Here is a 60,948-nt window from a genome sequence, read left to right as displayed (position 1 = left end):
TGTGCATTAGAATTAAATCAATAAAACAAAAATCCACTAACGCCCTTTATTTCCCAAAGGGAATAGATGCAGCTCTTAAGTCTTAAGAAACTTTTTTGAAGGACAGCCAATCTCTACTCATAATCAACGATTTTCATAAGCACATAAGGAGAGTACTCACATTATAACTGTAAAGAAGCGTCACCTACTATTTTGGGAATTAGAGAGTTTATTTTATTTATTTTTATTATATTAATATCTAAAATAACATGTTTAATACATCATTTGAGAAACCAATACTTTATTTCTTACATGCGGTAGAAGAATACAGTTTTTTTTTTTTGTTTTTTTTTTTTAAATCACAGATTTGCTTTAACAGGATGTTTCATCACTAAAAAGACTGGACCGTCGACTAGATATTTCTTGAGGAACAAATGCCAGATTATCATATCCATTGACACTGTTGTTACTCAAAATGCTTGGAGTTCTGTAAATATTAGGATGATCTTCAGTGGGAGATAATGGAGAATCTTTCAGATCAGGTAATGATGGTGGAGAGATGGAACTAGTTCGAAACAAAGAGTGTAAACTAAGAACGGAAGATGTCAGTGAAATCATATCATCATCTTTCATCAGAACAGGAGAATTTTCATCCGCAGCACAAGAATTTTTGGAACTGAAGGTGCAACTATGACTGCTGTTTCCGGAACTAGTACTTTGATTTGATAATTTTCTTTCTCGCTTTATTGGTTTTGGGGAAAGGGTATGTTTAGAATGATTACCATCATTGTAAGATTTGTTGGAAATAACTTCGTTTACACACTTGGCTTTCAAATCCACTGGCATTCCCGGATGTTTCGACTGTGTCCCGGAATTGATGTTGGTAATAATGTCGCTATTGAGAGCAGCTGGCAGAATAGAATTTTTTTGTTTACACTTTGCAACTTTGTTATTTGCTAATAGATTATTTGGAATCATGTCTAGAATATTTTGTAAAAATTCTTTGATGTCTGTGGATGGCTGCTCGTGAACTTCTTCATTGCGGTTATTAAATATTTCTTTTCCTGTAGGTGAAGGATTAGAAATTTGATTTTGTAATGAGCTACACGCAGTGTAATCATCTTTGTCATTAGTTATTTTTGTTTCCCTTGAACATTCTTCGCATTCTTCACGATTGGTGTTTTCATCCTCATCCGCAATAACAAACAAGTCTCGTTGATTTTGACAAGTACAACGGGGTTCGTTTAATTGTTCTTGGTTATCCAATTCATTTCCTGTGATGCAAGAATGAACCTCTGATATACTGTCTTCGGTATCGGACAAGACAAATACATCTTCGTTGAGGTTTCCTCCACTGCACTCCTCATCTGTTGGTTCGATGAGATGAAGTGTGTTGTCTGAAGCGTAGTCCTCGTTATCATGGACGTTGACTACTTTCAAAGCAGCTGACAGATTACTTAGAATACTACTAGTGCTCTTAGGAGAGGACTGCGTGCTGGTCACTGGATAAGATCCTGGTAAATTAGGTTCAGAAGCTGCACGAGACACAGCACGCGAAGTAGCCGCAGAAGAGCTGTTTTTTTGAAGTAGTTGTGCACACTTTGAATCTGGACGTACAACCTGAAAAAAAGAATAACTAAAAAAGATTATATTATTTATTTTCTGATAATTTAAGTTCTCAGAAAAAGTTCATAAGTTAAAACTCCACAAGAGAATTTAAATTTGTTTGATTAGCTTGGAGGCATCTATGATGAAAAAATTAAAAAACAATGTTTTGGGAAATGCGAATTTTTCCTTTAAAATCAATTATTCAAAGGAGAAAATAAATCGGATAATAATAATAACAATAAAAGTCACAGAATTAAAGCAGCTTACATATGCTCACATCCTAGTTTTCTGTATTGCGGTAATTCTGATAAACACCTAGAAGAAAAAGGATTGGTTTGTGCAACAAGGGAAAGATTTTTTTCTCAGAGGATTGCAAATGATGCAGCAGCGCTGCAACAAGTGTATAATAAGGAATATGTAGAATAATGTATAAGTTACATGGTTCTACCTCAATTCCTTCATGGTGATTATCACAACTTTTCAGCACACCTTTCGTATATATATATATAAAGAATTGAATGACTAGAACCGAGATTTAAGTAAAAAGGTTTTAATATAAAAACACGATTAGCTTCGGCTTAACAGCCTTCATCAGCCAACAATACAACTAACGAAAGAACAGCTTTAAATACAACCACAACGATTTAGTGTCAATTATGTATAGAGACTCTCTATGATGTTCATAGTTTATTTAAGCTTCAGTGTTTTAGTGTTTTTTCTTTTTTCTTTCCTTTATAATGTCACCTGATGAAGGCTGTTAAGCCGAAACTAGTCGTGTTTTTATATTAAAACCTTTTTACTTAAATCTCGGTTCTAGTCATTCAATTCTTTATAAAAATATGTATGTTAATCAAGTTAATGATCATTCTTTCATATATATATATATATATATGAAATATATATATATATATATGAAAAAGATTATATTATTTATAATCTGTTATATATAATGTTATATATATATGTTATATATATATATATGTTATATATATATATATATGTTATATATATATATATATATATATATATATATATATATATATATATATATATATATATATATATATATATATATAACTTCTACCACCTTTTATTTCCCTAAGGCAGTAGGCAGAGCATTTTAATCCTAACCACCTTTTGGAAGACATCCAGATAACCAATCCCGATCCTTCAAGTCTTCATTGTAAATGAGCCCAAATTATCAACGAGTCAAGGGTTTTCAAGTAGAGAGTACGCTAAACAGCTACTGCCTTCTGTAATCTCGTTGTCTTAAACTCTAACATTCATATTATGTTCTATAATAGTATTGATTCTACGGTCTTTTTTTTTTATTATTATTGAGACGTGGGTTAAAAATCCATAGAACTATAAAATTGCAGAAACTGTATCCCTCCGGTTTTGCAACTGAAAATTTATTAAATCGTTTTCTCCAGTCATGCCCAATTTTTACAGATATTCATGAATTATTGAAGATTGGTCTGGCTCTAGGCGGTATGCAAATAGTGCTGCGCACATCCCAGTGCTATTATTCGTGTTACTCTTTGATATCTGTTCTGTAATTTGATCTAATGTTTGCATCGGATTTCACAATCAAATTGCTGCTAGTTGAAGACTTTGAAATAGATTAACCACCTAAGTTGTGTTGAAAGGTAGAAACAAAAAGGAAATAGCTTACTAATCATTAGAGCTGAGTACTGCAAATCTTTCCAAAATTTGAATCGAAGGTCTCGAAACCCGAAAACTCGAAGGTCTCCAAAATTTTAAGACACGCAGTGCCAAAATATTGGTCTCCTTCATCATAAATTGGAGATTCAATTCATCTTTTTAGAAATTATTAACGAAGACGAAGCAAAGACGGAGCTTCATGAAAGTCCTTCAGTTCTTTTGGCAAAGCAAGGGTCATTGTTCGATTTATGAGGGACACTTCCAAATTGATGATTTTCATTGGCGTGCGTGCGTGTGTGTGTGTGTGTGTGTGTGTGTGTGTGTGTGTGTGTGTGTGTGTGTGTGTGTGTGTAAAATCACCATCCTCTTATCGAAGTGGCTTAGAAAGTTTTATGAGCCACTTCAATAAGCATACCGCCTGGAGCCAGCCAAATATACAAATATTCATAAATATTATTATTATTATTATTATTATCATTAACATGAGAGCCTACGCAGCTCAGTCGGCATAGACGAAGTTCTTTGGTCATTAAGACCCGGGTTCGAATCCGTGTATGACGTGAGGAACCTTTATTGGGTCTCTTTCGACTAAAGATGAGTTAGCCGGTCTCATACGGAGGAAGAGGGTTTTCTTCTCCTGGAAACTCCGGTTTTCGTCCTTCGAAACAGGTACAGTGAACAAACACGATCTACAGTCAAAAACACATACTTAGAAGTCCCTCACTGGAGGGAATAGCTTCAGCCGCCCCTCATAAGAGGAACGAATGAGGAAAATTGGGGAAAATCACAAACGACAAACAAACAAACATTATTATTATTATCAATAGATCTCCATGGAGTCAAAAGACTCATCGTGGGAGGACCCACTCATACATGTACAGCTCATCATACCTCGACTTAAATGCATTCATTGTTCCTGCACTAACCACACTCTCCGGCAATATATTCCAATCACTTACCACTCTCCATGCAGAAAATCTACTCCTCACATCCACCTTATACAGCTTCCAGGGATGACCTCTCCTTCTTCTCCTGCCTCCAGGTATTCTATGAAAAATCTCATCCATGCTAATCTGGTAATTACCCCTTATCAACTTACATGTCTCAATCATGTCTCTCCTCTTCCTTCTATTCACTAGACTCTGTAATTTGTATTCTCTCAATTTGTCCTCATATTTCACATTCCAGAGACCAGAAACCAACTTAGTCAATCGTCTCTGAACTCTATTCACCATCTCATCATCCTTTAGAAAACCTGGCGACTAAATCTGTCGCCAGGTTTTCTAAATGCAGAATAATCCATATGCGGCCTGATCAAAGCCTTGTACAATGGAATTTCCCTAAAATGAAAACGTAATTATTTTGTGCAAACGGATCATATACCAAACAGAACTTCCCATGTGTTTATAACATGGAAGCATGATCATATTTTATTACAAAAAGTGAAGGTCACTACGCTTTATAGTTCACACATTCCACGTGTGAGGAAGGTTGAACTGATTGGCCGAGTGATTAGCGTATCCTCTCACCACCCTAAAGGCTGTGGAATCGAATAATGCCTTGGCCATGATTGTCTTTCAACTTCACGCATTTATTCATGAAAATATAAATGCACTCTCCTATGATGAACTGGATCACCATGAGAGAAGAAGACGAAACTCCCCGAAGAGGAGACGCCTTCAGCAAGCAGTAGGAAAGATACAGGCTGAATATCATCATGTTAGGTATATATAAAACCGCCAAAAAGGGGGGGGGTAATAAAGGCCCGCATTCAGCAACGAACCGTAGTCAATAATATTGACTCGGTACGTTCGCATCGATTTAATAGGAACTTACAAGCTGTGTGAGAAATTAGAAAGCGGAAGAGTACGAAATAATATTCTAATAATGCAGACAAGGAATAATAATAATGAAGACAATTTGATATCTGGATAGTTAATTTGGTTTTGTTTTAATTTAGATATTTATTGACTTATTGGTATTCCTTTCATAAATGAAACGTGATTTGTTCGAATTTATCCAAGAGATGAAGAAAATAGATTAATACAGATTAAAATAGCTGTTTTGATTACTTTTCATCGCTTACCATATAGCTATAATGAAAGTTTTCTTATACAAAAGCATGAAATGAGTCTTATACAAACCTGCATAACGGTCTTCATTAGTCGAGGAGTGCTGGGTTTTCGTTCGGGTTCCTTGATGATAACTTCTGGTTCAATTTCTTTTTCCTTTTGATTTGCTTTCCTAAGTGCTTCATTTTGTTTAATCAAGGACCTTAAAAAGATATATCAAGAAAATAATTATGAAATTATTTGAACCATAGAAGAATTAGTCTTTTAATCGAATATAATTATAACAACTACAAATGCAAATGTTACATTTTTGTGCCTGATAAATATATTGAAGTATGTGTCATCAGGCATCCATCTGAAGGTTGAGGCATCCGTTTCGTCACTTGAAGTCGGTGTTGTGAACCAAGGATGCATAATTGAAAAAATCCTTACTCCTCCTCTGCACCTGCCTACATCCCAACCATTCTCCGGTCCTAGTTTTCCAGCAAATTGCTAGACAGTTGAAGATTAAAAAAATGGACCTACCGCAAATGGATTAAGTCATACAAAAATAAACTGGCAACAAATCCACATTTGACTTTGAAAGAAAGAAATGTAGAAATCTTGCCTCCTGCTCAAACTGCAGTCTAGCAGGAAAGATTAGTCTAAAAGGAAAGACAACTTGCCTTCCATGATTCCATTTCTCTCACATCCTGATACCATTTTAACATCATCCAAGGGAAACTGGCCTCCTGTAATTATTCTTTTCCTCTAATTCATGTATAGACATCAAAGCAACGATCTCCCACTTTCCAGGTCATGAACAGTTCATTGTATGTCTACAATAGACTTTTGACAGAAAGACGATAGAAGCATCAGAATAATCTCGATAACAACATCATCTTACTGTAATGATACCTTTTTTCCGTAAGTTTTGCTCAACATTTGTGTTCCATAATTGCATAAAGAGGCAGTCCCTCATGAATGATCTTTTCATGCAATGAGCTTTTCGTGCACACACACACAGAGAGAGAGAGAGAGAGAGAGAGAGAGAGAGAGAGAGAGAGAGAGAGAGAGAGAGAGAGAGAGAGAACAGAACCACGAACAGCTCATGGCACGCCTCCTCTGGTCTTTGCTAGAATAATAGTACAATTATCCAGAGGAGCGTGGATAGCAACTCCTTCTGGCTCTGATGATACTTCCCCCTTCAGGTTGTTCTCAAAATCAGTGTTCCGCAATTAATAACCATCCTATATTGCTTTAAAATCTTTTATATTCGATACTGTCCTTGCATCTACTCTATTTTATACAGGCACCTATATTCATCCCATTTCAATAAAAAAAAAAGAAATGGGGAGACATTACCATTTTAATATTGCCCAAGGATAAGACTGACCTCTTGGAGTTATTATTCTCATCTTACTGTTACACAGACAACTAAAACCAATAATTTCCCACTCTACCACCACGAAGAGAGCTCACTACTAGCCTCTGTCTTTCTGAGAATTTAGAATAGCATGTGCCCACATTTCTTCTGGTACTGGTAATACTCTCTAAACCAAGTTATGCTCCTTTTAAGTACACTTTTGAGGGGGGGGGATTACCGTCAGCAATGCTTCCTATATAGGACGGGTATTCAATTACTTCACAATAAACATTCCAATATCGTCTTTACAATATTATATTATATTATTGGTTTTACATCTGCTGTATAGCAAAGGAGGCTTACCAATATTCATTCCATCGCAAAAAAAAAGAGAAAAAAAGGGACAGATGCTATCACTGTCATCACCTCAGTTCTTTAGAAATAATAGAGAAAATCATTAACGGTCAGTTCCTCCATCATCTGAAGGCCCACCTTTTAACTACTGACCACTAATATGGATTCCATATAAGTGGTCAGTGATTGCAAGGTGATTTAACCACCATCATCCAACGCCATTACAGAAGCCACAGAAAAGTTTGGAGAAACTCAAGTGGTTAATTTTGACATTTCTATTAAGTGTCGGGAGGGACGACTTTCTCCCTTCAGATTTCTCTGCTAATAACACAATGTTCCAGTACTCTTCCTCCCATATGAAAATGATCTCTCACAACTGAAATCTTATCCATAGTTAAGATGATGATTGTTATTCATTTGGCAAAATTTACAATGCTCAGACATTTTACGCTTCAAGATTGTCTGTAACCGATGCGTTAAACACTGAGTAATATAATCTTAAATTAAACAATTTCTACGTTGCCGAAACACAATTTTAACGTTTATCTTGCAACGTATATCTCGCTTTTCTCTCACTTCATTACCTCTGATAAATAAATTGATAAATAAATTTAGTTGATAGCAGAGCTCATCACTGATTTTGAAGGCATCGATACATGATTCCTTCAAAATCACTATCACGAAATGGTGCAGTCATCTTATGGTAATTCATAAGTCCTAATATCTATTCTCATTCAAGTAGTGCGAGTACTATGATTGAGATGCTGAAAAATGGCCTAGAAAAAGTTTTTTGAGTTTTAGCATTATGTAACCAGAAGGTTGCCACAAGGCTACACATGCATTATATCAAAATCTCCACACATAATCATATTTCTCTTCTACAGCTCACTCTAGTCTTATTTCGGCACAAACACATTACATCCTCCTCCCCAATTAAAAACAAAATAAACAACCGTAGTGTCCTTTTGTGCTCGTGACACTTCTAGAATGTAAAATTCTGTTACAAATTCCAAATTTGCCTAACATTTGAGATGATGCACCAAAATTCTCCCAGAAATTTCTGATATTCACCAAAAGAGAGAAGTCATATTAATTCTTGGCATCTCTCTCTCTCTCTCTCTCTCTCTCTCTCTCTCTCTCTCTCTCTCTCTCTTTCACAGAGACTTAATCATAATAATTTTCTTATAGTTCTTCCTACTTGATGTCTTCTGCAGGTATTTTAATGGGTTCAGTTCCAATAAACTGGCTTCTATTTTCCTCTACTTTCTTCTAAATGTATACAGCAAGAGCAGCTGCTGCTGATGATCAATATCCACTCACAGTTCAGCTTCAGATCTGCCGAACCAACTTCTTGTGTTCCTCTTTGATTATATCTATATCGAAGAAAAGAGTTTCCTCTTTCGTGTTCCAAGAGCCACAACCTCCAGTTATTAAAAAGCAACAAAACAATAGCTCTCTTCGTTCTTCTTACCAATCTAACCAAACTTAACACAGATGTGAGATTGGATTTTCGACTTCTAATGTTCGTGGTTTGATAAAATACATATGCACAATATGGAAAAGTGAAGAAGACATTTGTAACTTTAATCAGCTGATTCGAAAATTTTAACATTGTTTAAGGACCAAAACGCCAGATATAAATGGTTTGAACTATGTTTCCAATTTTGCCATGGATGATCCCAGAATATCGTTTAATATTATGTTTTTAAAACATCGTACTGTTATAATGGTATATTAGTACAGATAAATAATGTAAATTTCATACTTTGCCTTTTTCCTAAGTACTTTCTGAGCTTCGGGATAATTCTCCAAGGCTTCCCACAGATCATCTTTGCTAAGCACAAACAAGTTCGAAAACCCTTGAGAACGAACATCTGCAGTTCGCCTACCAAATCCTTCGATTCCCAATAAGCTACAGAAAAAAAGACATGAAAAGAAGGCATGAATATGTTAAATCATTAAGATTAATGCTTTCTCCATCCCAAAATGATGATTTCACTAATTTAATTACGTCTCTGATAACAGCACAAACCTGATTTCTCCAAACACACTTCCTTCTGATAAAGTGGCCAATACTATATCTCCTTTGTCTCCTCCCATAACCTGGACCAATCCTTTGTTTACTATATACATTTCTTTTCCAACTTCTCCCTAAATTGATATTAAAAAATTAACAGCCTCTAAAAACACATTATATATTATATATTACTGTGTAATTTAATTTTTCTATTCAAAACACATTGATTGAAATAAATCAATCAAAATAATATCCGTTTTCTATAATTTTTCTTTCCTTTAGCGATATATTTCATATGAATAATAAATAATTGAATAACTGAAAATATCCACTGATGGTTAAACAGAACAAGAAGAAATTGGCACGAAATAACTGATTTAAAGCCAATTTCTTAACCATATACAAGTTTGAGAAAACAATGTCGTATGATCATTAAAGTTATTTTTAGCATTCTGCTAAAACAAAGCACTTCAACATATGTAAGTAAATATTTTATTCTGGTTATATTTAAAGCTTATCAATGACCTACTTCCCAGAAATCAATATTTAAAATGAATAGAAATATAGGAGTTTCTTACTAAACCTTCAGCTATTTAAAAAAAAAAAACCCTCAATCTATTATGATAATAAAAATGGTGCAAAACGTGCGTAACTAACGTAAACACCATTTTTAGTATTGCATATTTCATCATCATCATCATCATCATCATGCATATCAAGGATTTAGGCCTAGCACAGCCTGTTCCGGCCTTGAAGTCATCGTTGAATCTTTTAAGAGGACGTCCTGGTTTTGTTTTTCCTAATGGCTTGTACTTAAAGGCTTGTTTTGGTAATCTTTCTACTGCATAGCATTGCATATTTAAGCTAAAATAATAGTAAATTTCAAATTAAACTTCAAACTTAGTTTGTAATTTAATTTGAATAACTAAATTAAAGGCTGAAAATAGAAAAAATAACCATCGAACTAACACTATCATATAATGAAAGACAGTTCCAAGTTATTGAACTATGCATTTCAAATTACAAATGTAACTCCATTTACCTTTCTGCAGATGTAATCTTCAGGGAGGAATAGGATTGGTTTTAGTTTAAGAACAAGATCCCTAAGAAGTGCTTTGTCACAGTCCTGTAAAGTAGAAACCAAAGTATTTTAGGACTTCATTATGAATTCAAGAGCTCATGTATTCTCAAGATATAAAAAGAAGCTTAAAAATACTATGAATGTCACTGTAATCTCTTTTCTTTGCAATACACAATTTAATGTTAAACATTAATAAGATAGAAATTACAAATAGAGGAACTTCCAGTAATACGGAACACCATGTTACGCAAAAAATTGTATATCGTACTGTATTACCCGAAGTTCCTCTATATAACAGAGAAACTTAATGAAAATAAGGCTATCCCCGTCTAACCAAATTGTAAGGTTAAAAATGACTTGTCCTTGACTTATTAAAATTCAATTCCTTCTTGCTAAAATATAACGAATTTTTTTCCATTCTTTCTAAAGTAAATTTTAATTTATTTTTGAAAGAAAAAAATTAACTGTTCGATAGAAATTGTTATTAATATTAAAGATGTTATCCTAAAATTGACAGCATGACTTTTGTTCCTAATTATTTTTGTCGTAATTGAGCAAGGTCTTCGCTGAATTCCCTTAGCCAACAAGTATTAAATGCACAATAGGCAACTGAGCCTCCGTAGCTCACTTGGTATAGACGAGCCCTTTGGTTGGAAAGACTCAGGTTCGAATCCCGTCATGACGAGAGAAAATGGAGATTGCCGGTTACATACGTAGGTGGCAGTTTCTTTAAGAAGTGCTCGGGTGTTTAGTACATGAAAACAGGCAAATCGGCGCCTTGAATACACACATCGGCAGACACACGATGCTAACTGCGAGATTAGAGCCCTCACCATCTTATCTTTCCACTACACATTGTGAATCTCAGGTAGAAATCCACAATAATTAAACTCCTGGATGGAGATGACCCTTGACAGGACAGGATTACAACCTTCAGTTGGTATGACCCATGGGAAACATAAAAAAATAATCATTAATCTAGAAGTGGATTTTATTAAGAGGCCTGTTTTCAAACTTAAGAAGTAATGATTATAGAAAGAGAGCGAGAGAGAGAGAGAGAGAGAGAGAGAGAGAGAGAGAGAGAGAGAGAGAGAGAGAGAGAGAGAGAGAGAGATTAATTAGTACATTCTGTTCTTCTAGTGTTAAGATACATAAAGAGAGTTGCCTAATAGAATTCTATCTGCTTCTAAAAGGTATCAATTTCAACTCCGCATTTCTGAAAATATGCGATAATAATTGCTACAGAAAATTAGAGACACTTACTTTAAACAGCTGTACTTTAACCAATGTATTGTAATGCACATTAATTGCGACATCGGTTTTCATTTTCCGTGGAAGAGAGTCAAGAATGCTACTTTCATCTGAAAGTAAACATTCGTGAATTTAATTATTTAATATTCAAAGAAACAAGTTGCATTTAACGTAAAGGAAAAGTATGCAAACTTTAATTTAGCATCCTAAGAATAACTAATGATTTTAGGTTAAATATCAGCTATCAGCAATGTAATTGAATTAACAATCTCACGGGGTGTGAAACATTCTGGCTGATATTAAGAATGAGAATTTAATTTAACACTTTTTTACGTGAAATTCGGTTTCATTTCTCATTAGTGACTGAAAGTACAAAGTAACATATTATGTTTTTGGATTTGTCAGGAAGTAAATAATATAAACCGATATCATTAATAAACCCAAACTGAAAGCATAATAAGAATCCTTAATGACTATTAATTTAATGAACATTTTAATTTAATATTAAAAAAAAATGCTATAATATTTTATAATACTGTATATATACTATTTTATGTTAATTTTGGAATATTACTTTTAATTACTTTTAAGTATTGTTTTAAAACAAAATCCATTTATTTAAACACCATTTAATTTTTCGAAATAAAGAAAAACTCTTCATTATAGAATTAATTTATGTATTTTACAGGTTCGAGAAGCTCTCCAGAAACACAGGAATTTCGAATGGGAATCTAAACTTACGGAAATCAACCCAGAAGATAACTCCATATGGAAATTTCTAAAAACTCTTTGTACCAAAAGACAACTCCTTCCCTCCCTATGAAGACTAAACATGGAATTGCACACTCAGATGAAGAAAAATGAGAAGCCCTAATTTACAATCTGGAAAATCAATGCAGCCCATCTTACGAAACTTAAATATTAATCTCATTTATAAAGTTTATTGCCAAGTCAAAAAGCCTTAAGACAGTCTAAGGGCGAATCTGATCTCATCATCCCACTACTACAACAGAAATAATCAACATTATATCCCAATTGAAAAATAAAAAGGCTTCGGGTCCCGACGGCATCACCAATAGAATAATAAAATTATTTCCAAGGAAGGCCATAATTCATCTAGTTAATATAACCAATTCCATATTAAGACTCCAGTACTTTCCCACAGCTTGGAAAATTGCTGACGTCATCCCTCTGAAAAAGCCTGGTAATAATCCACAACTTCCCCAAAGCTACAGGCATCAGTATTCTTTCCTGCATCGACAAAATAACAGAAAAAGTAATCCTAATAAGGCTACAACTAGCAGTGGACAAACATAAAGTAATCCCAAATGAGCAATTTTGTTTTCGCAAAGCTCACAGCACCGGGCAACAAATTCACCGATTAACAGAACACATCATCCATGGTTTCAACTGGTACCTTCACACTGCTGTTGTGTTCTTAGTCATTGATAAGGTCTGGCATCAAGGCCTTATCTTCAAACGTATTGAAAACAACATCCCAATTAAGCTAGTAAAACTTATTAACTCATACCTTAGCGAAAGATACATGCAACTAAAGCTTAATTGAATTGTTTCATCAAAGAAGGCGAAAAATAGCTGGTGTACTTCAAGGTTCCCTTCTGGCCCCACTACTGTTCACAATTTACATATCAGACATCTCTCTAAATTCAAGAAAACAACCATTACGACCCTATATGCCGACGACACCACTATTCTAGCAAGGTCTCTCAGCCCTCGCCTGGCAATCAGTATACTCCAAGGAACTATCAACGCACTGGAAAAATGGTTCACCAACTGGAGGATTCAAGTAAACCCCCTCAAAAGCTCAGCCATCTTATTCTCTAGAAAAAAGGTCTGCATTAAAGAAGACATCTTGCTCTCTGGTCAAAAGATCCCATGGCAATCGGAGACCAAATATCTTGGGGTACTACTGAATAAGAAATTCCTTTTTAACAAGTACATCAGTCTCATTGGCTCCAAGGCATCCAAAGTAATAGTTCAACTCTACCCAATGGTCAACCGCAAGAGTAAATCGAACTTACAAAATCAATTACTACTTTACCGGATAGTTAGTTATTAACGTCCAGTTATTACCTACGCCTCAACAGCATGAGTCACACTTCACATTTCAAAACCACAAAGAATCCAAAATAAATGCCTAAGGATGATTCTAGAATGCCCCATGGTTTATTAGAAATTCATAGATTCATCGAGAAACCTGCATTCCATACATCTCCTCCCTTCGTGATCTAGCAGAAAAATTCTTTGTCGAGTCAAGTTCGCATTCAAACCCGCTGATCGTACAAGCTATCAATTACATTGAAACAGAGTACTACATATACAAAAGACCGAAGGCTATTCTACTCCTAACTGATCACAACTAATACAACTGCCCCCAGAGGGCGAGTTTAAAGCTCACAAATCTCCCTTTCCCAAATAACTTCCTTTACAGACAAAGGGGAATATGAAAAGCATTTTTGCTTCAACCATCCTGATAGTAGCGTTATACGTTATAATTTATGTGTTTTTGTTTAATTTGCAGTCACAGATTACAGTATGTATTTATAATAATACATGTTCCAGTTTACATAACAACAATAATAATATTTTTCTTAAATCAAGTCAAGCAATCTTATATTCAGGTAAGTAAATAACTTGGTTGTGCGGTGGAATTCATTCAGCAATATTATTTTTATTTTATTTTATTTTATTTATTTTATAAACTGTTCCTTACGGATCATAATTAATACCATTACACTCCGTTTGTAATGGTATTAATGTATTACAATTAAAAAAATGAAGTGGAGGAAAAAGAGAAGAGAGAGGGCAAAACAAGTGACAAAAGAATCCAGAATTTGTAATTGTAGCGTGAAATAAATTGAAAGAATAGGTAAATTTATAAAGTGAGCTTGTTAAAATAATAATGCATGATGTTAATTCCACTGACTTCGAAGAGAAAGTAAGCTTTTATGAAGAAAGTGGGATTAACATGTTTATGTTATTTGGCGCTTTTTATGGATGGTGTGTAGACGTTGGATATTGTAGTTTCCATTATTCTGTTGTGTGTGTTTATCCTCTCTTCCACTATGTTGATATTCCTACTATTTTTTTTCTGATTATATTCTGGTTATATATATATATACCCAAGGTAAAATACTTTATACATTTATATCTCCTCCAGAGATTTTTATTTAATAAGGTTAAAACACCTTATGGTAACTTGTTCTGGTAAAATACTTATAAGCTCTATATTACTAAATCTTGGTATTTCTAGCCTGGCTCCCACTGATGAAACCTCAATAAAGGTTGAAACCGGTCTGGGTAGTGGCCCCTTGCCTTTAATACAAAACATCATACATCCCCTTCTTAGAGATGTGTTTTGGCATTAAGGGTAAATATTAAGATTAGTGATCAGAGCTTATGCCACTTTTACCACGAGTTGCCTTGGTCTTGCACTACCTGTAGGATCAGCTAGACTTGCATCACTTGCAGGCGCAAACTTGACTTGTTTGTCTGTTTGCTTACTTGGGAAATGGAGTAAAACCAGGTTTAAAATTGCTTGGTATTTTTAACATTTATTATACCCAAGGTAAAATACTTTCTACATACATATATATACATATATATATATATACAGGGTGTTCGGGATAAATTTGACAGTTTCGTAAGGAAAAAGAAAATCTTCTTTGTATCTATTAAATTTAATGAATTGACAAAAAACATTACAGGCAGAGTTAATTACAATACTATCAACAAGATTTACTCAAAATAACCACCATTAGCATCGATCACAGCTTCAATTCTGCTTCGGAACCTCGAACAAGCTGATGCTACAGTCTCCCTGGGAAGGGCCGCAAAAACTGTTTTAATTTTATCCATTAACTGGGCTTTTGTATTACTGGAAGTGCGATTGGTGTCTTTTTCAACTGCGCCCCATACAAAATAATCCATGGGGTTAAGGTCTGGGGAGTTTGGAGGCCAAACATTTGGACTGGTGAAGTCGTAGAAATTTTCAGACAACCATTTTTGACTTTTCCCAGAGGTGTGGCAAGGGGCCGAATCCTGCTGCCATACATACGGCCTACCATTGGCTACCCTTGTTATCCAGGGCTTGACTACAGTTAGCAACTCCACGAACAAAGCCCGAATTCCAATGCCAGGGTTCTTCAACACCTGTTCCTGCAGATTTGCGAGGAATTCTGCTGTACGAACGCAATCAGATCGTCTGCTAGGGATCTTTCTTCTTGCTACATCCTCGTAGTCACCATTGCAAGTCTCTAGTTCATGCCTGATTGTTTTTACTGTATTCAGGGAGCATTGGGCAGCAGTCGTAATATCCTTATTTTGATGGCGGGCACGAATCATCATGATACAAGTTATTCTCTTCCATGATTCAGGTGGGTTCCAGCTATCCATCCTTTCTGACATCTTGTATATGAATGAAGAAGGGTCCAAACTTTTAAATGAAGAGAAGTGTGTGTTAATACATGTAACTTACGGAAAAATATAATTAATTATAAATATGTCAAATTTATCCCGAACACCCTGTATATATATTCAATAAATCTAATTTTGTCTCTTTTATTCCCAAATATTAGCTTTATCAGTTTTTTCTGTAATGATATAAATCTATTTAGTTTACAGTGGTAAAGAATGCAATATTGTTATAGTGTATCTTAATAAGTTTTCACATAGTGCTTTGTATATTGTATTTTTATGCATGTAGGAACTAAGTCTTTAATCTATAAAGCTTGCTTGTTGTTGTCTGGAATTTGCTTTGCAGATTATTTATGTGGCCCTTCCAGGTCATATTGGCATCAAGGTAGATTCCAAGGTATTGTGTTGTATTGTTTTAACCCAAGTAATGGTAGTGGATTTAGTATTTCATGTGTTCTGTATGGTTGAAGGACGCTGTTGGATTTTTACATACTTATTTTTAACTGGTTGACTCATTGGGTTTCTGAATATGCATGGAGGTTTTGGTGACTTAGTGAACAAATTTATGTCATATTGCATGTTTGCTTGGGTTATGCTTGCATATACTTATTATGGATGGATTACCATACCTGGTGCGTCACTTGCGTATCGAAAAATCCTGCCTCTGAGAGATAGCCAGGTAACATCAAGCATTATGGATGTTGAGGAGATTTAAGAAAGAAAGAAAGAGAGAGAGAGAGAGAGAGAGAGAGAGAGAGAGAGAGAGAGAGAGAGAGAGAGAGAGAGAGAGAGAGAGAGAGAGAGAGAGAGAGAGAGAGAACTGCTCTCTGTTGGACTCGGCATGCTCTTGTTAACTCTCTATTGCTGGTTAATCGGGTACATGTGATTTGTTTTCTGCTTTGAAGATAATGTTTAAACCACGCGTACAGAGGTTGATCTATTCCAACATGTCTTAACTTTTCTAATAGAGATTTACGTATGAATCGTGAATTGATAAAGATCACCATGACAGTTTTTTGTTTTATATATATATATATATATATATATATATAGGGTGGCCTTAATTATGTCTGTAAAATCTTCAGAGAGAGAGAGAGAGAGAGAGAGAGAGAGAGAGAGAGAGAGAGAGAGAGAGAGAGAGAGAGAGTCTCTGTTACTCTCTATATAGGCCTGTGATTGAATTTCTTTTCCAATGTTTGTACATATATAGGTGCGATTAGGCCAATATTTAACATGTTCAAAGATTTTATTTATTAATTTTAGTATGATCGGACCTAAGCTAGTTGCTTGTTGTTTAACATATTTGGGTCTGATGTCATCGATTCCTGGACCTTTGTTTAGTGTAGTTTAATGGATTACAGAGAACAGTTATGCTTCCCTTATTGTTGATAAACCACAGTGTGTTCTTTCCTTGTGGTCCGGGTGGGGAATTTTTCCCTTTAGTTCTAGGATGGAGTCGACAAAATACTGGTTAAAGTCATTTGCTAGCTGTTGGAAAGACGTGACCTCTTTCATGGAGCTGTGTTTTATGATTTAAAGGCAGTCGTTTTAGAAGTACAAACCAGCATTTTGTTGATAAGATGCTAGGTTTGTTTTTTGTGCAGAGGTTAATTTTTATCTATAGTCATAGTTTCATTTCTGCACTTGTCTGTGTGGTAAAACCATTTCTTGTTATCTTATATTCGGTTTTTCAAGGTGTGTTATTCGGGCATGACTAATTATTTCCATTAAACTATCCTTTCTATTTATATCTAAGATTTATGTTTTAGGTTTACCCAAGGGTTTTAGCTTGTTTAAGTGCGTATATCGATTTTCTTTGTAGTTTTTATATATTTCCTACAGTGGGAGTTTAATGACCTGCAGAATCCCATAATGCCAAGTCAGTTCAGTTTTTCATATTTCTATTGGTGACTATTTTTTCGTATTGCTTTTCAGCCGAGGAGGTTGAAATTGCAAGGATCCTTGAAATAATGGTCTACTTATTTGTATTTTATGACTACTGCTGCTGTGTAGCTATTTGGTTGGGTCCGGTGTAATACTTGTACATGGATAACAGATCTAGGTATTGTATAGTATTATATCACCAATTATTATTAAGCATGATTCTTGACATGAGATCCAACTGTTTGGTTCATGCAGACATTTTAATAATTAAAGTTTGTTAGGTTGAAAATAGCATTTGGTATTGAGTAGTGTTGCGGATTAGCGGCATTATTTCGATACAAATGTTTTCAGTATGTTCAAACTTACAGATTCTGTTTAGTAAATACGTATTAGTATTCTACAACTTTTTTTTCCCTGCCGTGTCTATGTCGTTTAAGCCTGGAATTTGGTCGCTAGTTATTTCCTCATTTAGGACCAATATATCAATAACATCAGTATGATCCTTCCGATAAGCCTGTAACCAATGTTTTCGAATGCTTTTGATATTTATGTGCTGAATGGATAACCCCCTCGCACTATCAAGTGCGTTGATTCCATGCATCGATCAAATCAACGATATGATTGCTTCTGGTATTATTGAATTTTTTTACTGTTAATATTCATTTTTGTTATATTTTTTTGAGGAAGTCATGAGATTCAAAGTGAAAAGCTCAAAAAAACATTTGAATCTCTCATCAGCAAAACAGATAGTTTTTTTTTTTTGCCTGGAACAGCAGATTTTGGTAGAACAATGTTAAATGCACCAACAGGAAATTTGGTGTATTATCATGGGATGCGTTCAAATATTTGATGACTAGCATTTTCAATCTTCTGATTTTTATGAGATCGTGTCATGTGGACTAGCTTGAAAGATCAAACTCACGATTTATGGCCTAAATATCGTTAGGCGTTGAATAATACTATACTATCTATAAAAAGGGAAATAAAAGTGAATTTGAGAATTATAGAGGAATTTCCCTATGCTGCCTTCCAGGTAAGATTTATGTAAGCATACTTGAAATGAGACCAAGAAAAATTGCAGAAGGGTAGCTTTGAGAAGAACAAGCTGAATTCAGAATCTGGAATTCAGCTTTAAATCTGGAAAAGGCATATGACAAGATGGCAAGAGAAAAGCTGTTCAAACGCTACAGTTATATGGTATGAATAGAACATAATATCAAGCAATACGTAATCAATATTCGAGTTGTAAGTCAGTAGTTATGCTAACTTACAGGGTATACACATTATTGTGTGCAGGGTGTACACATTATTAGATAATGTGTACTGTTACTCGTTGTCTAGTTGGATCACATTATGAAGGAAAGTGGTATTAAACTTGATATCAAAACTGGAAATGTTAATCTCAGCTGCTTACTTTATTCAGATAATGTTACACTTCTAAATAAATCCAGTACAAGTCCGAAGGATTCCATGACTAAACCGAATAACTGCTGTAATAATTTGGTATTAAAATCTGCAATAAAAAGACAAAGGCAATGAAAATAGGTGTTAGATTTCATTTCACATCAGATAGCTTCAAAATCACTGCCACATGGAAACATTGTTACGAGTATTCCGGTCATACGAGTAACTTTCTACCGTAACTGTACCCAAATCATCCTCCAATATCATTAGCAGCACCCCACCTACTCTACTATCTTGTCTATCCTTCAAAACATTTTGTATCCTTTACACTCAGTACCATTTAGTATAGCTACCTCTGAGAGAGTCAGTTATCACTAATGCTTACACACTGATACCCCAAAGAATTTACCAATATTAATAAACATAAAATATCTATAGCAGCCTCGGTGTTCAAAAGCAGATTTTTTTAAATCCGCTTCATGCGCTAATATTCATCTTAATAACAGTTTCCATTTACAAGTTTAAGATACTATTCCCATGTTTGCAGAGTGTGTACAGTGTTCTTACAGAGTATTTGTTCTTTATTCAATGTCAGGATACAACAAAATACAGTATTTACATCAATTTTTTTTTGCTAACAATTTTCAATTGAAAATCCTCTAAAGACAAGATTAAAAAAATTGAGGAGTTTTTGGATTCATGTGAATAAGAACTAACTAATGAGGAGTGGGACTGATTCAAAGAAAGAAAGAAAGAAAGAAGAGAAGAGAAGAGAAGAGAAGAGAAGAGAAGAGAAGAGAAGAGAAGAGAAGAGAAGAGAAGAGAAGAGAAGAGAAAAGTAATAGATAGGGAATATGACAAAAATATCTCTTGAATTTCTATATATGTATAACTTGTAAACTATTAACACTCTGGATGGATAAAGGATTTTTTTCTTTTTTGTTAATTTTTTAAATAATCCTGAAAAACTCATCGAGACCGAACATGGGACTTTTTTCTAGCCTCCAATAAGCGGTACCACAAACATTCATACCCATGACGTTATTCGAATCCACAGCCTATTGGTTGAGAGAACACGCTAACCACTCGGTTAATCCAGGCCAACATTTAAGGTTCCAGAATTTATGTATTGTATGTGAACAATTTAATTTTTTTTATTTATTTTTTATTTATTAATTTCCAATCATATGCCCGTCGGCCTTGTTGGCCGAGTGGTTAGCCTATTCGCTCTCAGACCAAGAGGCTGTGGGTTCGAATCCCACTAGGGTCATGGATGTTTGTGATTGTCCTGTCACCTCTTCCAGCAGAAGGCTTCCCTTCCAAAACCCAGTAAGGTACGGGAGTGACCATACGGTGTCAGAATGACGTCACATGTGAATAGCTAACTATTCACGTACCACTTGAAACCTATACCACATTTTATTAGTACCATAAGTGGAATTAGGATGATATATATTGGTAATCTATTTAATCTACTCAGGATAAAATGAGGTTTGGATTGCATTCTAATCATTCAGCTTTTGTATCCCACCCCCGCAATTATTTTGTATCCCCCAGTAATTTAGTTATTGTTTCATATATATTCATCCCATGCACGAGAGGTCGAGGACCTATAGGCTGTGTATGGGGCGTAGAAGAGGACTGAGATAGAAATTTATTGATTTTTTTTTTTTTTTTTTTTGAGTTGCAGATTGTAGTTGTTTGGAAATACTTCTTGAGGAAATCTGTTCCAGAGGACAGAGGTGGACGGAATAAAAAAGGATGAATAGAATCAGGTTATTAGTTGTTTTGGCAATAATTAAAATCAATTCCCATGCAATTCAATCAAAAGTAGTGGTCGACGAACTGCAATATGGAGACACTTGTTGTTTCCTGGCAATGAATTTATTGCAACTAAGATTATTATCGCCATAACGTTTCAAAATTACTGAGGAGAAATAAAAGAGAAATAGCTGCAGTTCTCGAAAGGATGAAATGTGCCTTCAGGTTGCAAAGAGATGGGTTCGAATTCTTAAAGGAAGAAGGATAATTATGAGAGGCTTTCAAACTAAGGTGAATTAGCAGGTAATTAATCCCCCCCCCCCACGAAAACTAGAGTTTTGCTTTTCACAAAAATAAAGCCGTTAGAGAATACACGTGATTGATTTATACAAGGATTAAAAGAAAGTAGTCTGTAAGAGATAACAGGCCATTCGATTGAATACTTTTTATATTATTTTATTTTTTTCTTGTTAGTCTGATCCAAGAATCGTTGTAAACCTATGGGCTAAGGGTTAGAAATTCAAGGAATTCCACTGTACAGACCAAACATTAAACAAATCACTTCAGATCTCTACTAAACGGGGTTATGATTTCATATCAGGAGATTAAAATCATCCACCACCTAAATGGCATCCAGAAAACATTCACACTACAGTGAGATTAATCCCATGGCTTGTTGGTTGGGGTGTTATCCAATCAGACCAATTTGTTATCCAAATACGCAAATTTGAATATAATACCAGGAATGAATGAAAGGCGAGATGAAACTGAAGGAGAGGAGTAAAGATTGCAATAATACTCGACGGTTTTTGGGAAAGTATTACGACATTATAATAAGATAATTCGAAGAGCAATACTTTTCTATATATTAATGCACAAATCATAAAATGACGCATTTGTGGTTTTAAACGACAACTAGAGATACGAAGACTACTTTTTAATATTCATATACAGAATATCATGATATTATCCTGATAAGTGTGATTTACATTGGAGAAAAGTATCGTACTTACTCAATGTTTTCTGTTGTTCCCAAGTGTGATTAAGCCACAATCTTACGCGCCGCTGTAGATCATCTGGTAGATTTAGATTCCTCATATATCTCACAATCTGATCCATTAACTGTCTGTATTGAGTATGAGTTTGAGTAGCTGTTGCAACAATATCTCGTATCTGAAACAAATTATATGTCCATAGATTAGAAATCAGTCTAGAAAAAGTTAAATTACTTAGTATCAATGCTATACTTTCTTACGTAGAATTTTAATGTTTCAAATGTACACACAAAATAGCTCAATTAGCTACAAAACTGATAAATACAGATAGAAGTGTAAAGTTATTTTTTTTTAATCGAGATAGGACTTTTAGTGAAGAAAGCAAATTCACAACACTCCATCAAATAAATGAATTTAATTGGGCAGGAACAGCTCGATTACTTTTCAGTCGATCTGCTCCAGGATGAATAATTTCTTCATCCTGGAATGTGTTTGGAAACAACCAAAATCATTGGGTAAGTCCAGCTTTCTTCACAGGATGAATGATTTATTCAATGTTTAATATTAGTGCCATTAGTGTTATACAGAAGATGAAGGTGGCTACTAAATTATCTCAAGAATTTTTTATATTAATGGAATTCTTGAGATAATTTAGGATTCTGGAAGGAGAGAGGTGTTCAGTAGGAAATGTTTACTGAAGTCTGAAATAGCTTGGTTGGAAAACGATACTTTTTTGGATGGAAAGACGCATATTCGAGTTGGTCTAGGAATGCTGTCACCAATTCAAGTCATTCATGGCATTAACATAATACAGTATAATACATAGCAAGCAGTATATACTTGTAATAATATAATATACACAGGATGAATAATTTATTTAATTCTTAAACGTTCATGTTACAAAAAAGTTTTCTTTAAGACGAATGCATTTCGCGAGATGTTTAAGGAACGCGTGTTATAATTGTAGCAATCAATGTTCAAAAAATTCCTGGGATTGTGAAGCAATGTTGTCTAGATGTTTTATTAGCTGTCATTTGGATTTAATGAAAATTATAAAATTACTACTTGGTAAAGGAGATATTCCCTTCCAGTAAAATTTTCTAAAAAGTATTATATTTAAAATAACTGAGGCAATAGTTCTAAAAGGCATACGATGAAACTTTCTTTTTGGTTTTTTGCATTTCGTTTGATTATTTATATAGTTCAATAAGTTTCATTTTTAAATATCATAGAATTCCTTTCCTGTCAGCAGCAGAGGGATCGACTTTTCCAAGTTATTTATTCTACCTAAATCTCATAAAAACTTGTTATTTCCACTCACAAAGCTGGGCTTACACAATGATTTTGGTTGTTTCCAAACACATTCATTAGCGTGGTTCAGCAAGTGAGGGTAGTTTCTAAAAGGATGCATTTTTTTCACTCGAAGCTAACTTTCGCGAGGTCATAATTTGTTTTTTAAGGCATGAAATGGCTATTATTATTATTATTATTATTATTATTATTATTATTATTATTATTATTATTATACAAGTATCTTCATGGAGTCAGAAGACTCATTGTGGGAGATCTGTTACAAACACACTATCATTATTCAATAGCACCTAATCATACCTCTCATTCACTGATGAAGCACTCACAAACACCGCTGGTAACATATTCACTTCACACCAAACAAAAAATATAGCCATAACACCTTTGATAATCACACTCTTATACAATTTCCGTGGGCTACCCCTTGTGCTCTCCCTTCCTGTCCTGTTCTGAAAAAAAAAAGCCTTCACTTTCAATCGTATAAAACCACTTCAATAACCTTTCTGTGCTTTTATCGTATATTCTCTCTTACGCCTATCAACTAGTTTTTGGGAGAATTATAGAGAGAATTCACACACCTACCATAATCGTTGTCACTCCTATGAATCTTCTCCATCACTTCTTTATCACCAAGGAATCCGGGCGACCATGCCCGTGGGCATTATTCCTGATGTAGTCTTATAAAGGAGAACAATAACTTCCATATCTCTGCTTGTCAGTGTGGTCTTCAGCAACAACGTATTAGGATGTGCTGTTTTGATTACCTACCCAATATGCCCTCAAAACTTCAACTCCTTGACCACAATTATCTTCAAGTCGCTGGTCTTATCAGTTTCCTGCAGTTCATTTCGATCAGTGTAGTACACAGTTTGTGATCTCTTAACAAAGTGCATGACTGCTGTATACTTGGCCACATTAAATCGGTAACCATCTGCCTTTGTCCATACTGCTGGTCTATTTCCTGCAGTATGGACAGTAAGTCTTCCTGCAGGATCTCTGAATCACCTTCATTTACCATTGCTGTTATCAGTTTAGCCATATCAGCACACTGAATATTTCCTATATCATTGATATAGAAATTAAACAGCAGAGAACCCATTACTGAGCCCTGTGGTATCGCTTGTCACTTGCCTTCTCCTTGACTCCACTCCTTCATAAACCACTCTTTGATATCTGTCCATAAACCACTCTCTTATCCAAATCACAAGATTCATATCCACCCCAATCTGCTCCAATTTATGCAACAGAGTTCTACGTTGATCCTATTAAAGATCTTTGCAAAGTCTAGCAATGTCACTGAATAACTATTCCCCTTATCCTACTCTATTGTCACTAGATTAAAAAAATTAAGCAAATTATTAAGGCAAGACCTACCCTTTACAAAATCATGTTGTTCCTTATAAAGTATCCCATGTTTATCTACCCATTTCTGAATTCTGTCTTTTATTAATTTATTAAATACCTCAACTACCTGAAATGCTGACTGCCATGTAATTTGCTACTTCTGTGTTGGAGCCTCCTCTATGCAATGGGATTATCTTGCCCGCTTTCTACTCCATTAGTACCTTCCGAGTACTGAAGTTTCCATTGCACATTCTCGTAATACACGGGACGATAGATGGAATATTGGCCGGTTTATTATTACGAGAGAGTTCACGCACCAACTGTCTGAGAAAAAGAAGAATTTCTTTTTCTCAGATGTATGGAGAGTAACATCTGAATTTTAAACACAGGCATTCGTACTTTCATATTTTTCTTCAGGGTAGAAAGGTTGGACACATTGTTGAGTCCGATGTGATAGGTGTAACTCCAAAATATTTTTGAGCTGCTGTAATATTTCAGTGTTTTAAAAAAGTACCCTGCTGATGACCAAAATGCATTATGTAACCACAATAAGATTAATTTAAAAATCTTTTGGAAGACCACCTCATCTCTTCCTGTCCTTACCCCCCCCTACCCCCACCCAAGTGTTACGGACACTGATAAAAATGTAAGATTGTTCTTGTTCATCTCTTGTTTATTAATGGTTAATCTCTCTGTAGATCTTGAGTTGAGCGACAACATTTTATGAAATCATGAGTTGCAATGCTTTCACCATCATTGCAATTCATGATGTTAATCATATGGACAAAATTTGTATGACTACTAAGAGTCGCTATTGTATCTGAAACAACCAGCAATCCTATATGTCCAGAAAGGAAGCTTTGAAATTCATTGAATTTTAATCCGGCCATTGCCTTAAATGAATTATTAAAGTGATCAAAGGAATTAAACTAATTAGTACTACATGTGGAATATCGCACTGCTTTTGTTAAAGCGAGCAAGGTTTATTTATTATGGATAAATTAACTTATTATGTGTAAAATAGAGAATGCATTTCATGTACAACATATATCAGCGTCAACTCACCATGGCGGTAAGAATTAAAAAAAAAACAGCAAGATTTATGATTATCTATTTTATATGATATGTGAAGTATAAAAAAAAGCAAACCCAGCCAGAGAATACACACAACTGACAGAAAAGAAAATTGCAAGAAGGGCAGATTTTTGTGCAGTACAAGCCGTTTATGGAATAATCTAGTGTAGAGCGGCCCTCGCGACGTATCGAGGGACTCAATCGAGGTACGATATAATAATAATAATAATAATAATTTACGAGGGTGGTCTGAAATGTTCTCACCCTCGACCATAGATGGCAACACTATCGGCAAGATTTTTTTTTTCTAAGTTGGTACATCTGTCATAAGCATCCATATGAAATTGCAAGTCATTCTATCAAGTGGTTTGTTTTATAGCTGTCTGAAGCTAAAATGTTGTTTATCCCTTGAAATGGATAAAATTGAGTATTGTGCGGTTATAGAATTCTTTGTAAAAGAAGGTTTAACGCCAAAAGACATTCATTCGAAGTTCATAAAAAGTTTATGGGCACTCTTCTCCTTCGTTTTCGACAATTAAGAAATGCGCTGCTGAGTTTAAACATGGCCGTACTAGCCTTGAAGATGATCCACGTGAAGGACGTCCAAAAAAGTGTAACAACATCAGAAATCATTCATCAAGTGCACGATGTGGTATTGGATGACTGGCGAGTCCAAGTGCGTGAAACTACTGAGACTATAGGCATTTCAAAACAACGTGTAGGATATGTTTTGCATGAAGAATTGCAAATGAAAAGTTTGCTCAAGATGGGTACAGCACTTGCTCATAGCAGATCAAAAACGCACTCGTATGAAAATCTCTGAACAGTACTTGGAGCGTTTTAACAAGAATAAAACTGATCTTGTGCGTCGATTTATTACTATGAATGAGACTTGGATTCACCATTACACACACACACACACACACACACACACACCAGAATCCGAACAGCAATCAAAACAGTGGACAGAAGCTGGTTGTTCAGAGCCAAAGAAGACAAAGTCGGTTCCATCAGCAGGAAAGGTCATGGCATCTGTGTTTTGGGATGCTAAAGGCATATAGTTCATTAATTGTCTTGAAAAGGGTAAAACCATAACCGAGGAATATTATTCCAATCTTTCAACCAGACTAGACAAAAAAATTCGTAAGAAAAGACCCGGTTTGCAGAAGAAAAAAAACATCTTTATTTAATCATCATATTTAATCAAAAAAAAAAAAAAAACTAAAATTCGTTTCACTGTAAGCGTGTTTCTTGGAATCAAGATGTGATTGCAGCTCTAGAGGGGCATTTTGCAGATCTTACTGAGAACCATTACAGGACGGGATAATGGCGCGTTAGCATCGTTGAAATTAATGTATTAGTCTTAAGGGAGATTAAGATTATTAATCTGAGAACGTTTCAGACCACCCTCGCACAGTGAAATAAAACAAATATATATATATACAGGGTGTTCGGGATAAATTTGACAGTTTCGTAAGGAAAAAGAAAATCTTCTTTGTATCTATTAAATTTAATGAATTGACAAAAAAACATTACAGGCAGAGTTAATTACAATACTATCAACAAGATTTACTCAAAATAACCACCATTAGCATCGATCACAGCTTCAATTCTGCTTCGGAACCTCGAACAAGCTGATGCTACAGTCTCCCTGGGAAGGGCCGCAAAAACTGTTTTAATTTTATCCATTAACTGGGCTTTTGTATTACTGGAAGTGCGATTGGTGTCTTTTTCAACTGCGCCCCATACAAAATAATCCATGGGGTTAAGGTCTGGGGAGTTTGGAGGCCAAACATTTGGACTGGTGAAGTCGTAGAAATTTTCAGACAACCATTTTTGACTTTTCCCAGAGGTGTGGCAAGGGGCCGAATCCTGCTGCCATACATACGGCCTACCATTGGCTACCCTTGTTATCCAGGGCTTGACTACAGTTAGCAACTCCACGAACAAAGCCCGAATTCCAATGCCAGGGTTCTTCAACACCTGTTCCTGCAGATTTGCGAGGAATTCTGCTGTACGAACGCAATCAGATCGTCTGCTAGGGATCTTTCTTCTTGCTACATCCTCGTAGTCACCATTGCAAGTCTCTAGTTCATGCCTGATTGTTTTTACTGTATTCAGGGAGCATTGGGCAGCAGTCGTAATATCCTTATTTTGATGGCGGGCACGAATCATCATGATACAAGTTATTCTCTTCCATGATTCAGGTGGGTTCCAGCTATCCATCCTTTCTGACATCTTGTATATGAATGAAGAAGGGTCCAAACTTTTAAATGAAGAGAAGTGTGTGTTAATACATGTAACTTACGGAAAAATATAATTAATTATAAATATGTCAAATTTATCCCGAACACCCTGTATATATATATATATATAAAGTATATAAAGAATTACAGAGACTTAAAATTGTAATAACAGAACAAGTACATAAAAGACAGTAGCGTGTTTGAAAACAAAATGCGAGCTTGAGTTCCAAACAAACGTATACTACGCGCTGTCGCGAGTGCGCCAGTACTGAACAGAGGCAACGTGTGCGTCAGAGAGATTGAAACTCAGGCTGTTGTTGATATGAAAGGAATCTAGAGAAATTTCCCTAGATTCGACAATCTTTCTCTCGAGTTCATCATAGCACACATGGATGTTAGAAGTCTGAGTCCAGTTCACAATGTGTTGGCGGCCTTCGTCTGAGTTAGCTGAAAAGAGAAGGTGGCTAGAGAGAGCGTTGGCTCTAGTCCTGTTATAGGAGATATCTCTACGGTGTTCTTCCAAACGTAGAAGGATGGATTTAGCAGTCTGGCCATAGTATGGCTTTCCGCAATCACATAAAATCTTGTACACTCCTGGAAACTGAGTTCGAAGATGTTTCTCTTCAGGTTTGCTAAGTATCCTTCTACGTTTGGAAGAACACCGTAGAGATATCTCCTATAACAGGACTAGAGCTAGCGATCTCTCTAGCCACGTTCTCTTTTCAGCTAACTCAGACGAAGGCCGCCAACACATTGTGAACTGGACTCAAACTTCTAACATCCATGTGTGCTATGATGAAATCGAGAGAAAGATTGTCGAATCTAGGGAAATTTCTCTAGATTCCTCTCATATCAACAACAGCCTGAGTTTCAATCTCTCTGACCAGGGTCGGCCATCTCGGGGGTGCAATGCACCCGGGCCCCGCGAACGAGTGGGCACAGTCGGTACACATTTGCGGAAACTTATATTTCGAATGTGTTTTTTTGTTTTCCTGTGCCAAAATCATTTGCAGGTAAGAGGTTTTACAATACATTTATTTCGAATCATTTAATTTTTACCTTTGAAAAATATTATAGGGGCCCAAAAGGTTTCTTGCACCCGGGCCCCTTTATAGAGAATGTCGGTCCTGTCTCTGACGCACACGTTACCTCTGTTCAGTACTGGCGCACTCGCGACAGCGCGTAGTATACGTTTGTTTGGAACTCAAACTCGCATTTTGTTTTCAAACACGCTATTGTCTTTTTGTACCTGTTCTGTTATTACAATTTTAAGTCTTTGAAATTCTTAATATGCTTCTTTGATTGTGATACCTGAAGATGTTGATCAATTCAACGAAACTAGTGTACTAGTAGTATCTTTTCAAATATATCATGTCATCTTTTTATCTCTCGGTATCAGTCATTAAAGCTTTTTCATAATATTCATTCCGAGTAAAAATTAATTCTGAAAAAAAAAAAAAAAAAAAAAAAAAAAATATATATATATATATATATACACACACACACACTCGGTTCTCTTTTTATGTGTATCTTTTTTATGCGGTTTTGAAGTTATGCGGTATATATTTCATGCAAATTCGGGGTTTCCTCATTGTACATAATGAACAGCATGTTGTAGCACATTCTGGCGTAACGTGCAAGTAGTGAGTGTCCGTGAAGTTTAATTTTGCTTGTGAATAAGTATTTGTTTTTTAATTATCGTAAGTTTAAAGTTTGCTAATTTTATTTTAAAGATTTAATTTGGCCAATTGAGAAAAAAAAAAGCACCAAAGAAAAGCAATTTCTTTGAAATGAAAATTGCAATTTTAGATCGCTTAGCAAAAAGGAGAGGGATCTACGGCGATTGGTAAATATTTTAATTTAGGCGAATCTACTATAAGAGAATCTACTATAAAAAGAATGAAGTCGCAATAAGAAAATCTGTCATTTCTGGCACAAAACAAAGTGCCAAATTATCATCGTACTAAAGAGATGCTTTATTAGAAATAACGGAACGAGCGCTCATAATTCTTCATAATTGAAGAATTAACTCAAAGAAGAATTCCTATAAGTGGTTAATTAAACAAAAAGCTCTTCGGTTTTATGAATAGATGAAGCAATTGGAGCCTGGGAAGCGGAAGCTTCCCAGGCTGATAAAGAATTTTTGGCCAGCAAAGGATGGCTAACCGGGTTTTTAAAAAGAGAATGCACTTCATAACGTGAAGATTACAAGCGAGGTTTCAGCAGCAGATGAAGAAGCAGCCAAAAATTTTCAAGAGAAGTTAGCCAAAATTATTGAAGATGGTGGATATTTTCCCGATTAAGTGTTTAACGCTGACGAAACAGGATTGTTTTTGAAGAAAATGCCTAGTCTAACTTATATCGCAAATTCCGAGAACAATGTAAATGGGTTAAAAGCAAGAAGATCGAGTAACGTTGTTACTTTGTAGCAATGCATCAGGGGATCGAATGTAAATCGATCTCTAAGACCCCGTGCTCTAAAAGGCAAAGGTCTAAAACAGCTGCCGGTACATTGGATGGCTAACACAAAGGCCTGGGTAACAACTGCTGTATTTACTGAATGGTTTAATAATTGCTTTGTGCTTGAATTGGAAACATATATGAAGAAAAAACTCTCGATTTTAAAGTTTTATTAATTGTTGACAATGCACCAAGTCATCCGCATTTAGAACATGGAAATGTGCAGGTAGTGTTTTTTCCACCCAATACAACAATCATTATTCAGCCATTAGATCAAGTCATAATTGCTACTTTAAAAAAACATTACGTTAAGCACACTTTTCAATTTATATTGGATAAACTAGAAAATGAATCATTAAGAGTAACTGACGTTTGGAAAAAATTTTCTATTTTGGACCGCTTAAATCTTGTTGCATCTGCTATCGCTGAAATAAGACCACAAACTTTAAATGCCTGCTGGAAAGCAGCTTGGCCAGGATGTGTTGCAAACAGTGCAGCCATTCAAACATCTACATTATCAGCTGAAATCATTACTTTGGCACATGAAATTGGTGGAGAAGGTTTTGATACATTTAACCAGAATGCAGTAGACGAATTGCTTGTGGATAATGCCTTAAGTGACAATGATATTATTGGGTATCGATTAACTTTAGATGTTGTTGAATATCCAGAAAACGATAGTGAAGCGGAAGAAAAACCTGTCCCCTCACTGCAAATATAATTCGAGAAGGTCTTGAACTGTGCAATAAATTGGAAAATTATTTTATTGTTAATGACACAAATTCTGAACGAGTCTTTTAAATTCCATCGTGAGTTGAAGAACTGTATGTCTGGATATTGCGAGCTGCATAAAAAATTAGTAAAATCATCATCGCAAAGTTTAATCACTGATTACATTATCAGAAGAAAAAAAATCAACACAGAACGAGGGTGAAGGGTGAATGTTTGTGAAGAACCATTGCCTTTACGATACAGATCTGATGCGCTGACTATCTCTTCTGGTGCTGAAAGTGATTTCGCACCAGTTCGCAAACGTTTCCGAAAATTATCTAATAACGACGATAATTATGATGAAAAAAATTTAAAAAAGAAATGCTGCTTTTCAATAAAATAAATGAATAAAGCTTTAAAACAAACTTAGGTATTCTTATTTTCCTGAATTTTTATAAAGTTTTTTATGCGATTTTATGTTTATTTTAATTCATTGCTTCATTTTTATGCGATTTAGAAAATTATAGAACGTATCCCTAATTTTTCAACACAAGTTAGATGTTTTTTGTGCAATTTTATATATATATTGAACTGTATTATTTATGATATGATTAAAATATGCAAAAACTGTATATTCTTATATAATGTCTGAATAAAAGTTTGGATTTATTTTTGAGATTTAGCAGTTATCTTACCTGACCAATAAGAAACGCAAAAATAAAAACTCCCATTAACCAACATATAGTCATAAAAACATATTCATGTTCATTTGTAGGCTTCGGATTCTTGCCGATAGATGTCGCTGTTTTTGTAGCAAAATAAAAACAGCGTATGTACCTGAAAGAAAATTAATGTATAGTCAAAGTAGAAACTGAAAAATATACAAATAAACTAATATATTTATTTATTAGTATATAAAAGATTTATTTTCTAATATGTAACGGATTATTATCACTGATTTTTAATACAATGAATGAATTGAAGAATCAGCAAATAATCTAAACAGCTTAGTAAAGCAACCTAATTAGGATGATATAACCACAGGGGTATGCTGGTACCGGTATAATTCTGCCACCTGGTGACAGTGAAAGAATATGATGATTAATATTGGCATAGAAAATAGTTTTAAATGAGATGACCATTTGTGGCACACAGAATGATGAAATTCATCACACATATTATCGTTAACGTTCAGCAGTGTAATAAAATGAAATTGCTCGTTAGAAGGACAGAGAGCGCAGTCGTGTTGCTATTATTTATTATATTAATTATTTAATTAATTTTATTATTAAGTAAATTCAAGAAAGTATGTAAGCCTATGCACAGTATATTATTATTAATACTAAGTACTATGGTCGCCAATATTAGATAATCTGAAAACCCTACTCTAGGGAAACAAGGAGCAATTTCAACTCACTTCAGATCTCTAGCAAGAATGTTCTTGGCCACACACTAGGGAAGATGATTTTCATCTCTCACCAAAAGACATTCAAAAACATTTTAGGATTAGAACCCACAGTTTATTGGGCAGAGAGCGAATATGCTAACCACTCAGCCAACCGGGCTAGCGAACTATATCTAGAATTCTATGTAACATTAATGGAATTTTTTAAAATATATTAATAACACAAAGCTAGTCCTAAATCATTATAATACAGGGAGTATATAAATTTCTTAAAAACGTTTGTTTCTTTTTAAATTTTAAAAAAGATATTAGCTAACTAAATATTGAACATGCTATCGTCACCTTCACCCAGTCATAATATTTCATGATTTTCATGCTAATAATTGAATAACAATTCACTTATCAAAGTACTTACGCATTTCCTTCGCCTTGAAACACCCATGAATTCGATTTGATACCTTCCCACCAAGACATGGCGTAATATGCACATGCATTCAGATGGATGAGATACATCATATAAATTAATGTCCGTATAATTCTATAAATAATTAAAACAGATATAATGCAATTTCTTAGAAAATATTAATATACTAATTGAGCTCTTTATATTTATATTTATATATTTTATATTGAGCTCTTAATTAAATAATAAAGTTTAACTACCTGATAACATAAGGCGACCTGGCAACTGCATCAACTCTATTAAAAAACTCCCAGAATGTTTGAACCTGTAAAAAAAACAAAAATTCATTGGTACATTCAATCGCTGATCAAAAATCACGGAAATACAATAAAAAAACATCCAGTTCTTTAAATTAAGACTAACAAAAATGAAACTTCTAGAAATATTTCAAGAGATATAATTATTAAATATTCAGATATTTAATAAATTAATAATTTAATAAACGTGGAAGCTTGGAAAGCTGTGTTACGGTGCGACGAATCAAGCTACAACCTCTACCGATCAGATGGATGGGGGAGCAAATGTCGGGGGAACGTCTCTTATCGGAATACGTAACTCTAACTATGAAATTCGTAGTTGGCGGTGTGATGGTATGGTCTTGTTTTTCTAGGTTTGTCCTCGGACCTCTGTGGTGCGACGAATATTGAACTTCGAGAGGAATCTGAACATTGTAGGCAATGCTTCCCACTTTATGTCGTTTCTACTGAAACGTCGATTGTATCTTCCAGAAAGACAATGCACCATCTCATAAGGTTGCTGCTGTAACTTCGTGGTTTGTGGAAATGAACGTCACCACACTTGACTTGCCTCCACAGAGTCCTGATCTCAACTCAAGTGAATATCTGTGGGATGAACTGGAGCGTCGGGTAAGGTCAAGGGACGGCTGCCGCACAACAGTCCAGGACCTCATTACATGTCTGCAGGAAGAATTGTCTAAACTTCCTATTGATCGCTATCTTACACTTGTGGAAAGTATGCCCAGTAGGATCGCTGCAGTTATCGCAGCGAAAGGAGGTTCTACATCGCATTAAGCTGGACTCCATAGCTGCGTGTTCTTCACACTATGGCGCGCGTTGACTTCTTTCCACGCAGTGTGGACACTTTAAAATCTTTTGATAATATTCTGTTTCGCATCATGACGGTTAAAAGGTTGCACTTTATTATCAAATCGAATTCGCTGTATGTTTTTAGTGATTTTTCTGTTTGTTTGTTAAAATGCAGGTAAATATAATGTAAACAATAATCACTTTATTCACTTAATAATCAACCATGGACAGTGTCGCGAGGACGACGTGACACTGTCCATTGGTGGATTGAAAGATGGAATTAGAATGACATTTAGGATACTAGGAACATTTATAAGGGCCTTTTTCTGTGAAGGTGAGTTAGCAAGTCTTATGCAGAAATGGCGATATTTTCTTTCTCTGAAACTCATTCAGTTATATGATAGAAGTTGATCATGTACCTGCTTTGTCCATTATGAGTCTGTTCAAAAATATTCTGTGGATGGCTCAGATCGGAAGACTGAGCAGGCCAGTTATCCGCTATAGTTATCACAAAACAAGTAAGCAGTTAGCACACAAGGTTCCACCTAGCGGACAGCAATCTTACCTCGGGAAGCCGATGGAAGATTTTGTTGACAGATATGAGAAAACATGTCCCAAACCATTTCACATTTATGTTGGTCTACAATATTATCACAACGGATCTATGGACTTACATATTCTTCATATCCTGTCTATTACATCAGTATGATGCAACTGAAATTTCGATTAATTGGATTTTTTAATCCGTTTTCCAATCTCTTCCGGTGGCTAGTTTCTCTGTCTTCAGGCATATTTTTGTTTTTCATACATAGAAGTAATATTAGTGGATTGCACCATACCACGTTTATGTACAAAATTAATCAATGATCAATAGATATTATATAGTATTTTAATGTTGAATTTTCTAAGTAGACTAGTATAATCTACAGAGTTTATTAATATTTATGAATTATCCTTTTAATTATTAGATCACAAATGATTTCGTACTGTGTACAGTATGTATTCTATACGCAACGTTTTACGATAGTTTTAAAATGTTCAAATAAATTTCAATTTTCAGATAAATAGAATTAGGAATCTTGTTATAGATTTAAGGAATTAGTAATTTTATTATTAATTAATATTACATATTAATTTATCATAGTATAGACAATTATAATCATAGCGTTTCATTAAAATAAAATAATAACATAAATAATGTGCATTAAAAAGAAACAAACATTTCTTTTTATAAGAAAGAATATGTAGACTTCTTTAAGTACTAATTTATAGTTTACTTTATAATTACAATAAAGTAAAATGTCACCTTAAGCATTCTGGGTAGACGAAACAAAGTTTTAGGACCATATTTGATATACAGAAGGTCCAGAGGAAGTAAAGATAACAGATCCATCTACGGAAGAAAGAAGATAATTAACAATGCGAAATTATTCAGATATAAATAAATTATAATGATCAATGCTAAACAGATAGTGATTCAAAAACAAATCCTTTAAACTAAATTATATGGATAATTTTGATGTTTTACTATTTTTGTAAGTTAAATCCCAATAGAGCAGAAATTACCTGTTAATAAGTTCATGACGTTGACGATGATGACTAGGTTGGTGAATTCAAGATAAATTGTTGGTGTGACTGATTGTTGTTTCTACCTTTTTTGGGTTTAGCTCCTAGAGATTTATTACTTTTTATTTTGAAGCAGTGTTACATAGAATGTGGAAAGAACAAGAGGTCATTCCCGGAAGCTGTATAAGAAATGTGTAAGGGAAATGAATTTTTTTTTTTTTGTTTGTTTGTTTGTTCATTTAGAGAGAGGTGAGTGATTGGAATTTATTGCTCGTAAGTGTTTTGAGTGGAGAAATGGGGAATATATTTAAAGCACGGTATGATGAACTATGTGTGTGTGTGACAGTGGCACTTCCTATGATGAGCCATTTGACTATATGCAGTTCTAATAATAATAATAAAAGTGTTGACATTAGCTTTAAGAAATAAAGTGTCTTACCTTAAACATCACTTTCTTAAGGTAGTTTTTTCTGGTTCTAACAGGATCGTCCTGTAAAAAAAACAGGATTATTAGAAAGGAGAACTCATCTCATTAGGTTTGGCTAATTCTTAAAAAATTCTATAGCATATGAGAATATATCGTAGCGAACCAAGTAAGGAAATTGTCAAAGACAAACATAAATAAAGATACATTTCGTAAGAGAATTGTATTTTTTATGCGACTCTTACCCAACCCATTATAAACCTATAGTTCCTTAGTACTATGAATAAGTTAAATTTTTTTAAATATTTATCATTTTATTTATTATTTTAATTTATTATTGCTTTCATTAGTTATTATTTTTTTATTTCTTTTATGATTATTATTTATTTTTTATATCACTCCAGGCCACAAAAACTATAAACTGGCATTATGGGTGAGCTACTGATTTTTTCTTACAAAAGAAACATGAACTCTCATATTATATTTAGTAGAGTAGACTTATTTGCATACTGATGGCATACTGATTTGGATCCATAAATCAATTTAAAGCAAAAATAACTCATCATACTGAAAGATTATTAGAAGTACGATTAAAATTAATAAAGCAAATTTAACAGTTGTTGAAATGTATGCCTTAGAAAAAAATAAAAAAGAAAATCATGACTTTTACAAAGGAATATGAAAAATTAAATAAAACAGATAATATAATTATAGCTGGAAATTTTAACGCCAGAAGAGGAATGAAAAAAAAATAATATAGAAAAAATGGAGAATCAACAGTAAACAAAAATGGAAAACGATTGATCGATTATATAATTATTATTACATGACACCTCTGAAGCATATTCGAAAGATGGCACCCACTCTACAGCTGTCTCCGTTACCACAGCGAACCTAACTATACCAGCTTCATAGAGATTCGAACCTACAACCTCTTGGTGGGAAAGCGGATACGTTAACCACTCGGTCAACCAGGCCAGTTCTATAATATATAATAATTGAATAATAATGAATACATTCCATAAACATAAAAATACACGGTGTGCAAAAGGACAACAATCAGTAATAGAACTACTTTTATAGCAAATGAAAAAGCAGTAAACCTCTTCTTGGATATTAAAGTCAAGAGCAGGCTAGAAATACATACAGGTCATTATTTAGTACAACCAAAATTAAGATTTCCACCAAATTGGTTATTAAAATAAACAAACGAGAGAAACAGAATCTAATTATGAAGTAAAATTACTAAACGATTTAAGAATAAGAAATTTATACCAACAGAGGATTAATAGCTATTTAGAAAAACATGCAAGAAAATTAAGACATCGAGAAAGAATGGAAGACTATGAAAGAAATTATCACATCAGTAGCATGATAGTCTAGGGACTTTTACGTGCTGGGACTTTGCATCATACTTAGAAAATTATACATGCAAAATAAGACCCAATGCTTCTAAAATATTAAAGAATATGAACGTAGACAGAAAAGAAACTGCAAACATAAATTGCGAAGTAGATTTAAAAGAATTCTTAGATTACTTTACAGATCCTTGGACAGATGATAATAACATCATGAAATTACACCATATACTTACAAAATACTTTAAATGATATAATAAAAATGAAAGAATTAAAGAACAACATTAGTAAAATAAAAAGTAATAAGTCAGCAGGAGAAGATGAGATAAACTTCGATCTATAAAAATTTGCTGAGAAAAAAATTCATCAGAGATTATGAAATTTTTTAAAATATATACCAATGGACAAATACTAATAGCATGGAATACAAGTATGATAAGACTTATATTTCAAAAAAGGAGATAAAAGAAAACCTGCTAATTATAGAGATATTAGTTTATTGAATACATGTTACAAAATATATAGTAGAATACTTAATACAAAAATTGAAAACATACAGTGAAAAAATATCATTAGAATGTCAAAATAGATTTAGAAAAGGGCAGTCTTCAATGAATGCAGGTATTTTGTTTAAAACTACTTATAGAGAAAAGAAGAGAATTTAATTTAGGAACTCACCTTTGGTTTATAGATTATGAAAAATCATTTGATAAAGTAAAAGAGATATATATTGCTATATATATTACAAAGTATTAATATATCTAATTTTTTCTACAGGAAATATTGAATATATACAAATACAATGAAATAAACATAAATGGGAAAAAAAATGTCTGAAAAAATCTATAAACCAAGGAGGAAACAGGGATGTCTTCTGTCTCCAATACATTTAATATTTATATTAAACGTATTCGGAAATGTCTATACCTAGATATTTCCGAAATAATAAAATAAATAAGCTGTTATTTACAGATTCATTCATTCATTCATTTCGTATGGTGATTCAACGGCCGTGAGCCCCTTTAACGGGGAGGAATGACACCACCTCAATCCCCTCGCCCTATTTTTATCCGCGCTCAGGACCGGTATAGGTGTCAATTGTCTTAAGTATTCCTGACTGTACCCGCGTGTGTTCACGGGACCGGTTTGCCTGTTTGCGGGATGAAAAACCCAAGATAAACTGGGGGGAAAACCCTGCTCCATGCCCAAGACTGGCTAACTTGGCTATGGCTAAGGAAAATCCTTAAACTCCTCACGTCGTCGATGGGAATCGAACCTAGGACACTCCCTCCCCAGGCATATGGTTGCGAAGCGCATAGCCACTAGGCTAAACGCGTGGACTTTTTACAGATGATCAGGTAATGATATTAGATAAGGAAGACAACTGACAAAGAGCCATATATATAATTTACACATAGTAGAAACATTATAGTATTTTGGAATAAACATATCCGTAGATAAAACTAAAGCAATGATAAGTTGGGGACAAACTCCAGTTAGAACTAAGATAGTTATTAATAATAATATAATAGAACAAATAAATCGTTTTAATTATCTTGGATGTGAAATATCATATGAAGGAGAAAAAAAACATAATATTAAAAACTTCGGAGTTTTTATAGATTATAGGCCGGATAAATAGAACACTCATTCCTTATATTATACACAAAATACACTTAAAAATATGTAATACTTTATGCAGTACCTATATTATTATATGGCAGTGAAATATGGACAATAAATAATCAAGATAAACAAAGAATAAAAACAAATGAAACGAGTTTCATGAGAAGGACTGCAAAATACATATTATTAGACAAAAACGGGAGCGAAGAAAATAATTAAAAATAAAATCAATAGAGATAAAACTAAACAAATTTGGATCAAACATGTAAACCGAATGACCAACACCAGATATTTTAAACAATTAATAAAATATAAAGGGGTGCTTAAGGGTCAAAGCTGTATAACAGAGGAGACCTCCACATAGCCTTTAAAGGAATGCGGAGAACCGACCAGGGCTTCTGACCTAATGTCCAATCCTCACCTTCTCGTGGTGCACCCTGTTGGGTATCTACTTGGATACTGAACGGACGAGGATGAGCTGGCAATTTGGGATTTAGCCGACCAAATTGTATTCTTATTGGTTAAACCAAAATATAGAATGATTGTACAACATGACAAAATTTCATGCCGGCTGGGGCGTCGCCCGGTTAAACAAGGCCCCCGTTGTTTTCGCCAGGGAACCAGGGCGAACAGCGAAAAGTCAGCTACTGGAACAAATCTGAAAATAAACCCCAACTCAACATCACCAGAGTTAAAGATCGGTACTATCAACGTAAGAAGCCTGAATGGCAAAGAAATGAAGCTGCTGAGGAATTAGATAAGTACCAGATTGACATAATAGGGGTGACCGAAACAAAAAAGACAAAAACTGGTGAGATCTTTCTGAGCAATAAATACAAAATGTTATATTCAGGCAATGACAATCAAGGAAAAGAAGGAGTAGCCATAGTATTCAACACAAAATACGAGGCTAATCTTCTTGAATGGCAGTCAGTCTCAAGTAGAGTAATGTGGGCAAATATGAGAATGGGGAACTGGACAATGAGACTTATTTGTGCCTATGGTCCCACAGAAGGTTCTACTAAGGTAGAAGTGGAGGAATTTTTTGAGGCTTTAGAAAAAGCAACTGACACAATGAAAAATGAAAAGTTGGTCCTTGTTGGGGATCTATATAGCAGAGTAGGAAATGATTGTGAGACATATAAAAATATTTTGGGAAAATTAGGAGAAAAGAGCAAAGCTAATAATAATGGCAAATATCTGTTGGATTTCTGCCCAGGACATGGACTGGTTATTACTAACACCATGTTCCAACATAAAAATGTGCACAAATTCACATGGAGAGAAGAGGCTAGGAATAAGAAGAGTCTCATTGACTATGTTATTGTTGATAGTGATGTTTTCTCCCTGGTGCAGGACAACAGAGTGTACAGAGGATTTTGAGATTGGAAGTGATCACTATTTAGTCTTGAGCAGGATAAAATTGAATTTCATATTGAAAAGAATAACATGCAAGAAAGTTTTAAAGAGAATAAAAGTTGAGCAGCTCTCAGATGTGAGCTGTAGACTAAAATACACAAAGATTATTGAAGGAAAAATGAAAGAGTTTTTGAACAGGAATCAAACCTTGGAGATTCAGTGGCAAACTCTGAAGAAAACATTGATTGATTCTGCCAGAGAGGCATGGTGAGGTTGTTTGTAAGGATAAAAAAATCAGAACTCCCTGGTGGACACAGGAGGTTAAAGAGGCAGTGAAGGAAAAGAAGAAAGCATACCAAAAGTTCCTGTCAAATAAGTCAGCTTGTGCTCTTAGAGAATATAGAGACAAATGCAAGAATGCTAAACACTGTGTAAAACTAGCTAAACAAAAGTTATGGGAGGACTTTGGCAAGAATATAGAAAATAAATATCAAGAAGGTGGCAAAATATTCTGGAGGTTGTTGAAGAAGCTTAAGAATGGAGGAAAGAGTGCTATAAAAGGAATTAGAGATGATAAAGGTGACATGAAAACGGGAGAAAAAGATATCCTTGAAGTATGGAGTAATTACTTTGAAAAACTGCTAAATGAAACAAGCAGTGATGACAGCACAGTGATAAAAAACACTGACCAGGCATGCAGTCAGGATTACATATCCATACTTGAAGTAGAAAAAGCCATCAAAGGCTCGAAATGTGGAAAGGCAGCAGGAGTAGATGATATTCGACCAGAAATGCTGAAGTATGGTGGTATAAGAGTCTTACAGTGGCTGCACTGCATAGTTCAGAAAGCCTGGACAGAGGGACGAATTCCCGATGATTGGAATAGAGCTCTCATAGTACCCATATATAAAAAGGGAAATAAAACTGAATGTGAGAATTACAGAGGTATTTCCCTACTGAGTGTTCCTGGCAAGATCTATGCAAGTATACTTGAGAAACGGTTGAGAAGAATTGTGGAAGAAAAGCTTGGTGAAGAACAAGCTGGATTCAGGCCAAATAGAGGCTGTCAGGATCAGATCTTCACTTTATGACAAATAGTCGAGAAAGCATGGGAATATAACAAAGATCTGTATTTAAGTTTTGTCGATCTGGAAAAGGCATATGACAAGGTGCCAAGAGAGAAGCTATTCAATACACTGCAGTTATATGGTGTCAATGGGACATTATATCAAGCAATACTTAGTCTTTATTTGTGTTGTAAGTCAGCAGTTAGAATTGAAGGAAGTACAGGAAGATGGTTTAATGTTAAATCTGGTGTGAGACAAGGATGTACATTATCCCCTCTGTTATTCGTTATCTATATGGATCACATCATGAAGGAAAGTGGTATTAAACATGATATCAAAATTGGAGATGTTAATGTCAGCTCTTTGCTTTATGCGGATGATGTTATACTTCTAAATAAATCCGCTACAAGTCTGCAAGATTCTCTGACTAAATTGAATAGCTGTTGTAATAGATATGGTATGAAGATCAGCAATAAAAAGGCAAAGACAATGAAAATAGGCAGAATCATTGAAAATGCCAACTGTGTTGTGAATGTGGAACAAGTAAAACATTTCAGCTATTTAGGCACGATTTTTACTGAAGACGGTAAATTAAATATAGAAATAGACAACAGAATCAGCAAAGCTGGTATGGTGGGAAGTCAATTAAATAAATTCATATGGAATAAGAGAGAAATTAGTCGGAACACTAAATTAGCTGTAAACAAGACAGTGTTCAAACCAGTTTTAACTTATGGATCTGAGAGCTGGGTCAGAAGTAAAACACTTGACCAAAGACTAGAGACCACAGATATGAGAGTCCTGAGAAAGATTATAGGTGTGAACAGATGGCATCAATGGCAGTATTATATTAAAAACGAGGATATTAGGAAAGCACTTGACATTGTCAGCATCCAGGAATGCGTTAGCAGAGCCAATCTCAGGTGGTATGGTCACTTAAACAGAATGGCCGAGGAAAGATTAGCAAAACAAGTGTTCTCTGCCAGGTTGGCAGGAAAACGACCGAGAGGAAGACCAAGATATAGGTGGATTGATACGGTACAAAGTGCTTTAGACGATAGAAATATAAAATCTGATAATATTGGAGTGTTGACAATTAACAGACTGATTTGGAGGAAAATTGTAGATAGGAAATTAATAATGATGTAATTTTTTTCATGTAGTACTATCATATCCTGTATACCCCTTGAGGGTACATGGCAGGAATTTGATAATGATGATGATGATGATGATAAAATATAAACCAATTGGGAAGAGAAGGTTATGTAGGTCTAAAAAGAGGTTATTAGACTAAACATGAGACCGGAACAGATCGTAAATCTATATCCGTATTTAATGTTTTATATATAAAAAAAAATAATAAAATAATAATATACTAAAATTAATAATATTTATTTATCTTAAAAATAATATTAAAGCCGACACTATTCATTATCGCTACGGAACTACTTCAGAAATCTCTTTGGCATAATAATGTCATTTAGGCTAATTTCAAAATGTGAATAGAAATGAACATAAACTTCCACTTTAGCTGAATTTCTATCCTTTCAGAGGAAAATTATGAATTATATTTCGAATTGTTTTGCCAATAAAAATATTTTCATGCAAAGAAAATAAAAGCACGAAAACGCAACATAATACAAAGAAAAAACATTCATGCAAATAAAAGAATAATAGACATACTGTATCTCTTTTGTCTAATTAAATTTCTAGACATCAGATGCATTACCAATGCTCATGATATCATAATATGATTATACTGTACAATTAAATTATATTTAGCGAAAACTTACCACCCAGAAGCCATCATGGAGATATTGTAGTCGGACTTTGAAAAGAACAATGTCCACTAGGTAGACGAAATCGGAAAGATAATCGAAAGCCAAAAATATGGGCAAATTCTCGGGTGTTTGACAAGGAAATACTGCTCGAAGAAGGATGACCCAGGCGTTATAGAGATAACAGATAGTCACAAAAAACAACCATGATATATAGAGTTTACCTGCAACATGAAAAGTGAATTTTGAGTGATCAGTTATTACATTTTTTATATGGCAAGCTTAGTTCATTTTGTTAGATAAATAAAATAAGCTTTTAAGTTGTGATATTTCATAATCAAACTGCATTTTTAAACACGTGAAAATTTAACACGTACTTTGAGGATCCAGAACTTCTGGGAAAGAGAAAATATAACGCCTCCTTACACGGCAGAAACATAAATCTACTTGTTCATCCAGCCAAGCGTCATTTGCATTAAAATCAGCTTCATTTTGAATTAGTGATTCCAAGCGGGGACGTCCATCACCATTTCCTTCCTTTTTACGCTGAGGTGGGGGAGCTAATGAGAAAAGTAAATCTAAAGCAAATGATTGCTGACTAACAAATTCATACTGAAATAACCTTTCAAATTAATGACAAATAAAGAACGAAGAAAATGTAATAAATCAGCAAAGAAAATGATTTGAGACAATCGATAAACATGTTTACTTGGAGACGGGGTTGGCGGCTGTGTTATTTTTTCTTTAATCCTCTGAGCTCTGTTGCTGAAAGCGCGCACCAAAGACTGAATCCTTTGAGTAATGAAGGAACTTCTTTCGGAATCCAACCTAAATTTTAATAACGGATTAGGAATTCAAATCGTAATTCTGAGAGAGAGAGAGAGAGAGAGAGAGAGAGAGAGAGAGAGAGAGAAAGAGAGAGAGAGAGAGACAGCATTAACAGCCTACGAATAACTAAGAATTTCAACTTCTAAATTAACATGAAATAATCCAATATAAAATTCAAATTCTGACTAAGATTGACTTATTTTGTCATAAAAAACGAGAAATTATACTTCCAGGAGTACAGCAAATGGCGGATATTTAAAATATTGTTTATTTGATGATAAAAAACCCCGAAGTTATTAGGATAACGAGAGAAGGCTATTCCAAACATCTCCTTCTGGTACGTTTATTTTTTGTTATTGTTGGATATTTTTGCAGAGATGATGTGAGAAAATACATAAATTTAACCCAGGATTGAACAGACGACAGGAATTTATCTTTACGTTTTTCCCAAACAAGTATATGCTAGACCGAGGTAACTAAGTTGCTGTAAAAATTCCGACTAGAGCAACGAGTTTAAGATTAGACAGACATCTCACTATCTTAGTTGCATCGAATCAGATTCTAAGTCAACCGATTGGCTTATGACCAATTAATTTACAGTCAGACAAAAAAGCCTATTCACAGTTAGACAAGCCACTTTAAACAAGTGTCAAGTTTATAATTACTGATGTAGTTATAAAACCACAAAAATATCATTTGTTACTTACAAAGTACGAAATAGTGATATATTTATAAGTTTAGCGAATATGCTTACCATGAGCCAGTGTCACTTGCGGACAAAGACATGGATTGTGACTCTTGACGGTTGACGTTCACGTGGTTATTATTATTCAATGATGTCATCTCGTTCCGTACTGTTGATATCATTGGGTGATGAGCCTCGTCTTTAGGTGTATCTTTGATCAGAGTTTGACGCTCTTGCTTGTTACTCAGAGTAAGAGATGGTGGTACCGGCTCCTGGGGGAGACCTGAAAACATTATAGATATGGTTTCTAAAAGCAAGTTTTCGAAACGATTTTTAAAACTAGAACAAATAAATGACGGATTTATTGAAAGAATTAAAAAAACTTATCTTTTTCTATTCGTATAATAATAATAATAATAATAATAATAATAATAATAATAATAATAATAATAATAATAATAATATATAACCGTATAAATGAAAATGATTGTTTCATAAATTTAAAATCAATCGTAAGTCTTAAAACTAACTCCTTAAATAAACACTGCAATATCCGTAATCAGTACTAAGTATAAACAATCATGAAGATTATAATAATATAAATAAATACCAATGTAGTGAATACAAAATAAATCAAGGTGACCTCGCAAAGGAAGCATTCCTTACACTTCCGTCTACTTTCCATTCAGTGCCTTAGAAGATACACCATATGTCAGTGTATAATTCTGGCAATCTTTGCAGGAAACCAGCGCATTTCTCTTAATACTGTTTATCTATTTTCTAACTTACCGATATATTTTAGTAATCTCAATCGGAATCCCTGGAGACGGGCAAAAAGGGATATTTTTCTGGATCCTACATAACACATGTCTGAGAACGGCTGTATCACAGGCCTCAGTGAGTCTAACTCCTCCGGCGTAGTATCGCAATCGACAAACATCGATCTTCTCCGGGAGCAAGGGTACATAGCGTTTCACTGCATTGCGAAAAGCAAACACACACATAGAGAAGAGCACCCACTCGACTTCGCAGTACTGCGTAACATGAGTGGCTTGCAGTGAAAGAACATTTACAGGGTAGCTTTACCAAAGAGAGACCCAACTGTAAATAGTCGAAAATAAGCGGAAACCGCAATTATACTGACAGATGCAATATTTTTGGAAAACACTAATAAATACAGTATGGTGGCTTGACACAGTTTTCTCCAATTGTTAATAAATTGCCAAATATCGGTCGTATTGTGAAATAAGGTTATATTCTGTCGTGAAGGTCAGTCACAGTTAATATTTTTCTTCTAAGCCATCAACAATTTCAAGGATAACTACTAAAATGTGCAAGCTATTTTCAGCGAACACACACACACACACACACACACACACACACACACACACACACACACACACACACACACACACACACACACACACACACACACACACACACACACACACACACACACACACACACACACACACACACACACACACATTACTTCGTTTCTTTTTTTTTCTTTTTGTTTTTCTCTAGATAGATTTTTTCCCAAAATTAAACTTGTAAAATATATTTTTTTAATAGCTAAAACAAAACTATTTATGATTTGCAAATTACACATTAAAAGAAGGATTATAAAATATAAAGGAGAGAAATAATGCGCAATTCTATCATTTTATAAATGAGAACGCTACAGTTCTGGAAGTTCCTTTGTGGTTTCTCAGTAACTTAAGAAATTTCGTTCATGTCATTTTCTTCAATTCAGTGAAAGGTACCATTTCAGTTTCTCCCACTCTCTGTAATGAAATGGGGTAGACTGTCATCTTTATGATGGTGATATTTGTGGACAGGTGACGTGTGCAGCTTCTTACGCAAACTTCGGGGTCTTGCTTGGAAAGAGCTCTAGATGACACCAATGAAGAACAACAAATTTGTGTGTGTGTGTGTGTGTGTGTGTGTGTGTGTGTGTGTGTGTGTGTGTGTGTGTGTGTGTGTGTGTGTGTGTGTGTGTGTGTGTGTGTGTGTGTGTGTGTGTGTGTGTGTGTGTGTGTGTGTGTGTGATTACTGGTACAGTATGCAATTTTCACTGTGATATTCTGTTTTTCAGGCGACGTCAGATATATGGATGTTTAAAAATATTTATAATCTGGCACCGATTTGAATTTTCTCAGTCAGAATACATATCTTATAGATCATCATCATCATCATAACACTAATTACGGGTATAGCCCATATTGGTCTGTTCCGGTCTCATTATCCATCCAATATCCATTTTTGAAGTCTACCCTGCCTTCTCTTTCCAATTCACTTATATTTTAGTATTTGTTTAGGATGTCGTGTGTTGGCCATTCGGTTTACATGTTCAATATGTTTTTGTTTATAATTGTTTGTTTTTTTTTCTATTGATTTTGTTTTTAGTTCTTTTAAAATGTCTTCGTTCCTTTGTTGATCTAATAATGTTATTTTGCAGTTGTTCTCATATATCTTATTTCATTTTGTTTTTGTTCTTTGTTTATCTTGTTTGTTTATTGCCCAAATTTCATTGTCACATATTAATGTGGGCACTGCTAACGTATTGTATATTTTCAAGCGTGTTTCTTTTTGTACTATATTTGGATTGAATGTTCTATTAATTAGGCCTGTAATCTATAAACATTTTGAAGTTTTTAATTTTATGTCTTTTTCTCCTTAATATGATATTTCACATTCAAGATAACTGAAAGTATTTATCTGTTCTATTATTTTATTATTAATAACTATTTTGCTTCTAACTGGAGTTTGTATAGATAACTAATTTTATTTTCAAGGGAGACTATTTATATTTCAGAGTGTGTTTGTTTAAGCGTCGCTATACATACCCTATAAATACCTGTTTTATCTTAAGTGATTGTGAGAGAACGGATTATATTTTAATGGAGTCTATTTTTTGGCGCCCTTTTTTGCTTATAAAGTGTTGAAGAGTCAAGTTTCGTTACTCAGGGTAGGATGTTACTTTGAGGGTATTTTATTGACGATTAGCACTCTTGAGGTGAATTCCCAAGTACATTTGTATGTCATTTGACCAGATCCATTCAAGTGAAGAATGAGTTCTGGTTTTCTGTTTGCCTGAGCATAAACATAAACCGGTGGATTTATTTTAGATGTTGACATTTGGCAATTTCATTTGACAAGATTCTAGTGCACATAGCTATTTTGCCGTGTGGCTCGTTTTCATTTACTTTACTCGTTTAGAGTTTCTTGGAGAGCATGCTGTTTTTGTGTATTTATATTAGAAAATGGCTTAATGCTAGTGTATACAGTTGTCCGGTTGACACTTGCTTTATCCATACAATATAAGATAACGTGTTAGTAAGCTGGTTGATTATTTTTACTAGAAAAGTACTTCCCTGCATATTAGGTAGATTATTTGAATAAGGAGTAGTCTATATCCGTGACTTCGAAAAGGCATTCATACCTATTCAATCTAAAGCTTTTTTTTTTAGATCAACGTTGATTAATGGTAATCAGCCTTTCATTTTAATGAGCTCTTTGATTAATTGTAGGTTATTATATACTGATCTTCCTGCTAAAGATTAAGTTTCGAAGACAGAGAAATTTGAAGATGCCGGATTCGTCACACTATACAAATATCACAGTTTTCGGCATTGTACTCTCCAGTTAAGAAAAATCAATGCCGAGTATTGTTTGAGAAGATGGTTGATGTTTGAGCTGTACGTACAAGTCTTTTACTGAAATTGACGTTCTGAATGCATATATTATATTCCAGTACAAATCTATAAACCCATGGATTCCATTTTGGGGAAATCTATTAATTTATTTATTCATATGGAGTTTCCTCCCTTTTCTCCCCCGTCCATATTGGGGCGAGTTGAGCCCCCTTATGAGGGTTAAGTATTTATGGCTGTAGATCCGTGTGTTCACGGGGCCGGTTTGCCTGCTTGCGGGATGAAAAACCCCAGATAAACTGAAAAAAAAAACCTGCTGTCCACTCCCAAACCGGCTAACTTGGCTATGGCAGATCCTTACGCTCCTTACATCGGCGACGGGAATCGAACCCAGGACACGTCTTCCCCAGGATATGGTTGCAAAGCGCATAGCCATTAGGCTAACCGCATGGAACAGTCTATTATTGAATGACGGAAAAGAAAAATTCCCTCAATATATTAATGAATGACGGAAAGAAAACGCGTATTCTTTTCAGCACTCTACTATCAACTTTCCATTAGTTGATTATGTAAGTAGCCAAGCTATTTCTTTACTTTCTTTTCACCGTTACGTTTCTATATTTTTATGACATCATCTCTAATTGAGCTAGAATTACCTACTGGCAATTGATATAACAGTTTATAGAAACAGCTTGCTGGAGGTTATTATTTCCAAACCGTGCTCATTTCCAACAGTGTTCAGGGTCATTTAGCATGCCTATGTAATATTCTGCACCTCGTGGTTTGTCATCGATGCGCAGTATTCGCAAAAAACATTGTAAGATATGTTAGATGACTGTATAATTTTTGTAGTATAATGTATAGTTGGAGAGATTTAGTTTTTTCTTATTGATCTTTTTCTCTTTATTTCTTTTACAGTAAAGATTTATTTCCTTTGGTACAGCATTGTAATACTGCATATCAGATGATGCACAGTATTTGCAAAATTTTATTTTCAAAACAGTCTGGAATAATAAAAAAAAGAAAAGAATTTTTAAAAAGAAAGTTCTCAGGGTAGATTCTTACTTTGAGGGTATTTTATTGACGATTAGCACTCTCTAGGTGAATTCCCAAGTACATTTGTACGTCATTTGACCAGATACATTCATGTGGAGAGTGAGTTCTAATGGTCTTTGGAGATCGTTCCATTTTTCAAGGTTGAAGAACAGTTATATACCTTGCAGTATAGATTTAAATTCCTCTATTGAGTTTAGAAGATCTTTGCTGGTTAAGGCTATCTGCTCAGTAGCTCTAAATCAAGGATATCAAAATATAAAATTTTAAGCTATTCATAATAATCAATATGAATAAAGTTCAAGGACGCATCTTATCAGAATTAGAAGCGAAAATACTACACTGGAAAGATAATTATGAAACTAGGAGAGAAATAATATTTAAATCTAGAGGTAACTGGACCAAAAGATTATCGTCCATAATTAGTCTGTTCATGGATGGATTTTTGTTCACGAACTCAACAGCGAAATATATGATTCCTGACTTACATGCTTCTGGCGTCGGCCAGCGTAGTCTGATTAATGTTGTATAGAAAATTTATGGGTAATGTTTAGCTGGTCTCATGATATTATTATTTTCTTATAAGCAATGAGACATTATCTGACATTTCATTTAATTTTCTATTGTTAGAACTACATTCTTTAATAAATTTATATCATATTATAAATTCATGATTAAAATATTAATTTTATAGTAATATTAATCAATTTTTACTCTTCTGGAAGATAACACCTACGCTGTTATTAAAGTCAACAAAATACTAAAAATATTTCTCTATTGAACTGATAACACATCTTTGTTTTGGAATTGAATTTTGTTAAAAAAAACAATAACCACGGTTTGCCTTACCTTCGTCATCAGCAATAAAAGCGGGATTAGAAATGCCCTTCTTTCCACATGTATTTGTAAACTTCATACCACAATCCTCTTCTTCTTGTTCCACATTATCTGGAACATTAGGATGTCGTGTGATTGAAACGATCGGAGTAGATCTCTCAAAGTCTTTCAAATTGCAGCTTGTGATATCTTCTTGATCCTCCAATGGATCAGAGTCGACAATCTTATATGGGGAAGACATTATCTGAAAAAAACCCAAACAAATTGAACCAAATGGGTACTTAGTACACAACAGGAATAGTAACCTCGAAATACAAACACGTATTTCGAGGTTACTTAAATAGCAAGCAAGTATAAGTACTCTTCTTTCGAAACAACATACACGCGTTTTTCTTCTTTATTAAAGATGCTGAAAGCATCTACTAAATTTGTTGCGCATAATAAAGTAAGATTCGGAGCGACTGTGACAGATCAGTTTCAGTATTCGCAGTCTGAAGAACTCTATGTACATTTCAGCGATTTCCACAGTTCGTTAACTGGATAAGCTGACATTTACGCGATAAGATTAGGCAAATTTAACGAATATTTGGAGATCATGAATCTGTGTTCACGATTGTTGTGTCCCATTCTTGTTTAAATATATATTTCCCTTATACTTTACTTTCTTTTATATATCTTATCCTGAGGATCATAAGGGCCACCTCGGTTTCACCATATCAGACTTCTTCTAAGGAAACACGATCTATCTACTGTTCTGCAGTCATCAGATTCGCCATGAGGATATCCACAATTTCTATTGATAATCTCCTTGCTTTAGACCAGGGTTGGCTTAGTATACAATAAATACCTTTCTTCCCGACCATGTGGCGTCCTTTATTCTCGATGGTAGGGAAAAGGGACCTAAAATCCCACTTACTAATGTTTCATGTCGTGGGGGACTCCTGACCGTCACTCAGGAAACTCATAAGGTACCCTCCAAACGAAAACTGGCAAAAGACCTCGTGGGGGGGGGGAGTCCCTAACCCTTTTATATTATGACCCTACCGGCACCTCGTACAACTAAAACCCTCCCCCCCGACATTAGGATACGTTTATCGTAACCTGTTAGGGTTGCGTCTCCCTGCTAAACTTTCCATCTTTGGTGGGCCGTGTGCACGAGACTGACCCGGGGCAGTGTCTAAATCGGGAACCGGTGACCTTGGAAATTACTTCGGTTCTAGGTAATCTTAAGAGTCAGCTTTATCAAATTCACAGCTCACCCAATTTTTCTAAGAATTAGCATAACTTACAATTTCTTGTTTCAAGTGTATAACAAGCAAGCCTTTTACATGCAAATTTCTTATAACTTCTTCTACTACGCGTTATTTCCCGCTTCCCATGCAGGGTCCGCGTGTTACTTTAGATGCGACTTCTTGTTAGTACTACTCCCAACCGACCCGTCGCCTGGTCTGCCGCTGGGGGGGGGGATATATTTTTGACTGTAGAGGCGTATGTTCATGGGGCCGGTTTGCCTGTTTGCGGGATGAAAAACGCCAGATAAACTGGCGGAAAAAACCCTACTGACCGCGCCCAAGACCGGCTAACTTGGCTATGCCTGAGGAAGATCCGCAAATTCCCCACGTCTACAACGGGAATCGAACCTGGGACACTCCTTCCCCAGGCATATGGTTGCGAAGCGCAAAGCCACTAGGCTAACCGCGCGGGTATGCAAATTTCTTATAACTAAATGCTGTAAATTAATTATCTGATTTTTTATAATATTATACAATCAATGTTCTTATACTAGTTAACAGTTATTCTTTTCAATATATTTATTTCATTTATATGAAATAAATAATTAACGTTTCTACTTGTTAAATTGTGATCAAGTAAATTCTTTCAAGAAGTTTACAAGGATCACAAATTTAACACGATCACTACTCAAATAATATAAGTACAAACTATTCCAGTATACCTGAGTGAAAAAATTTTCAGAAGGAAAATCGTATATTTTATTACAAGAAGAAATACGACTACTCTCTTGGGCCGTCTGTACGTTTTGCTGGGTGAGTTTGTCACGAGATAAGGTTAGAGCATAATCGGTTAGCATCTTACACAAATGTATAAAATTTAAAGAAGCTCATCTCTTTGAGAGTTTTCTCTCAAAAATTTTTCCAGGTATTGATTACCATTCCTTAATTTCTTAATTAATTTCTTATCATATGACACTTCATTATGAAGCAATTTTTGAAGAATAATATAAATCTGTAATGAAGGAGAGAAAAAAAAAACTGATTAGAATACCACAATTCTACAAATGTAGAAATGTGCACTTATAGAATAATCAACTATGAACAATTAAAAGAATAATCCCGAATAATTTCAGTATGCTTAAAATCCAGGTCCCATGTTTAAACAATTATTTTGAACTCTTCAATAAGAACAATAGTTGAGTTTAGAGATCCAAATGGATCGATCATTAATTTAAGTTTATTTATTTGTTTATATCTGAGGTTATAAATATTAAAATTACTGAAATCGATCTTAAATTGGACGAAAATTGATTGCAAATGTCGGTCGATTTGAACACCGCCCATTGAACAACTTATAGGATTCCTTATCGTCCATGGAAGTATTTATAGAAAAGCATAAGGCAAAAAAAACAGATTCTCTTTATCGTAGAACTGAGTGGTTAGTAGGTAAGGTACGGGGAATGGTGACTGATCAGCTGAAATACTCGCTTCTAAAAGAATCAAGGATTTTTAAAGAGGTTTGAGACGTGTCATTCATCATAAACACAGAAATAATATTTTAGAGCAAAGCAGAGTTGGTGTTGAGCGGTTGTTTGGAATAAAATTTACTTTAAGAGATGAATTAAAGACTTTCAGGAAACAGGCTAATATAGAAGTGACATGTTTATAGAAAAAAAAGCTACAGGGAAATGCTAGTTGAGAAGGGTTATCTGACATTTTGTGAAGTTCTTGAAGTTATTATTTATTATCATAAATAAGGAAAATGTATGGAAAAAAGAGATGAGATTTTTTCATTTTTCAGGGGAACAAGACACCAATGAGTTTTCGTTGTATTGAAGTTAAGAGGATATATTATTTATATGTTATTTTACTTGCTGAAGAGTAGCAGAGATCACTGTTTAATGCATCGCTGCAGATGCTTCTGAAATTATCACTTCAAAATTTGTTACAGAAGAACGGCAAGAGTAGTAAAACCAACGATAGGACGATTTGCAGTCAATAGCAATTTATGTATAGTTGAAAACCGATAAGCGAATTTGCTGAAGTAACCTTTGTATCCCTACGTTAATAGCGAAATCTGGAGATGATAGTAAACAGAAAACTACTCAGTTACAAAAGATTAAAGAAAGAAAGAAAGCAAAAGCAAAATAATAAAAAAAAAAAAACAGAATCAGAGCATGCTAAAAGAGACGTTTGGAAATTATGAAGGCAGTGGTTTGATTTTCTCCGTACCTTCCTGCAGAGATTAGACACATAAAATCCATACTCATGGTAACTGATTAAAACGTAAGATTTGAGGTAGTAAAGGAACTAATTAATTATTAAACGTTTAAAAATATTTATTACAAAAATTCATTCTAAAATAATCACAAACCAATCTCAAGTACATAGTTATTGTAACACCATGATGGAATGTGGAGCACTTGAGCTCCTATTTGGAATTCTGCTGGTTCAGTTCTCTGTAATGCACGTGGAGGGGAATCTAGGAACCCTCTCACATTTTTTTGGCAGTAAAAAAACATACTAGCTGACTGCTTAGGTTGATTCCTGTATTACTGAAGAGGACCATATAGAAAAAAGCAATACAATTTGCTTTAAATTTTGCGGTGTAATTCTGTGGTCATGGTCATTAAAATCCAGTATCTCTCTCTCTCTCTCTCTCTCTCTCTCTCTCTCTCACACACACACACACACACACACACACACACTTAACAGCAAGGTTTGTTTTTAATTAAAATTTTAAAACTGTTTTCATATTAACCTTGGCAATGATTAGGATGGATTTAATTATGCCGAACTACAACAAGCACATATTTCCCATGCTTCAATGTAGATTTAAAATAACAAAAGTTTAATGTCTGATGTTACTACACAATATGTTTCATTATTAATTAGATTTGCAACTCTATAATTAGTTAGTTCGTTAGGTAATCAAACTGGAATACAACCTATAGTAAACATCAATTTAATGTTGTTTTGCTTTAATTTCTGTGTATGTCCTATGTTTTCAACGCAAAGTTTAAAAATAACGAAAATTTGATATATATTGTTATCACAGAACTGTATTTTCCTTATTAAAACTAACATTGCGGCTTCTCCAGAATTGGTTTTTCTCATTAAAGCATCTTCCTTGAATTAAAATTTCCATCCAGATCATACGCTGAATAGGTTGTAGAGTGATAATTAAACCGAGGATGAACCCAATAGCAGTGAAAGCACAGACACTAGAAATACAAGGTAGAATTTGACAATAAATTTTCAAAAGGATGTTTCCAGGATTGGTGTGATTCCTTGGGATTCTTCTTGAGGAGCCGAACAACACCCAAAACCCATTTTTACAATTAATCTTGTGATTATGATATTTAAGAATCATCATATGGTTTTGGATATATAATTAGGATAATGTTCGCGCGGTTAGTCTAGTGGCTTTGCGTTTCGCAACTATATGCTGGGAAAGAAGTGTCCTGGGTTCGATTCCCGTGAGGAGCTTAAGGATCTTTCTGAGACATAGTCAAGTTAGCCGGTTCTGGGCGTGGACAGCAGGATTTTTCTTCCCAGATAAACTGGGGTTTTTCCTACTGAAAGTAGGCAAACCGGCCTCGTGAACACACGTGCTACAGCCACAGGATATACCAGGAGGCATAGGGCTAGTCACCTTATCCTCGGGATGGGTACGACTTAGAAGGGCTTAACTTAGCTCCGTAACAGGCCAGTAGGCCTAATACGTAATAGGGAGAAGAAGAATTAGGATAATTCTTTAACAGAAGTATACCTATCAAGTTATTACTATTGCTATATTATGAATGACATGTCACTGCATTTACAGCTAAAGTGTTGCTTGCATCACATCCAAATACAAAGAAAGAGAAAAAAAAATTCATTATTCAGACAAAAATTAGTTTCTCAATTCTATTCTCAATTGAACTTGTCGAAATTCGATTGAGAATAGATTTCTATACAAGGTTAAGAGAAGTTTTCTTCTGAAATGTGTTGTGTTGAATTTTCTTTGAAGGAGGAAATTGTACCACTGCCAGCTCTAGTGGCTTTCAAAGTCAGTTAGTTTGATGAGGACAGAAAATCAGATGTAGGATTTGGGCTATGGGCCCTAATGAATAAAGATGGCAGTGTATTTTCAGACGACGTACTCGTAATGAAATGAAACAGTAAAATTGAAGTCTTTCTTACTTTGTTTTAATAAAATGAAACAAAGAATGGAATAAAAGGCAAATAGCATAAATGTTTTATTCATGCAATTCATGCGCGTATTTAATTATCTGTGCGCCTTATATTATATTTTTTCGTCTCTCCGAACAATATATATCACTCCATTACGTGTTCCGTTTCGTTCCACGGGGGGGGGATATTTCAAAGAGAGAAAGAGAGAGAGAGAGAGAGAGAGAGAGAGAGAGAGAGATGGAAATATTAATAAAATGCTGATTTTATTCTGTTAAATATCAAAAAACTGACATTTTTAATTTTCATTGGATTTTGCAGGTAAGAAATGATATTTTTGGAAATGGCTTTTCTATTGAACTGTCGTCCTGACAGGATTATTATATGATTGTCACCTATTACAATTTTTGTTTTCTCTTAGATAATGAAAAAAAAAACTCTAGTAAGCGACATATAAAGGTAAATTAAATTAAGTTAATTTAATAACCAGTTTAGATTATTTTAAATAACACAACCAATACAGGTACAGAAAAATCGTGTGTGTGTGTGTGTGTGTGTGTGTGTGTGTGTGTGTGTGTGTTACTCCATAGCGCTCCCTTTTTCTAGTTTTATTATTCTCTTCCGCACTAAGAAATGAGGCAATTAGGAGAGGAAAAAAATAAAAAAAAACAAAGAATGATACGTACTTGTTTGTTCTTCTTCTTTGAGCAGCAGGACATACTACCTTGAAGAGTGAACGTCTCTATGAAATGATCTTTTTGCTGGCTTACAAGATACCTTGAATTGAAGTGCTGCCATGGAAACCCAATTGTTTCGGAAAGAAATCGATGTTGTTGAAAATCGATAAGTGTAGATGACAAGAAAGGAAAAGTGTGTGTGTGTGTGTGTGTGTGTGTGTGTGTGTGTGTGTGTGTGTGTGTGTGTGTGTGTGTGTGTGTGTGTATGTGTGTGTGTGTATTGGAGGGGGGGGAGATTCTCTGCTCCATTGGTACCGAATAGTAGATTTTGGACATCAAAAGAAAGTGGCCTATTAGGGAAGGGAGGAAAGAGTGAACGCGACCTTTTACGAACTGCAACCAAATCAGAAAGAAGCTGGTATATATGCCCTGCAGTGGCACAAGTATTTGTACATCGTGTATCGAATATTCTAATGTGAATTTATTTACGATTTCCTAGTTATACAATATACGATACGATATAATGGCTTAAATTCTCTTTGACTTTTTCATAATTGTTCGATTTTTCCCCAAATTCAGTTTATCACTCTTTCTAATGTTTTCATTTACATGCCATTAGAGGTATATTCCTTTGTGTAAAGTCCAATACTTTATTGTACACACTTCATAGCTTTGTCTGTTTCGACGATGTCCTTTGGAAAGTCCTCAGTTAGAATCCCAAGGAAGCGAAGAAACTTTATTATAGTTTTTCAACTAGAGGTAAGTTAGTTTGTCTCATACGGATGTAGAAGAGGTTCCATCCCCTTAAACTTCAACCTGAAAAACAGACAAACACGCAGAAGAACACACACGAAATTATAGACGTAATACTATACTCAGAAATTATAGACGTAAGACTTTACTCAGAGCCTTAGTCACTTCGACAGAATATCTAAATAATAACAACAGCAGCAGTAGCAGCATTTTTGTAATCTCAAAGTGAGTGAATATGATCTGCAGGTGATTATTGCTTAATACAGTTTATTCGTGATATTTGAAACTAAATTATTATTATTATTATTATTATTACTATAACGTGCCCTTCTATATTGAATAGATAATCTAATTTAACCGAACTTAGTTATTTCCGTATTTTTATTGTAAAATGTTTAAATGGACTTGAAAAAGATTCACCATTTTCGTTTCAGAGTTGCGTTACAAGAGCAGCCATGAGTACACTGGGACATTTGCTCTTTTTGGAAATATCTGGGTCCAAATTCTGTCTAGTAGGACACGAGCAGTTTTATAAGGGCTTCTCATCAAAAGGTGATTTACCCAGTCTAATATGGAGGCAGTAAGGTTTCCCTCTGAAAATTGTTTTTTTTTTTTCATTCCCAAAACAGATACGCAGTTCATTTCACTGACATAAGACATTTCCTATCAATCCGACGAAATGTTATGATATAAATAGTCTTTTTAGAGAAATTACTAAAGTTCATGGCGAAAGATTGGCGTCTGTTTATGGACTCTTCCAAAACAACATGAAAAGCAGGTTTCTTGCATGACAATAACGAGAAGTATTCCACATCTCACACATACCATAAGTACGAAGAAGACTTGAAAATATGTACACGTTTAAGGAAATAATAAGGTAGAAGGACTAATGGAGTATTTGTGGATTTAAAAGTAATTGCATTATTGTTGGATATCCAAGGAGGATTATAAAAACCATTCTGATTTTTTTTTTTTTTTTGTGTCAATAAGACAACAAGATAAGAATGGACATTATGCGAGTGGACAATATGGCCTTTCCTAAAAGAGATTTTACACTCGGGTAAGAGAGAGATGAAGATAGACGCAACAAGGTGCTTCAAAATAATTAAGTACTTTTAAACTGGTGTGCATGTTTGATATTTTTTAAAAATTGTGTTATTATACTACAGATTGCATATATAATGAAATATGGAAACACTTGAATGTTGGCTGTCTATAATTCATTTTATAAAATACTGTACATTTTTTAAATAACTGGCAGTTATTATTATTTTTTTTTTATCAGGAACTGTTTAGTTAATCTCATGTTTTGGCTACAAAGAACCCTGATGATGAAAATAAAATGCAAGTTCCATTTTTAAATTCTACATCCTGAGATTTTATAGAATTCACATTCATCTCTTTTGATCTTAATTATCAAATCTTTGGTAACCATTATTATTATTATTATTATTATTATTATATGAAGATGAGTTAGTTGGTCTCATATGGAGGTGGTAGGATTTTTGTGCCTGGAACTCTGATTTTAATTTCTCCATAAGAGTAAAACTGGCCAGAAGAACACTCAGACACAATTTACAGATAAAACACATCCGATCCTCATAGTCATAGTTTCTTCAGCTGTAATTCAAAAACCACGATAATGACAACAACACAATAATATGAAATAGTGTTCTGTAATAGCATTTTCTGCTATACTTCATCGTTATATCACTAGTGATGCTAGTAGAACTGTTGTTTTGTTTTGTCAACAGACAAATTGGCACATTGCGTATTTGAGTGATAATATGACGTTGAACGTAGTATTCAGACACGTAATATATCAAAACAATTAGTAAAAGTACACAAATAGGAAACTATCTCCATACTTTTTTTTAGCAACGAACCATGCAAATATACAGCCTATTTCAGTAGCCAATAAAACAAACAAACAAGTATGAAATCAACTTTGTCTATCAAACATAGGCGACGCTATAACTATTTTTTTCCACATCTGACGTCTTTGGAAGCCGTATGATTACTTCCGTAACTCATGACGGTTTCGGAAGTGAAGTCTCTGCTGAAAGAAGTTTGTAGAGTCGCAGAATGTACTTTCCACAGAATTAGTAAAACAACTACATACATCCATTATCCATGGTGGAATTTGAATCCACAGCCCTGTCGGTTGGCCAATAGGTATTTATTCCACTCGATCTTATTTGATCAATACTACAAATTTGTACATCATGCTTTAATTAAGTGAACAGAATCACTAATAAAACAACAAGAAATGACCGTTTTTTTTGTTTTTTTTCTCTCATTTATTTTGTGTGAAAGAAAGGCTGGTCGGTTTATGAAAGGCAAAATCCGTTTAAATCATCACTGTACTCCTTACTTATTGTGATAGCAAAATGTTAGCTTTCATACATGTTTTATTAAATATATTGAACTTATAGCTAAGATTGCCAGCGACTCCTTAGCTCGGTCGGTTTCGACGATGCCCTTCGGTTGAAGTGACCTGGATTCAAATCCCCTCTAGAAACACGAAGAACTTTTATGGGCTTTTCAATTGACGGTGAGTTACCCGGTCTCATACGGAATGGAAATTTTTTCATCCCGTATACAATACTTCACCCCCCCCTCTGGACGATGGTTCTTGTATATCTTTTTTTTTTTTTGTCGTTGTTGTTGTTTATCTGGTTTATCTTTTGTGTATTTTGCAAATCAAACTAATGAAATGAGAATCAGAATGTAAAAGTAACCACGTAAGCAAGCCAGTGTTCAGTTATAAATATTTCATCTCAGATGACATCAGATATCAGATGACTATCATCAATCACTTACATGAAAACATCTAAATGGGCTTTTTTTTTTCATTAGTGAAAAAAATTGAAGGTGTAGGAATATTAAACAAAATACGGAATTCATAAATCAGAAAATTGCAAAATAGAGCCAACGAATGATTGGATCAAAAAAAAAAAAAAAAAACCCAGAAAGGATGGAAAAATCCTATAGAAAGAATGTAAGGTAACTGATGGGCAAAGAAACTAAACATCTGGATACCCAAAGAAAAAGAGAAGCAGCGGAAGACCGAGGAAAATGATCTTGAAAACAGTAGCACTAAGCAACTAGGATTAATATTAAAAGAAGCTGATAACCTTGTTTTATTTATTTATTATTGTAATTTAAAATGCTTGGTATCATCGCTTCGGTTTACGCATTTATTTTTATATTTTTAGACATTTTCTGGAATAACATCGAAATAAATTTAGAAAATATTATGTCTTACAAATAAAAATAAGAAAAAAATAAATAAAATTTAGGAGATTCTATATTAGAATTTATTGTGAAGTATTAAAAGTATCATCCTCATCATCATCATTAGGAGAGATGTAATTTTTAATTTATTATATTTAAAGCTAGCCTGAAACGTTGTTCCAATTATTACTGTTAATGGGGCTAATTATATTTATTTATTTAAAGAGCATCCAGTCACCCGTTCTTTATGCATTATGATAAAATGATATCCTAATAAGCGGTAATTCGTTTATGATTTTCTGGAACGCATCCCCTACACTAAACAGGATATTGCACTTTGCCCGTTAGATAATCAGCTACTAATTTTAAATTTAGATATTTAGCTATTGCTTGTCATTATTGGAAACAATATTTAAAGATTTCAAATAATACTATAAAATACATTTAATAAAAACCAACGCGTAATTATAAATGATCCTCACTTTTAAAAAACTCTAAACTCAGCATGCATTGAGTCTACAAAATGTCCAGCTAGCATCGTCATAGCTACCCAATTATCGATTTCCAAGAATGAGGTTAAGCTAAACACAGGTTCTACTGACCTTTTGTACTTGTATCCACAGATAACACGTTTCCGTGCGTTTACGTATAAAATGTATGCATTACATATCGCATGAAAAATTAAAATAAGCAAAGATAAGCTAATCATTTTCATATGTAGCAGTA

General features: G+C 34.4%; 1 protein-coding gene across 1 annotated transcript; it reads right to left on the bottom strand.

Moving 5' to 3' along the window:
* Positions 1–351: 351 nt before the first annotated feature.
* On the bottom strand, positions 352–50,391 carry CngB (Cyclic nucleotide-gated ion channel subunit B). The gene is made up of 17 exons (XM_090393797.1): positions 50,163–50,391; positions 44,674–44,887; positions 43,801–43,919; positions 43,469–43,651; positions 43,107–43,315; positions 35,919–35,969; positions 35,220–35,306; positions 33,068–33,132; positions 32,820–32,942; positions 31,695–31,836; positions 21,872–22,031; positions 11,385–11,482; positions 10,083–10,166; positions 9,056–9,174; positions 8,789–8,935; positions 5,397–5,526; positions 352–1,599 (listed from the first exon to the last, which is right to left on the bottom strand). Exons 1-17 carry the CDS (start codon positions 50,389–50,391, stop codon positions 352–354), a joined length of 3,408 nt encoding a protein of 1,135 aa, XP_090249923.1.
* Positions 50,392–60,948: the final 10,557 nt, after the last annotated feature.

This window comes from Typopeltis vanoorti, chromosome 1 (assembly GCF_054136105.1).
Source record: "Typopeltis vanoorti isolate ZY-2024b chromosome 1, IOZ_Tvanoo_1.0, whole genome shotgun sequence".
NCBI lineage: Eukaryota > Metazoa > Arthropoda > Arachnida > Uropygi > Thelyphonidae > Typopeltis > Typopeltis vanoorti.
The sequence above is the reverse complement of the archived record's forward strand: the minus strand, read 5'-3'. Positions and strand labels throughout refer to the sequence as shown.

What these genes read in the sequence shown, in the direction of transcription:
- CngB (XM_090393797.1), bottom strand. Translation starts at nt 50,391, where the DNA reads ATGTCTTCCCCATATAAGATTGTCGACTCTGATCCATTGGAGGATCAA. An exon ending in AGAAGTTCTGGATCCTCAAA is followed by an intron (nt 43,316 to 43,468) that starts GTACGTGTTAAA and finishes TTCATGTTGCAG; the next exon opens with GTAAACTCTATATATCATGG. An exon ending in TTAAAGTACAGCTGTTTAAA is followed by an intron (nt 10,167 to 11,384) that starts GTAAGTGTCTCT and finishes TCTACTTTACAG; the next exon opens with GACTGTGACAAAGCACTTCT.